At 37.6% G+C, this 72,089-nt stretch overlaps 2 protein-coding genes across 4 annotated transcripts in view; one reads left to right on the top strand and one right to left on the bottom strand.

The window, feature by feature from the left end:
- Positions 1-14,346: 14,346 nt before the first annotated feature.
- LOC145986654 (scavenger receptor class B member 1-like) lies at positions 14,347-59,608 on the top strand. Its single transcript, XM_083120928.1, has 9 exons — positions 14,347-14,513; positions 27,341-27,432; positions 32,533-32,693; positions 33,269-33,410; positions 36,741-36,944; positions 39,099-39,489; positions 40,259-40,377; positions 47,999-48,127; positions 59,264-59,608. The coding sequence occupies exons 1-9, from the start codon at positions 14,408-14,410 to the stop codon at positions 59,435-59,437; spliced, it is 1,518 nt and encodes a 505-aa protein (XP_082977054.1). The 5' UTR covers positions 14,347-14,407; the 3' UTR covers positions 59,438-59,608.
- Positions 59,609-71,437: 11,829 nt separating this feature from the next.
- LOC145986651 (scavenger receptor class B member 1-like) overlaps positions 71,438-72,089 on the bottom strand; it is a 74,095-nt gene continuing 73,443 nt past the window's right edge. For 2 of the 3 annotated variants that reach the window (XM_083120925.1, XM_083120924.1), the window contains one exon: positions 71,438-72,089. This exon is cut by the window's right edge and continues 1,938 nt beyond it. The gene's annotated coding sequence lies outside the window, so the exon portion shown is untranslated. The other variant, XM_083120923.1, reaches the window with a different exon arrangement.

The following is a 72,089-nucleotide window of genomic DNA, read 5'->3' as shown; positions in this document are numbered from 1 at the left end:
ACCCCCCCGAAAGCTTAGCGGCTAAGGTTATTGCTCTGTAAAACAAGAGGCGTCGAGGGTTCGATTCCTGATAGAGTCAATATTGATCGATTGATAGATTGAGTTCGTTTTTTTAAGTCCGTTTTATGCACGGTAAAACTAATCAGGATTGGACCTACAGTTGAAAAGTGGTGATTCGGACCACTATGTGCCTCCACCGAGTATCGAACCTGGGATCCTTTGATTACAAGGCGACGATGTCAATATTGAATGGTCTCGATTAGTCTGTGTGTAAATAAAGGCAACAAAATGGTTGAGTTCGAAAATCGAGTTGGGTTAGTGGTTAATGTTGTCACCTGGCAATGAAGAGGTCGCGGGTTCGATTCTCTAGGTAGTTAAATTAGGCCAATTGTTTAGTCCCGCCATTATAGGTCCCCGATTAGTCCATCTGTGCATAAATAGTGTTTGAATAAAATCAATATGGTGGCCTTGGGTTAGTGGTTATTGTTGTCGCCTGGTAATGAAGAGGTCGCGGGTTCGATTTTCTAGGTAGTTAAATGAGGCCAATTGTTTTGTCCCGCCATTATAGGTTCCCGATTAGTACATCTGTGCATAAATAGTATTTCAAATAAAATCAAAATGGCGGCAGCGTTTTGTGTTTAGCGGCGGCGGCGCGGGGCGGGGCGGAGCGGGGCGGCGCGGCGCGGGGGTGTTTTTTATTCCGCGAGATGTTTTAACCAAGTGGTTGAGGGTTCGATTCCCAATGTTGGTGAAAATTGGATATTCAATTGTATTTGTTTAAAAGTTCCGATTAGCTTTTTGTGCACAAAGAGAAAATGAACTAATTGGAAATAGGATGTTTATGCTGTAATGAAAAGGTCCCCGGGTTCGATTCACAATGTCAAATTGGCTGATCATGATGTTGTTTTTTAAAAAAAAAAAAAAGAAGTGTGAATAAATTAGAATCTGTTGTTTTGCCGTGTGGAGCCCCAGTAACGATTATCTTAAATGCATAAAGAGTAGGTAAAATAAGCAAGATGGCCGTCACTATTGTTTTGTGATCAAAGAGGAGTCACAGGTTCGATTCAATCAAAGGAGGCAACATTCTATGTTTCAATTCCATGTAAAAGTCTAAAGTTATGTTTCGATTAACCTCAATGCATAAAGAGGAATTAAACAAAAACAAGCAAAATGGCGACAGATGTGATAAAAGAAAAATTGAATTAGTTTTTTTATAGTGACAAGAAAAAATAGCGAATCACTGTTAGAAATAGAATGAAAATAAAGATACTTGCCTTTGCGTGTCCAGCGCTGTGCAGAAAAGCTCTCATGCTTTATCTCCGACAAGTCCACAATACACAATTTTTTTTATTGTATAGTTAATTATTAATGTTGTTATTAACACAGATTCTTACCAGTGTGAAGAAAAGCTCTCATGCTTTATCTCCGACAAGTCCACAATACACACTTTGTCATTATATAGTTAATTATTAATGTTGTTATTAACACCGATTTTTACCAGTGTGAAGAAAAGCTCTCATGCTTTATCTTCGACAAGTCCACAATACACATTTTTTCATTATATAGTTAATTATTAATGTTGTTATTAACGATTGTTACCAGTAAAAATATAAACCATGAGGATTTTTAAAGGGGTGATAAATGAAAAAAAAGCCAAGACATATATTTTATCCCTGTTTATTACCAATATTTACAAAATTCAAAAGAGCCGCACACACACACACACATACATATGTAAATTGTTTATATTGTGTCACCAGTTTATCAGCATGTTATTTAACAAGTTTTTATTCTTCAAGTTTGTTCACTCACCCACATAAGGAATTGTGTCACTATCATATCCATTTTCTGCTGCAACCACTGAATTAAAATGTTTCACTATTTTTTCCACAAGCATGTTCTCGCAAAAAAGAAACACTTCTTTGGAAAGTCTTTTTCCGTCGATGTTTTGTATAGACAAAGGCTCAGGTTTTGTACATCCATGTAGATGGGAAAGCACAAACTTCTCCTTATTACATGCATGGACAGGGGAAATATCTGTGCAACCGAAACATTGTTCGCGAAGGTCGAGAATGCAAGATTCCACACAGTTTCCAAAATATGATTTCAGATACGGCGACACTGTTTCACACATAACTTTCGCATGCTCGATGCACACAAATATCTTCATAAAGTTCCGCCACGAACTTTCTGCGATGAACACTATCTCCAGGGAACCGTAAGCTGTTTTTTTCCTTATAATGATCTGACGACGATTGTACAGTGTGGTTATCAGCAATTCATGTTGCTCACTTAGTGGGTAGGAAACACGAGGCTGCTCACCTGGAATAGCGATGTAATTGTCGATTACTGGAAACAATTCCTGAAGAGCGTGCCACTCCTGCAACTGTAGTTCAACACCGGCCGCCCCGCTTCTGTGTAGCCTGACCACAGGTTGGAAATCCAGATGAGAGGAAAGTCCGATTGAGATAACCTTTGTTTTCGAAGCATTCAAATAGTAGACGTGATCAAATAATATCGACTGGCGTATAAGACTAGTTACTTGTTTTTGTTCTTCAGGTAAATGCTGATCGCTCTCTTTCTGAAGAACCCCCTTGAAATTAGTGTACGGTTGAAATCTTTTTTTCAGCGGCATCGAAATAGAGGATTCCATGACTAAGAACTGCGAGATACTGCATGTCGCAGCGTGCAGATATACATTTGAAGAAATGCGTGGGTGTGTTTTTGAGACGCATGCGCGCGTAGCAAACCAAGCATGTGCTGGACAAAAAAGGTGGAGGGGGCGGGGCGTTACAAAGATCAATGGTGAGAGAAAAATCAGCAGAATATCATAAACGTCATATTGAGGAAATATTGGATAACAAATATTAATTAATTTAATTAAAGCATCAACCGCATTGTCGATCTGAAATTAGGTTTATAGACAGGGGGCAAAATGGAAAATATTGACGGTGTTCTAGTATTGGATTGTTTCTGTATTTCCATCGGTATAATCCTCCACCACATTTGAAGCATACTGTTTTATCCTCTTTTTGAATGTAAAATAATCCTGCTTCGGACAGAGCGTCTACAAACGGGAATTCTTTTGATTGGCAGTTTCTGAAAGAGGACAATCTAGCATTGAAAGATCCCATCTCTGGATATTGCGTCATTGTTCTGTAAAGACACAAAACAAGATAAAGATTATAAGTAAGCTGTTGTAAACTGTAACGCTACAAAATTATTAATATACTATTAGGACTATATGTAACTTGTATAAAATTTCAAACAGTATTTACTGTCAATATTTTCTAGTATACGTACCGAGTATTATAAATTTAATTTACGAGTCAGCAAATAAGTTGTTATAATATTGTCGTTTTTTATCGGTACTGGGAATAAAATTTGATATTTATGCATGGGTTTACCAGAGGCTCTATGGAATAAATACAGAAAACAGTAATGCCCACAGTACACAGACCCGTAACTTTGTATCTGATGAGTGTTGTACGTATAGAATTTAGAGTTACTTTCCAAAAATCGCAAATGGTTATGCACATGTGGAGGTTTTCCGTAACTATCAAAAAATTCCCCCCGGGAGTTACTGTCTATGTAAATTGCTACCCAGTGCTTCCCGGGGCTATCTTTGGGGTCTGTATTTACAATCAACGCTGCTGGTAGTTCCACATGTACAGGTAATTCATTAGCTGCGAAAACCCCAACATGATGATTGTCAAAGGCTCTATTTGATATTAACCCGTGAAGCAAATTTAAAGTCGACAGCATTGCTGGACACTAAGTAGTAATATTGTGCAACTCACCTTGTTATACAATTAATCCAGATGAATATCTCTTTGATTATTAATTTCCATGAGAGCGTCAAATTCAGAGTAGATAACACAAGTCACAGTAGATTCCAAAGCCGATTTGAAGTGGACTTCCAAGCTAACAGCCCCTTGCCGTTGAAGACTGCAGTGGGATATGGCACTTGCAGCTGCGTCTGGTGTTATATCGAAAACAAGTAATGCGTATCCCTGGGGGTATTCCTCACGCGATATATTGTTTCCTTCATCCATATAGTGTATCCCTGTTCCAGAGAATAATGTGTGATATGCTGTTATGTACTTGTTGTTTTCAAAGTCTGGTTGAAGTGGTTTGCCGGGAATTTGGACTCCATCAACATATAAAGTAAAGAAGTTGTAATTGAAATGTTGAAAATTGAATGGGTTTGTAGACAGAGTGCCGTTGAATGCATCGTTGGTAACAAACCCCACAACTAATCGTTTCGGAAGACGTCCAAGTATCACATTGTCAATTGTTTTTGAAACAATATCTTTTGGAATAGTTACAGCTTTAAGTTGTACTCTTGTTAGAGGATATTTTGCTGTATGTTTTTGCAATATGCGATTGTGACTAAGTTTGATGGATGAACTGACCGATACTTTTCTCACATATAGTGTAGCATCCAGAATTTCCACTTTGCCTTCACTGTCATCTAATCCCATCAAGCAGAAAGTGTTTTTCGAAGGAATCAGTTTTATTCGCATTTCCACTCCATTGATCAAAAAATTCTCTTGATTGAAAATATCAGAATGCAGGTAACCAAACATATCAAATGTTTTACTCTGTTTTGTTAGTTGGTTACGTTTTGTAAAGCCTTTGTTGTCTTCCGAAACGTTATCAAAAGCGCCTGCTGTATCTTTGTACCACAATGCACTTTGGAGATGAGATGATTTTGCAGATATGTCATAGTTCAGTGCTTTTTCAAAATAAGACCTGTATGGGTGCATGTGAGATGGAAACGAGATGAGTTTGTTATTTAAGTAGATTTGTACTTCGCTGAACATTGCATTGAGAAAATCATTGACAGGTCCAATTGTTTTATCTGTGGGTAGCAATAACTGACCATTCGCTTTTACAATTCTGGCATCTATATTCAACATTGTGTGTGCTAAATCCATATAATCATCACCATGTCCAGGTATTACAAACTCGGTGGGGGCATTATCTGCCAGAGAACTAACAGGTTTGTATCCGATGGTGTGGTGTTCTAAGATGCTTGTCTGAGTAGGTTTTACCGAGAAAATATCCAATTCACTTTTAAAACACTCACATGATTTCTCCCTAATTAGCGCCATATCTAATCAAAAATATCTGATGTTATTTGAATTTTCTTACGGTTGCGTTTGGTTGTTTTCTTGGTGTTTGTATTGGCACTGGATCTCTTCTTTCTCTGAGCGATCCTTCCAGTTCGCTGTCCCGAAGCAGAGTGATTCCTTTTGAAATGTTTATGCCCCTGATAACCTGAACCAATCATTTCCTTTAGCTTTGTTTCAGCTTTTCTTTTAAGATTTGATCTGGCATCCGAAATTCTGGATTGTAGTGACTGTTCTAGGGGTGTTTTGTCTGCAACATCACCTAACACATTTACCCCTGTTTTTAACATTTCTTTCCCTACAGCTTTCGCTCCTTTTTTGATAAGAGGCAAAGCTGACCGAAAAAGTCCTCCAAGAAAACTTCCAATGCCATGTCCTTTTTGATAGGCAGCACCGTAATATATGTTACCCACACCAGATCCAGCTTGTTGATGGTAGTATTGAAAATATGGGTCATTCATAATCAGAGCTTTTCACCACAACGTCTAAAATGAAGTTTCAAACACACTAGTCCGAAGGAGAATGGGATGTGTGCACCAGTGCTATCCCTTAAGTCAATTTCTATTTGTTCGAAATTATGTTTCTGCACTGGGATGTAATGTGGTGAATCAAAAATTTGCACACCATCACTTCCAAAAGTATGTTCCATAGGATTAATGTTTATAATACGTAATAGAGGGGCGACAGCATCTCCCACCATATGTGATTCCGCAATATCTGTGTAAATATACATCTGGGAAGGAATTTCTCTCACAACATTTGGAGGCGAGCGTCCAATTTTTACTTCTGATAGATCATCGGTCGGTTTAAAACCTAATATCCGTGCCAGTTGAGGTGACAATCGTACATTTATGTTTCTCTGCTTGGTAGATATATCAACAGTCACATGTTTGTACGCAGGATGATTTCGGAGACTAAAATTTAATGTTTCAGAATATTTATTGATTTCTGCAACAATGCTGTTTGTAGATGCGTAATAGCCTTCGGATATTCGAAGTTCGTTCCATTTGACATCATCCATAGATTTATATTGAATATAGTTGTTAAATCTTGTAATGTTTAGTATTGAATAAGGATAATGCACTTCTACCAATGCCATCTCCCATTTGTTGGTGTCCAACTCCACACGGTTCTGAAGCTTTGTGGTGTAATTAGTTAGAGTATTACTTGGGAAATATTTCATGGAACTGTTACTAGGCAAAGTAAGGTAGAAAGCGTTTGCTTTTCTCATGATGTGTTATGAAGGTTATTTGTACCACTGATGAGAATACCTACAAAAATTTATGCCTCTCTCTCTTTTTTGACTCCAAAAACGATGCGCTAATCCAACTGTCAAATAATCTGGAGTAACCTTTCCAATGAACTAACAACATTTTACTGGCTCCTTTACCTTTGGTCGCAAGGATTTTATCAATTTCATGCATATCCGGTAAGCGGACCAATTGCAACTCTTCCGTATAAAATGTTCCATCGATTTTATGTCCTTGTAGATCTTTTAATTCATACACTTGAGGATTTCTTTTCAAAATACGTTCCACCACAAATATTTCTCTTGTCCAATTTTCCATGTAACCTTTGTCAAAGCGTTTTTTGGTTTTTGTTATTCTCACTGTATCTCCTATTTTGAATGGCATCTTCAATACAATAGTGGAGATGAATCAGATTTGAGTTTTTTGTCATACATATTGTGCCATACTTTCAAAACCTTCTCAGGAGTAACATCTGCTGGTGCCATTTTAATACTCGAGTGAATTTTATGATTATAAGCTTTCAAAAGCTTTGGGAGTACATTAACATAACAGCTGGTTCTTTGCTTAGTAAAATACTTCCACATGCGTTCCTTTAAAGTTCTGTTGAATCTTTCAACAATACTAGCTTTAATATCAGGATTCTTTGTTGTAAAACAAATTACATTTTGTTTTTTGAGATATTCCTGCACAATACTGTTGGTAAACTCACGGCCTTTGTCAGTTTGTAATTTCAAAGGTTTTCTTTTGCTTTGTTTGAAAATTTGCTGGAAAGCCTTTTTTATACATACACCAGTTTTATTTTTTACAGGGACAACCCAAGCATGCCTGCTAAAAATATCGATAACTGTGAGTATATATCTGTACCCTTTGTTGTGATTCCGCAAACTCTGCATGTCATTCAAGTCAGCCTGCCATTGGTCATCGATATTATGCACAAAATAAAAGTTTCTCGGAAATCGACGCTTTACAGGTCTATGCAAAGTGTATGCAGTTTGCTTTGTCAACCAATGTTTGATTGTTGACAATGGTATGGATTTTTTTACAGCTTTCCATAGTGTTGAAGCTGTAGAATAGGATGCTGGATGAGATGGATTGTACCAGATATTCTCTAATATTTTTTCGCTCATGGTTTGTATCTTGACCAAACTGGAACAGTACGTTTACGTTTGTGCCCTGGAAATGATGATACAAAAGAAATTGGTTCCTTTTCTTCTTCTTCTTCTTCTTCTGTTAATTCTTGTGCCTCTTCTTGGTTAGCTCCGGACAGCGGAACATGGCGTCCGGGGTTGCCAAAAACAATCTGTTGAATAAACTCCTGTCTCCGGGGGTTTCCAATATATTCTTGAGGAATATGAGATAACGCCAGAGCTCTATTGAATAGTTGCCACCCAGCAGGTTTGCTTGTTTTTCGTGGTCGAATTATATCCGATACTAGATCGACAATATTTGAGCCTTCAATTTTATTATTGTTAATAAAAACTGCCCCATATTTATCCCAATCAATATTACTATTATGTAAAAGACGTTCATACAACAGTTCGGCTTTTCTACGATACATGCTGGGTGTAGCAGCTAGAATTTCTTCTTTCATATCAGTCAACTTCTCAGTAGATTCTGTAATCGGTAGCGACACAGGTTCTCTTTGTTTTCGAGTAATAGACAGAAATTTTTGGAGCACAATACTGTAACGATTCCATTTTTCATCATCCGAAAGACCTTTGAGATTCAAAATTACTTGCATATCCTGATCCAATTGCGATAAGGATGTAGACGGTGCAGACATAACAGGATGTCTCATGTTATCCATAAATTCTTGAGGTATTATAACCATTTTTTTGGCATGCTCCATGTTCAGATTTTTTTCACTTAAATAAACTTGATAACACACCTCCTATTAAAGGGGCTAATAACGCAGGTAGAAATCCTCCGTGTTGCACTAGTATCTGTTTCTTCTGCTTTGCAGAGTGTCCTTTGGCAGAGAGATTACGTATCACCTTCTTGTACCGGCTCAATCTTGTTTTCTGAGGTGTTGAAAGAGGAACATTCCCTTTTAGAACATTGTAACAACACTCACAGATTGAATTAACTAAGGAAGAATCAGCAGCTTGTAATATCGCTGTGCGAAGAGCTTGTTTAGCATCCGACAAAACTTGGAGCACTTTAGCGTGTTTCACTCTTGGAGCCATGATGACAGAATAAACGACTAGTGATTATGCTTGCTTTTTTTGTAGGAATATATACATAATTGATATCATCGTCGGGAAATATCCGCGACCGAAAACGTACTTCTTCCGGAGTGTTCTGCTTCAGATCAAACAGCAAATATCCATGGGGTTCAGCGGTGGCATTGTAATATGCATCTTTTATAAAATTTGGATTCTCCGGGTATACTTGTCTAGATAAATAATTAATTTGGGCTCTGTCTCTTGGATTTTTGAAGCATACAATATAATGACTATTTAAAGATATATCCCTATTCCCTTTTCCCTGATGGAATAGATTTTGAGTGATAAAGAAAAGACTAATATCACGATGATGACACCCTTTTGTAAATAAATCTGTGACTCTTTGATTGCATTCCCTCATCTGATCATCGATAATAATAAGATGAGGTCCAGAATTTGGCACAAATTGGTCAATATTAGGCATTCCTTCCCGAAATTGTACAAAACCAGGGAAATCATTGTATGCAGATTGCCATTCCCCGTAGCACACCAAAATATTGTTGAATTTTACATTTACCATTTGGGGTAAACACTGGAGAAAATGCTTCACAAAATATGTCTTTCCACATCCTGATGGACCAGCCAATATTGCAGAGAACGGGTGTTTCCACAAGCACTCCATTTCTCAAACTGTGAAGAATGTTTTAAATTACATATAATATAAAAGTCGAATGTTATGAATATTTTTCTAGTTGTTAGATTTTACTGATATGTTGTATCTTCAAATTACATATATATATTATATTGTATTGTATTATATATATATACACACTTCATCAATAAATAAATAAATAAATATGCGTGTGTGTCTGTATATATATATATATATATATATATATATATATATATATATACACACACACACAGATACAGACAATTTTCTTATAGTACAAAATTCATTTTACAACAGCACAACAAATGCCAGATAGCATTGTACGCATGCGCGTTTGTAAACCCCGCCTATATATTCCGAGCATCAGCGTTGTGTTAGATAGCTCTCCATTGTTTCAACAACGATAAACAGCTTGGTGGCCCAGATCAAATTGGTTCTGGAATCTACTGTGACGTGTACCGTCTACTTTGAAGTATAAAAAGGTGAGTTGCACAATATTACTATTTAGTGTCCAGCAATGCTGTCGACTTTAAATTTGCTTCACGGGTTAATATCAAATAGAGCCTTTGACAATCATCATGTTGGGGTTTTCGCAGCTAATGAATTACCTGTACATGTGGAACTACCAGCAGCGTTGATTGTAAATACAGACCCCAAAGATAGCCCCGGGAAGCACTGGGTAGCAATTTACATAGACAGTAACTCCCGGGGGGAATTTTTTGATAGTTACGGAAAACCTCCACATGTGCATAACCATTTGCGATTTTTGGAAAGTAACTCTAAATTCTATACGTACAACACTCATCAGATACAAAGTTACGGGTCTGTGTACTGTGGGCATTACTGTTTTCTGTATTTATTCCATAGAGCCTCTGGTAAACCCATGCATAAATATCAAATTTTATTCCCAGTACCGATAAAAAACGACAATATTATAACAACTTATTTGCTGACTCGTAAATTAAATTTATAATACTCGGTACGTATACTAGAAAATATTGACAGTAAATACTGTTTGAAATTTTATACAAGTTACATATAGTCCTAATAGTATATTAATAATTTTGTAGCGTTACAGTTTACAACAGCTTACTTATAATCTTTATCTTGTTTTGTGTCTTTACAGAACAATGACGCAATATCCAGAGATGGGATCTTTCAATGCTAGATTGTCCTCTTTCAGAAACTGCCAATCAAAAGAATTCCCGTTTGTAGAAGCTCTGTCCGAAGCAGGATTATTTTACATTCAAAAAGAGGATAAAACAGTATGCTTCAAATGTGGTGGAGGATTATACCGATGGAAATACAGAAACAATCCAATACTAGAACACCGTCAATATTTTCCATTTTGCCCCCTGTCTATAAACCTAATTTCAGATCGACAATGCGGTTGATGCTTTAATTAAATTAATTAATATTTGTTATCCAATATTTCCTCAATATGACGTTTATGATATTCTGCTGATTTTTCTCTCACCATTGATCTTTGTAACGCCCCGCCCCCTCCACCTTTTTTGTCCAGCACATGCTTGGTTTGCTACGCGCGCATGCGTCTCAAAAACACACCCACGCATTTCTTCAAATGTATATCTGCACGCTGCGACATGCAGTATCTCGCAGTTCTTAGTCATGGAATCCTCTATTTCGATGCCGCTGAAAAAAAGATTTCAACCGTACACTAATTTCAAGGGGGTTCTTCAGAAAGAGAGCGATCAGCATTTACCTGAAGAACAAAAACAAGTAACTAGTCTTATACGCCAGTCGATATTATTTGATCACGTCTACTATTTGAATGCTTCGAAAACAAAGGTTATCTCAATCGGACTTTCCTCTCATCTGGATTTCCAACCTGTGGTCAGGCTACACAGAAGCGGGGCGGCCGGTGTTGAACTACAGTTGCAGGAGTGGCACGCTCTTCAGGAATTGTTTCCAGTAATCGACAATTACATCGCTATTCCAGGTGAGCAGCCTCGTGTTTCCTACCCACTAAGTGAGCAACATGAATTGCTGATAACCACACTGTACAATCGTCGTCAGATCATTATAAGGAAAAAAACAGCTTACGGTTCCCTGGAGATAGTGTTCATCGCAGAAAGTTCGTGGCGGAACTTTATGAAGATATTTGTGTGCATCGAGCATGCGAAAGTTATGTGTGAAACAGTGTCGCCGTATCTGAAATCATATTTTGGAAACTGTGTGGAATCTTGCATTCTCGACCTTCGCGAACAATGTTTCGGTTGCACAGATATTTCCCCTGTCCATGCATGTAATAAGGAGAAGTTTGTGCTTTCCCATCTACATGGATGTACAAAACCTGAGCCTTTGTCTATACAAAACATCGACGGAAAAAGACTTTCCAAAGAAGTGTTTCTTTTTTGCGAGAACATGCTTGTGGAAAAAATAGTGAAACATTTTAATTCAGTGGTTGCAGCAGAAAATGGATATGATAGTGACACAATTCCTTATGTGGGTGAGTGAACAAACTTGAAGAATAAAAACTTGTTAAATAACATGCTGATAAACTGGTGACACAATATAAACAATTTACATATGTATGTGTGTGTGTGTGTGCGGCTCTTTTGAATTTTGTAAATATTGGTAATAAACAGGGATAAAATATATGTCTTGGCTTTTTTTTCATTTATCACCCCTTTAAAAATCCTCATGGTTTATATTTTTACTGGTAACAATCGTTAATAACAACATTAATAATTAACTATATAATGAAAAAATGTGTATTGTGGACTTGTCGAAGATAAAGCATGAGAGCTTTTCTTCACACTGGTAAAAATCGGTGTTAATAACAACATTAATAATTAACTATATAATGACAAAGTGTGTATTGTGGACTTGTCGGAGATAAAGCATGAGAGCTTTTCTTCACACTGGTAAGAATCTGTGTTAATAACAACATTAATAATTAACTATACAATAAAAAAAAATGTGTATTGTGGACTTGTCGGAGATAAAGCATGAGAGCTTTTCTGCACAGCGCTGGACACGCAAAGGCAAGTATCTTTATTTTCATTCTATTTCTAACAGTGATTCGCTATTTTTTCTTGTCACTATAAAAAAACTAATTCAATTTTTCTTTTATCACATCTGTCGCCATTTTGCTTGTTTTTGTTTAATTCCTCTTTATGCATTGAGGTTAATCGAAACATAACTTTAGACTTTTACATGGAATTGAAACATAGAATGTTGCCTCCTTTGATTGAATCGAACCTGTGACTCCTCTTTGATCACAAAACAATAGTGACGGCCATCTTGCTTATTTTACCTACTCTTTATGCATTTAAGATAATCGTTACTGGGGCTCCACACGGCAAAACAACAGATTCTAATTTATTCACACTTCTTTTTTTTTTTTTTAAAAAACAACATCATGATCAGCCAATTTGACATTGTGAATCGAACCCGGGGACCTTTTCATTACAGCATAAACATCCTATTTCCAATTAGTTCATTTTCTCTTTGTGCACAAAAAGCTAATCGGAACTTTTAAACAAATACAATTGAATATCCAATTTTCACCAACATTGGGAATCGAACCCTCAACCACTTGGTTAAAACATCTCGCGGAATAAAAAACACCCCCGCGCCGCGCCGCCCCGCTCCGCCCCGCCCCGCGCCGCCGCCGCTAAACACAAAACGCTGCCGCCATTTTGATTTTATTTGAAATACTATTTATGCACAGATGTACTAATCGGGAACCTATAATGGCGGGACAAAACAATTGGCCTCATTTAACTACCTAGAAAATCGAACCCGCGACCTCTTCATTACCAGGCGACAACAATAACCACTAACCCAAGGCCACCATATTGATTTTATTCAAACACTATTTATGCACAGATGGACTAATCGGGGACCTATAATGGCGGGACTAAACAATTGGCCTAATTTAACTACCTAGAGAATCGAACCCGCGACCTCTTCATTGCCAGGTGACAACATTAACCACTAACCCAACTCGATTTTCGAACTCAACCATTTTGTTGCCTTTATTTACACACAGACTAATCGAGACCATTCAATATTGACATCGTCGCCTTGTAATCAAAGGATCCCAGGTTCGATACTCGGTGGAGGCACATAGTGGTCCGAATCACCACTTTTCAACTGTAGGTCCAATCCTGATTAGTTTTACCGTGCATAAAACGGACTTAAAAAAACGAACTCAATCTATCAATCGATCAATATTGACTCTATCAGGAATCGAACCCTCGACGCCTCTTGTTTTACAGAGCAATAACCTTAGCCGCTAAGCTTTCGGGGGGGTACAGCACCTTCGGCGCCATCTTTAAATCATTTCTTCATGTCTTTCCATCATACGCAATGGTTGCGCGCGCATTTCCTCCACACACACACACACAAACATATGCACGTGTTAGGTTAGCATACATCAAGAAACAACGTGACAAATCCATTGACCCCCTCCCCCCACCGCTTCCGATGTCTTCAACGTGATCAGACACGTTCTGCTGACTCAACAATAAAACCGCTCGTGGCCCGCTACGACCGGATGTAACATAACACCAGCCGCATCAAATTTTTGCTGACGCGTAGGAACGAAGTGCTGTCATTCTACCGAAGTGTCTGACTGGGGGGCGCCCGCCTCCCTCCCCCCTTCCCTTTAGCGTCGTCACTGATTCCAACTGCAATAATTGATAATCTGACTGGCGTCATATTTTCTCAACTGCGTTCCTACTTCTTACAATAGTATTCTATTCGTATTGTTTTATAATGCAGACTGCCTATTTTTCCAAAACATTAATTGACATACAGTAACTTTGTCAAAGTTATATCTACTGTAATTTATTTATCAAGAGGAAAAAAGTTACGAGAAGCATTTTTTTTAATAAAATTTAAACAATTTGAAGTTCAACATCACACTCACATACTAATTAGTGGGAGGCGGGATGACACTGCCCGAGATTTCCCGCCACGGGAATCGAACCTGGATCACACGTGTGGCAGCCAGACGCCCTACTAGCACGAACTCCGTCACGAGGGACGCCTACAACTTACCAACATTTTCATGAATTTTAACCATAAATAGTGTTTTTCCTAATCTGCTAGTTGGCAACACTGGTTGTTTTGGTAAAGTCGCGATGGGGGAGACAGGAGTGTGCTGTTGCTAACTGCTACAAGGGTTATTGAGTTTTTCAAGATCGGGGAGGCATGAGCTCTGCTGCGTCCCTATCAAATGAAGATCGCAACGAAGTGAATAGTGGTCCGTCACTCGAAGTACACAAACCAAGACGAGCTTGCCGAAAGGATGTAACAGGTAAGCAATTTGTAATACAGTGCAAGTAGCAATTGAGACGATTCTGATTTATTCATATACACTAGCACTAGAAAGTGTAAACTGCATAATTTTCACAGCATCCCCCCTTAATTCGCACACTGGCCGGTTCTCATTTGTTTTTTAATATGTGAAAAAAACAGTTCCATTTTTAAAAATCTGTTAGTGAGGGCGTGAGGTGGCTGTATAAATAATCTTCAGAAAATAATGATTTTTGTGCTGAAATATGTAACAAAATTAAAGTTTAAAATGTAATATAATTAAAGTAGTTTTTATATTACTAATTAAAGAAAGGAAATTAGTTTTTACATGTGAGCGAAGTAAATTACGCGTAACTTATGTAAAAAACGTAACGAGTAAATTACTTTGCCAATCCTGCTCGCATGCCTCCATCACGTATCGAACTCGGGACCACTTGATTATAACGTGTCTACGTTACCACGATTTTTTTAGAAATAAAAGGGAAACCCGTAAAGAACAGTTTTCTCTTGTATTTCTCTTTCAGATCTTTTTCACATTAATTTGTCTTCATTCTCTATTGTTGTTTTTTTCATCCGGGACAAACATAAATATCCATGTACCCAGGATTCGAACCGTGGCATCGTAGCTCTCTGTGCTAACCATTTCACCACGGAGATCGAAATTACCACTAAGCTATCGGGAAGGCCCCGCGAGGTATCTCGTTTCAGTTCAAAGATTACTTATGTACACTTTCCAGTGAGAGCATTTTCCCCAGATATAATGTTATTAAGACGTTTAATGCTTGTGTATTTTATGCGCTTTTAACATCGCCAATATAAGAGCATTCCCTGACATTCGCTACGAGACTCGGCGGAAAGCTGCCCGGCATCAGCGCTTGTCTTTCCCGGCGAACGGGTCAGCGACAGTCGCTAGAGTCGGCTATTAAAATTACAGTTTTCATATTATGTACTAACCTTGACTACGGAAGGTGTTGAAAATGATGTCCCTCTGCTGCAACACATTCCTGGCATCTCCGAAGGAAATTGTGCAAGTTCGTCTATTGTAACTCTCCCGATTTTTCTCTTTTAACTCCCGGATGGTGTGCGGATTGTCTTTGCATACTTTATTTCCCCATTTTTCTTTCCACTTTTATTCAGAACTGACCCTGTTACTCTAAACTTTTTTACGAGGTTTAATATAAGCGACTGTCGCGGACCTGTTCGCCGGGATAGACAAGCGCTGATGCCAGGCCGCTTGCCGCCGAGACTCGTAGCGAATGTCAGGGAATGCTCTTATAATATAATATATAATTTCTGGTCTTTAGGTTAATCGTGACTATAAAAACGATTAATGATTAGATGACGTTACAAGAATAATGAAGCAGATATGTGCTGACCGAGATCGAATACTTGGGACTGGGAGGGTGCTTTTCAAACAAGCCCCCGTGCCGAAATGGTTATCACATTGCGCTACGACGCCAGGGGTCTCGGGTTCGAATGTCGGCCTTGGTATGGATGTTTCTGAGTGTATTCATCAATTTCATCATATCATCACTCATCCCCATCTTCGCAAATTAGCCAAAAGTTGCACAAGAAGCGAAGTATAATAAAGCAAATCAATCAATCAAACAAGCACGTTCTGTAATTTCTGGAGATGGTACCGAAACGACCTTGTAAAACTCGAGACGAGACAAAGACTTAACATCTGAGAATCTCGGTTTCGTTAGAGACTTTAATATGACATTTGAAAAAATTACATAAAAGAAATTTACTTTGGTAAGTAAGATATGAACTTCATTTTTTTTATTTTTTGTAGTGAGAGTTCCAATTTCGTAATTCTAATAATTTTTGTGTTTTTCACAAAAATTGTATTTCTTTTTTTTTTTCAAAAATTGGAAGATACTACGGTTCGATATAGGAATTACGTATATCAATATTTACTGTCGAAGAGACTTTACGTAAATTGAAATGTAAGGTACTGTATGTGAAAATTTGGCAATTACTTTCCTGTTACAAGTAGCAGACATACCGAAAGATATGGCTGCCTGATGTTGTGTTGTTTAACGCGCAATAACTTACATTTTGTTTTTTGTACCATTTTTACATTTTTGTACCTATTTTTCGAGATATCTTCGCTATTAGCCAAAAGTGGCAGAAGAGCGAATTAAAATATATCAATCAATGAATTAATGATTGAGATGAGTACGAGCATTTTCAACCGAGATTCGGTACAATTTGTATAGTTCTCTGTTAAGAAAGACATATCAGTCATTCCCAAACTATAGAAAGCGCCTTCCTTTCACATACAGTGTGATAGCAAGCTTAACTAATCCTTCTTGTTAACTGAGACCAGAAGGATAACAACGGAGCCGAGAAAGTAACCTCGCAACGTTTCTTATCAGATCTTTTGTGTTTTTCTTACTTGCAAAAAAGCTTATTGAAAGCTTTCGTTTTGAAGGATTGCTTTGTATTCACCGGAGGAGTATAGCTATTTTTTGTATTTCGTCATATTTCTTTTGTTTCATAAAAAATAGTGAAATCTGTACTATTAGAAATGAACATGAAAATTATGCCCATCTTGATAGAAGATTGAGTAAAACATACACGAAAGCACAACATACTGGAATTAAAGGACTTACCTTTTCAAATACTGGCATACCCTCCTAAGACATGCTGTAGCACGTTAAGAGTGGGCTGGAGGTTGGCATGAAAGTAGTTTCCTGGCCCGATGCGATACAGAGACACCTAGCGACATATCAGAGGACTAGGAATTCTTTTCGGCTGTCCTAAGCCTGAGGCCAGAGAACCTTCCTTCCTTCACCACCCCCTCCCCTCCGCGTGACTCCCGCAGTGAGGTTTCCAGGAAAAGGACACCCACCTGTTTCTTTTAATTCTGGTTTCGGAGGCTAAAATTTCTCCACTGGCAAAGCAATTCGCATTTCTCTGCTTGCTGGCTGACTCTTGCATGGAGCGAGACGAGTGGCAGGCTCCAGAGACAGAACATTCATGACTAAAGTTTTGATTGAATAAATTTGGTTGATTACAGTGGCTACTATAATTATGTTGAATTTTCTTGTTGAGGTTGGAATTTTATCAATTGAGAGTAAAGAAGGCGGTAGAGAATATCAGTTGAAAGAAAGTATTTTTCTTTGAAGGGGGTGTTTTTTTATACAAAATCAATATAATAATAATAATAATAAGGCAAGAATTAGTAACAATTATTATTTCAACTATTAACGAATCGAGTCCCTATTAGAGATGGGCAGGAGCGAAACTACCTGGAATTTAAAAAGGGTAAACGTAGACATGCGTTATAACATATGGAAAAACTGAAAAGGAGAAAGACGGACAAAACAATGTAACAAAATGTACAGTAGTAACAAAGATGTCAGGAAACAATAGTATAATATTGAACATACACTTTGATGAAGTAGTTTTCTTTGTTATGATCTGAATTAAGTCCCTTTGCAGAGTTCTCATCGTTGGAGTTCACAGCAGCTTTAATCGGCCAAGATTGATTGATTTTGTTTATTTTACTTCGCCTTTCTGCCACTCTTGGCTAATGATGATATGATGTAATCGATGAAGAGACGCTCACGAAGGACACGTATGCCCAGACCGGATTCGAACCCGGGACCACTGGCGTCGTAGCGAAATGAGATAAATACTCCGCCACGGGGCCGGCTAATCGGCCAAGGGTGGGGACAAATTCTCAGTGATGATGGGAATCCCCTGTGGAAACATATGACCAGTTCCTGCATCACATTAGTTGCTCTCTCCTATTGTGATTTTTCCCAATGTTAATTGATTGCTTGCCAAGTGAAATTTCAGTCCAACTAATTATAGTATGATCTTCAAGATCAGCACTATACGTGTTACAAAGTACTCTTAAAAAAATCCCAGTGAATTGGTCAAAATAAAGTGACAGAATTTCGAGGAGAGGCCGAGCCTCTGTGGACCCACACTTGGTTACGCCAATATACGTAAGTAAACCCGTGGTGCTACAGCCCCTGAGGGCCAGAGCCCACCTACCGACTGTAGGCCTCACTTCCAGTCCAACCAGTTATGTGCGGTCAGCACGACGAACCCCTAATCTTTGTTGTAGGTTTCCGTGACTCATTCATAGCTTCCCAATCTCCTCACGATGGTGGGTGGCAACCGGCCCTATACACAGGCCGAAATCTCAGGAGAAAAGTTGATACGTTTCCCCTAAGAGACTCGAACCTGCGCGCGTCCCGTAGACGGAGCTCAAACCATGATGCATCGGACCATACAGTCACGATGCAGAACAGCAGGGCCGTAGCCAGAATTTTATTTCGGGGGGAAGGCTCATCCCTTATCAGCAGCTGCCATCTAAGGGCGAAAAAGTGGGGAATAGAACCCCTGAAGATGAATTTCTCAGTATATTACAAGTTATTGTACAAGATGTTTAATGTAAGTAAAATTAATCACCGCTATACCCTATTTTAATTACATATTTGTAGGATTTCGGAACGGTCTTCAGCCTCACCCTCCCCCCCCCCCCGGTCACGTGCCTGCGGGAGAAAATATACATAAGTGCTGATCCCTTATTCTGATTGGCGTTTTAAGAATAGAATATCCTTCAGAGCTTCTCTAAGACATGGTCTTTTAAAAATCAGTTCTAGAGAAGAAACCTTGTCCAATTTACGTTTTCAACTTGTTTCCTTGTGTAGTTTTTAACGAAGAGAAAAGTTATCACAATTGGTAATCTGCTGGACAAGATCAACGTCGAATATGTAATTGAAACAAAAATTTTAATGTTCGTACCACGATGGTTTTACTGACTGAAAAGTTTATGTTTCATAATTTTGATTGAGCAGAGGGGGCTCTCTCTAACTGCACCAATCGCCGCCAACCCTATGATAATCTGTTTTAAGTCTACTTTATATACAGATAGACTAATCGGGACTGGATCTTTATTTATAGTGGGATTGAACTAACTATTAGGCGTCCACCGGATACCAAACTCAGGATATTTTAAATTACAAGGGTCACCTTTACCATTATGCTATAGGGGATGCAAAATATATCTGAAACTATTTTGAATGCAATGTAGAACGAAGGAGGCACCGTTCACATTGAAGGGGAAGACGCCAGGAAATCCTCCCTCCACTTTCCTAACCTGTACATCTCTAATTTGATTCTCAGCGAAGGCAAGAATTTTATCCAATATTTTATATCACTTTTGTTATTTTTAATGAAGAATTCGAAGTAATAATTTGTCTTTAAATCTCAAGTTAGAAAGTCAGCAAAAATTATGTTTTTATACTAAATTTTACATTAATTGAAGATTTGCAAAGAAACGGTAAACCGTTTTGTTGGTTGATTGATTTAGTGTTTTAAGCCCACTTTATGCACAGTAAGGCTAAGCGGGACTGGACCTACAGTTTAAAGTTGAATCCGAACCACTATGTGCCTCCACCGGGTATCGAACCTGGAACCCCTTGATAACAAGGCTACGACGCTACCACTGCACCATCGGGGAGGCCAGTGTAAACTTTTCGTCATCGTTCCACTCCAAAACAGATGTTTCTGTAAGAGCCACATCAAGTTTGTTTGGAAGTAGTGATGTTCTATGACACACACACACACACGCATATATCTCCTCAACAGGTACTATAGACCAGCAATGTCAAACTCAATTCGTGAGTAGGGCCGCATAACGATAATGTCAAAACTATCCGGGCCACATATCTAGAACCCCAACACCTTAAAATCCAGAACTAAGTGGTTCGACCCAATGGGGTCGGGGAGGGGGGGGGGATTCCAGTGATTATTATTGCAGCATCGATATGTAAATTATATAGACCTCCACCCATATTTTTTCATGGTTATAGTATTTTACATGTTAGTTTCGAGTATAAATTGATTACAATTGTAACTGTTTGTGTGCAATTATAGTTTCGTTTCGCACAGATTTCACTGTTTTTTTTTTTTAACAAGCTTCTCATAAGTCTGCAATAAGTTCTTTGTTAGCATGAAACTCTTAATGCAGACAACAAATGTTTTGTCAGTCATTCTTGATCATTCGGCTGTTTCATTAATCTTCATTATGGAAAACAACTTTTCACCAAGGCAAGTGCAACCAAAATTAATAAAATTTCTACAGCAAAATAGCTTATTCGAGGGTACTGCTATTGGAGATATAAGAAAAATCAAGGATAGCCCACCTCGCGATATTTATTTTTCAATACGAGTTGCACTGCAATTAAATAAGTTCCATTCGAAGTCAGGACTTTCACACGCACCATCTTAAAGAAAAGGGAGCAGAGCAGAACAAGATTATTGCCCTTCGCACCCTCTGAAGTCTTGAAACCTGTTTCCAACTTCATCAAGTAGTATTTTTACTTTGGACAAATTATAACTTTATTAAAAAGTTTTAATATAACGGAAGACTGTAACTTTGCAAAATGGCCTCCACTTCCTTCAAAATATCAGCTCTTGTGTCACGGGGAGGAATCATTCAAGTAGTTTTACTGTCATATCGAGATAAGAATCGCATCCACGAGTGAAGGGAGCAAACCGAGCTAGCTCACAGACGTCCGTAATTTCGCATATTGTGAGCGAAAAGGCAACAACACGAACAATTTTCGCTTTCGATTGTTCGTTGACTAAGTAATAAATCCTCTCCTCTGATTTTTTTATTAGCGTTGCTTTTCTGCAACGTTTGGCTAATGGCGACGATGAGGATGAGTAATGATATGATGAAATTGATGAAGGGACACATACAAAGAAAACCCATGCTCAGGCCAGGATTCGAACCCGCAACCTCTGGTGTCGCGACGGGTTGTGCTAACCACTCCGCCACAGATTATGGCAAATTTATTTCGTGATAAAGAAATATTTCTGAATGAATTTACTTTATCAGGGTACAAAATTTCTACGCTTTTCAGTATTCACTTCACAACAAAAGTAAGCATTTCACTTGAAAAATCTGCATTCCTCTTCTATAGTCCTTTTCTTACTCCCACGAAGTTTGGGCAGCGATATGGTTCTCTGAAACTTTTACAGAAACTGGCTTTTCTTCCAGGTAAATCCTTAAAAATCAAGAAACAGACTCATAGACGACAGAAAGTATGCACGCTGCCCTCCCCCAGCTGGCAAGATATTTTCGTACTTCAGAAATAACCTGTCAATCAGCTTGCTTAGTTGACACAACACCTACTCTATAAGGGAATGTATACCTGTGTAGGGAAAATTGGTCAATGTGTTGAAGTTTGGATGAGTCTGGTCTTGTATCACGAGAAAAGAGAAAACGGGATAACTACAAATGTATAGATAATTTCAAGCATGAAGTGTTAAGTGGGGCCAAGGCGGGCCGCATTAACGAATGCTGGGGCTCACATGCGGCCCGCGAGTTTGACTGGCCGAAATATGAGGAGAAAAGTTGTCACGCTCATCCACGAGACTCGAACCTGCGCGCGTCCCACCGTTGATTCACATAGTACTACATGTGAGGTAAAACTATCGAAATGTAAAAAGAAGAAGCGTCACCACCCTCCCCGCCTTTTCTACATTTTATTCAAATCGAACACGAGGCACGTATCTAGATATATATTTCGGAGCGGCGTCCTAACGTAATGTCTCAAAATAATAATATTAATAATGTTAAATTAAAATAAGTATAATTATATTAAATTAATTAATATATTTTTATAAGATGAATAGGTAAGAAGGCGGTATAACAACAGTGATACAGTATAACATCACGTATTCATTATCTAGCTTACGTGTAGTTAAGGTCGGCAAAATTTAAAAAAAATAGAAACTGCCCTGGCAAGGAAATTAATGTCAAATAGATAAAGAATATAATATTTATTGAGTATGAAAAAATGATGTTAGATACAGTTGACGAAAGTAAAATTCCTGGTAATATTTTGCATGTTATTATAAGTAGTAATAATTCTTGCATAAATCTTCTTTGGTACTGTCATTCAAAGTCGTATTACTTTCCAATATTTTTGCGGAAATAAACAATTTGCGATTAAACAACCACCTTATTGTCATTACTTAATTGAAGTTTATGATCTCATTATTTAATTTTTTTGTACTTGGTAAGTCTTTCGGGGGGACGTTGGGACACCTGGACCCCCCTAAATACGTCCTTCGCGGTAAGATCGAGATAAAGTTACTGTGTCACTGGTTCCAATTCATGGTAAATATGCTCTGCTTCTCTACAATCAAACATACACAAACTCATGGCCTTCCTGCTTTCTTGGTTTCTTGCCTGGGAAGAGGCAATAAATCAAGCTGTGACAGCTACGGGACCTTCTGACGAGGGGACGGAACCCAGCTGTGCAGAGGATTCAAACACCCGCGCGTACTAGCCCTCACCGTCAGCCTGGGGCAATTTTGCAACAGAGGCATCTAGTGGCCAAGTGTCGAACTATGATGAATGAAATTCGGCTGAAGCGGCCGTATCTTTCGCCGTCGATAATACATGACATTTTTAAACAATCATTTTGGGCTGTGCAAGTGATTTTTAAAAGAAAAGCCCTCCCTAGCTTAGTCATAAAAGGATTGAGCATTACGTTAGTATGCATCATAATGGCCATTTTCGTTGGTGCTACCCACAAATCCTATAACCATTCTGTGCTTATTTACGTATTTCCTTATGGGAAATTGAAAAAAAATAATGGAATTTGTGCATATTTATCGGACTGAAATTGCATAAATGTGTCATGTACTCAAAGTTTCATAAAGTAAGTTCACATCTACTGCGTGTTTTCCGGCAAATTTTTGTCCTAAAACGTTATATTCAACAAAATGCAAAAAAGCCCATGTTAAATTTAAGCACTTTCCACGGCGACCTTCGCCAAACTCCACCTCCCTCTTAAGTATAAAGTTCAGATGGTTTATAGTTTATAATACTTGATATAATCGATTTCTTCTTTGTTTCGCTGAAGTTATCACTTCACTTCCGCAGTGAAAACTTTTGTCTCTCACACAAATGTGTAGATTTCACGGAAAATGAACTGTCATTACATAAACACTAATTATTCACACTATGTAATAAATTACTATATTATTATTGGGTAACGAGAAAATTCATACGAGTTTATGATTAACATTTTACACTGCGCAACAGTGATGTGCCGTAGACTATAAGTTTACGTCTACATGCGTTGTCTACACGTAATCTACGCGTAGATTACATTGGGTTGTAGTTTACATAGACTACGTAGACAATCTAAAGTGCACTAAAATTAATTTTCAAGGGTTTCATGAAAGGAAAGTGAAATTTTGAACTATATTGGTTCCTAACGAAACGAAAAGAATCCCATTTACAACAAAATTTCTCTTTTCTTCTATGATCAACTATGGAAGAAGATAAATAGTATGCAAAAAACAACAACAGATGGCAGTGATGAGGCAAAAATTGTATTTTCCCCATAATACACTAGAATATTTCCTATATTAGGTTTCTTCCTAGGTGAGAAATTGTTCGAATTTGAAAGAAAGAGTATGAAAAATTATCCTCACACATCGGCAACTGATACGCAGTATAATTTTCTTTTAATTCCACGGCGCTCTTTGCTAACTTATCATCTTTCGTCATGTTGTTTACATACATTACGTAATCTACGTGTAGAATGTAGACTATCGTTGTTTACGCGTAGACGCACATCACTGCTGCGCAATCCCTCCACAATAAACATAATCACAGTTGCCAGATCCTGATTTAGTTCGATATCTATATATATAAAAATGAATGTATGTGTTGTGTGTGTGTTTGTTCCGGCATAACTCTCGAACGCCTGGAGCGATTTGAACCCAACTTGGTACACGAATCACTTGCAATCTCGAAAGAAATACTGTGGGGGTAAGACACCCCTGGCACCCCAAGGGGCGAAATGTAAAAATAATAAAAAACGTCCGATATTAGTGTGGAATCCATAGTTTTCGGGGTCGCTAAGATGTATAGTGACACTCCCAATGCCGTTTAACTCCAAGATATCCCTGGCACCCCTAGGGGTGGGGTTGGGAAGTGGGTGACATGTAAAGATAATCGAAAACGACAGATATTAGTGCGGAATCTATAGTTTTCGGGGTCGCTAAGATGAATAGTGACACTCCCAATGCCGTTCAACTCCAAGACACCCCTGGCACCCCTAGGAGTGGTGGTAGGAAGGGGGTGACATGTAAAAATAATCGAAAACGACAGATATTAGTGCAGAATCTATAGTTTTCTGGGTCGCTAAGATGAATAGTGACACTCCCAATGCCGTTCAACTCCAAAACACCTCTGGCACCCCTAGGAGGGGGTGACATGTAAAAAACGACCGATATTAGTGTGGAATGCATAGTTTTCGGGGTCGCTAAGATGAATAGTGATACTCCCAATATCGTTCAACTCTAAGACACCTCTGGCACCCCTAGGGGTGGAGGTGGGAAGGGGTGACATGTAAAACGACCGAGAATCCATATTTTTCGGGGTCGCTAAGATGAATAGTGACATTCCCAATACCGTTCAACTGCAAGACATCCCTGGCATCCCTAGGGGTGGGGGTGGAAAGGGGTGACATGTAAAGATAATCGAAAACTACCGATATTATTGTGAAATCCATGGTTTTCTGGCTCCCTAAGATGAATAGTGCCACTACCAATGCCGTTCAACTACAAGACACCTCTGGCATCCCTAGGGATGGGGTTGGGAAGGGGGTGACATGCAAAACGACCGATATTAGTGTGGAATCCATAGTTTTCTGGGTCGCTAAGATGAATAGTGACAATCCCAATGCCGTTCAATTCCAAGACACCCCTGGCATCCCTAGGAGTGGTGGTAGGAAGGGGGTGACATGTAAAAATAATCGAAAACGACAGATATTAGTGTGGAATCCATAGTTTTCGGGGTCGCTAAGATGAATAGTGACACTCCCAATGTCGTTTAACTCCAAGTTCATTTTACACTATAGTTAGAATTCATCATTTTCGTGTCTAATAGAAGATTGGGATAAATAAATACCCAGGCAACGCCAAGCAATGAGCTAATTCTGTATAAAGCTCAAATCATCCACAAGAGAATTTATCATTATCGTCATCATGATTATTATCATTTCAATTTTTTATTTTTATCTGTATAGGGTACAATATTTTGATGCCCTTCCTTGAATTTTTTGCAGACATACTGTGCACCATTTTTTTCTTTGTGGCATGCCCAAGGAAATTAGGAAGCTAACCGACGGACCGTAAGATGGCGTTTTTTCTTATGAATGGTTGAATAAAGTGGTGGGAGGAGGATACTCGCTCAACTCCTCCCAAGGCACGCTACAGAGTTCACTGCAAAAAATTAATGTATTTGTTTTTGTTTAAAATAATCATTTTGAAGCAATTACTTTAGCCCCAGTATCCCCCATCCTTCATTTCTGATCTACAAAAGAGATTGGACATAAAATTGATTGTTGTGTGCGAATAATTTTTCCTAGAAACACGCAGTTTCTTTTAAATTGTTCCTCTTGAATCGAGCTTTCATTTTAGTAAAATAATTATTACTCTTAAACTGTGCACTTTATAGGAAGAACGTTGAAATGGAAGTTGAGATTTGTTTCTTTAAGTCCACTTTATTCACAGACAGGCTAATCGGAATTGGATCTACAGTTTAAAGTGAGATTAGAACCACTGTGCAATGTGCCTGCACTGGGTATTGAACCCGGGACCCTTTGAATACAAGGCAACGAAGTTATCACTATACCAACAGGAAGGCACCTTGGAACGGAAGTTGTAGAGTATAACAAATACTGTCAAAATCATACATTACATTATTTCTATCATCAAATTTAGGACCAAAACATGACCTACGCATTAGGAATGTGGTTATTTATCGGGACCTGTTCTCATAACCCGTCTCCGGATATTTCGATGTTCTCAAGTTTCTCTTGGGCACTCTCAGGGTATTGCAACTTACTATGGGCACCTGAAACTAATAATAAATCTCTAAGTAACAGAAAAAAAGCCTCCTGCACATTTCTGATGCCAAAGATCGTCTTGGAAACAGCTGAAAAAATAGGTGTGTTTTACCCAAGTAGGTAACTCATTGCTGTCTGTCTTTTGGGTGTATCCTAATATTACCAAAATTCCTGGCCAGACATGCACATAGAAAGGGGTGATTTTCTTTCTGCCTGCCTCAATTACAGTTGCAATTATATATATAAAACCCAGAAGAAACCAAAACACATTACTCTGTTGCCAATTTTAGTTATTGTTGCGATTCTAATGAGGCAACATAACATTTGGCTCTCTTAATCCCTCAACTACATGCATTTGGCATCATATTCTTCATGACAGAGTATCAAGCCCTGCTGCATCACTTTTTCTGCAGAAACCACAGCAAGTGCCACAGTTATCATCAGAATGCAATGCTACATATTTTCCCTCTTCTTTGTTGACTTAAAATTACTAATTTAAAATTTTTAACCCCCCTCCCCCTCTCCAGTCAACAAAGTAAAACAAGCAAAACAAGCTTGGTAACACAGAACCAGTCTTTCTATGTCTATGATGCCTAAACTACAAAAATTGTAGCAATGATTTCTCCTGGCAAAGCGAAAATGAGCATCATGGACATTGTTATGTCTTATGAGAAAAAATAGGCTTAACTCATCCTACTCTATGACTCACCTTCATATGCTACATGTCATTTCATAGTTCCCAATTTACAAGTTGCTTAAATGTTGCCTCATTGAAATTTCTTTGCACTCTTGATATTAAGGAGGAATTAAAATTTGTCTTTAAAAAAATGTCATTTTAATAAGCTTTTCACTATTACAAGTTGTTGCAATAAGGTTTTTTCACACAAAATAATACAGTTTCTCTCTTTTCTGAATATTTCAGCTGTGATTATATTCACCATCTTGTTACTACTGTGTGCAACGGGTGCTCTATTAGCATGGACTACAAATTTTGTAGATGAAATTATTGTTCAGGTAAATAATATTTTATATATCAGTGAGATTGATATTTTATTAGAATCTTCCAGGAGCATAGCTTTGATTTTCTTAAAGGGCATGCTGTTTAACTCCATTAAAAAAAATCCATATTAACCCTTAATCAGTTGCAGCTGGAAAAGTAACACATCGGTCGTGCTTTATCTGTGAGATACAAGTACGGTTTTACTAACATATTCATGAGTACTTTTTAATTATCACTTGATTTTATTTTAATCCTGTATATAATGATTCTTAAATATCTTAAAAACATTTTTTTAGCACTACGTATGACATTTCTTGTCACATACAAACCGCTCTCGTCATCACATTCCACTTCAGTCTCCGAATCACCTCTTTCCTCTAAATTATCACAATCGCTGACAGATCCTTCAACACTGATATCATCATCATCATCTCCACTGCATTCACCATCACTACTGCAGAGCATTGTGGATGAATAAGTTCAGTGTCATTTTCTGGATCCAAACAGTCCATTCTCAAAGTGGCACTAACCCAAATGAAATCAGACACTGTGTATCTCACAAATAAACAGCTTACAAAGCCAGATACGAAGATTTTGATTTGATCTGTGTTTTAATTCCACTTTATGTACAGAAAGGCTAATCAGGACTGGACCTACAGTTTAAAGTGGGAACTGAACCACCATCTGCCTCCACTGGGTATTGAACCTGGGACACCAGGTGGAGACTGTGGTTGTCTGTATTCAGATAAAGAGAGAAAACCTACTGAGAAACTTAGGACCACATGTCTAATCCCTTCCGAGAAAATAAACAATTTTAGTCCCATGTATCTCATAGACATGGCACAACTGATGTAAGGTTAAGGCCAAAGGAACCATGTAGGAAGCTGTTCAAGAATTATGTGTTCTGCCACTCCCATGCTTGTACATTTTTCACCTGCTCTATTATGTAAAAGAAAACTTCTATGAATGGATGATATTCAATGTGACATCAGTGGCGGAGAGAATGATGGGAAATCTGGCCAAACCACATGTGCTCCAGCACTCAGTCCGGCAAGTCATAGCAAACGTGAAGCGAAGCAAATGCTGCGTGCATGAAAATGACCCGATGTTTAACAATTTCTATTGTATTACTATTATTGTATATTTTCAAATGAAGTTTCCTTTGGTGAATTAATGCATTGTGTATGCGTGTGTGCCATTGTTTATGTATTAATTGTGTGAGAACATCATACCTTTATACAGTTTCGTCGGTGGTTAAGATGGCGTGATTTTTCCAATCCGGGGTGAAATATGAATCGTATCTGAAAGGCAAGTACTGTGTTTATGGCTAGCGTTATATAACTTTATGTTACTCTTTACATCCAAATGCTTTGCAACGCATGTGGTTGTTGTACGATCTCTAATAATGTTCACAGAAAATTTGAAATACTGCTTATCAATCAGCGGGTGCGTTCGAAGTATGCGTATATTTGTATATACTTTTCAGCATATCTTCTATCCCTGTCTCAATACACATGCGAAAAGTGACAGTAATATGTTATGGCTTTAAAAAATACAGTACACAATTTTTTACTTCCGAACATTTCTATAAATTATCATTTTCACGAGACAAAGTTTGCTTTAATTCACTTTTTTGAAAAAATATATTTTTAATTTTCTTTAAAATTCCCTCCAGCGGAATTTCGGATCCTTCGATTACATTAGCCACTGCACTATTGGATAGGTCCGATTGATTTCATGAGAAACAGGCTCCATAGTCCTGTATTTTTTTCGTATGTTACATAGCTTTCAACAAAAGTTGTTTTGTGGCAAATAGCAGATTTTTAAATACTCTGGTCATTGTTGAAGTCTATGTTTCGTATATAATCTAATGTGAAAGTCTACATTTGGTTTATAATCATTATATTTGTACCTTGAATCACTACCACAAAAGCTGTGAACACAATGCTTATCCAACGTGTTTTCAATATGCTCAGTCTGTGCTGCAAAATGTTTGCTGGAATCATGGCCATAGACGTGCTTTCGTGCAATGAATTCTGGAGGAAGTTATTTGCTGAATATCATCCATTATTTAGGTGTCACCATGATATACACAATTATAACACAAGAAATAAAACTAACTTACTAATACCTGTACACAATACAATCTTATATGAAAAAGACCTAGGTACACAGGGATTCTCTTGTGTAACAACCTACCAAACTACATAAAAACAAGGGCCTCCTCGATGGCACAGTGGTAGCGTCAAGGGGTCCCGAGTTCGATACCCGGTGGAGGCACATGGTGGTTCGGATCCCACTTTATACTGTAAGTCCAGTCCCAATTAGCCTTACTGTGCATAAAGTGGACTTAAAACACCAACTCAATCAATACGTAAAAACAATCTAAACCTGCAAAGCTTTTAAGAGAGAACTATACAGATACTAACTGGAACATTGCTTTTACTCAATTGATGAATATGTAAGCATGCAATAATAAAATTTTCTTCTTTCTTTTTTATTGTTTTTATCTTTTTTACTTTTCACTGTATACATGTATTGTATTTCATTGTTATACTCCATGATATTTTATTTTATTCCACTGCATTGGCAGTGTATTATTGTTGTAATGCTCATGGTATTGTAAACGCAAATTGATAACATTTCCATTCCAGTATTTCATCACATTAGACTATATTTCACTATATTTTACTATATTTCATGTGTACATATATTGTATTTCATTATACTATTATATTGCAATTTCTATGATATTGTAAATACAAATATGTTCGATATCACTGCATGTAATTGCAAACAATGTGATTCATGGATGAAATCAATCAATCAATCAATGGGGGACAGCATTATACGTATTTAATAGTTGACAGTATTTACATATTAATTTTGCTAATATTGTATAGCATATAAAATAATTAAATATATACAGTGGAACCTCGATTTTCAGGAGACCAAGGTGAAAAACTTAAAATGTGGCAAGATGTAAAATTGAAGTTCCACTGCATAATGAAAATTAAAACCTTTTGCAATTTTGATAACATACCCACACATTACTTCTGTAGAGTGATCTACAGTTACAACAGAAGAACCTATGATATATTTCCTGGCGATCCTTAATAGTGCGTCAAAATTGAAATGTAGCTCCAAATTAACAGACTTAAAATAAACGGAGTCCACAGAGACAATCTTAACTAGCCTTTCCACTTTCTGCTAAGGGTTTTGAAAGTAATCCATGTAATTATGAGAAAAGCATTATGAAATATTATTAAATAAACCAATCATATTCTTTTAAGAGGTTTTATCTGAATTTGTTAATCCCAATCTGCCTTATGCTCTACTTCTGAAGTACTATCTGTCCAGAAACGAAGTGGTCAATTCTAGAGCTAACGTTCAGCAGTGAGAATTTATTGGTACCACGCAACATAGATAGGTTGCTTTTACAACTCACGACATACTACAGTTATGTAACTAATGAGTAGGGACACTGATTTATGGTAAATAAAATTCATTTATTTCGCATTTAAAAAGTTACAATTTCGGTATATAAAAGCGGTGAAAAAAGATCATTTCATTGGAAAAGCGGTAAATAAAAGTCAAAGTTAAGTAGTATGCACCTACCTTTTATCAGTTAAAGTGTACACTTAACATAACCTCTGCATTGCATGGTTTTAAATTGTATCTCTGGTTGATCATTATTAGGGAGACAAATTTATGGTAAATAAAAACTGAGGAGAGCGGTAAATAAAATGTTACATCAGCGGTGGAAAAAAAAATGGCACACAATTTTTCATCATGAGAGGAAACATCATACAAAAGAGCTATAAATTGATAAACTACTTAATTTTTATATACTGTACACATGCACAAGTACTTAGCTGTCCAACCAAAAAGAGAACATCAACACAAAATCACTTCATTTCTAAATTGCATATCTCAAGTGATTTATTCATTGTATGTATTTAAAGGATATCCTTGCTGTCCATCAAATAAAATAATCACTACTGCACATACACAAACACATGTTGAAAATCACATGATGATAAACAAAATTCATTCATGACTGAACACAAATGACACCATTGTTTCCCTTGATGTGCGGGAACAGACTAATCTTATCGCTGCTACAGCTAGCAAGTTCAATGAAACTGGAAGTTGAGTGGAAATTCAGGGGAAGAAAGGAATGCAGCTTGACAGGGAGTGAAGATTTCGAACTGAGATTATGTACATGGGAAATCCCAATTTGCAGCGTCTTCCTGATGTGATAGGAGATAAAACATTTTTCAGCTGCAAGTGGTAGGAAACTTTAGGCAAACGTTTCGTTACAAATCGACAGTTTGCATGCACAACCTCGATTGCCGGTTTTTGCTTGTTTTCTACATAATTTGATGATATTTTGACGGTTATTTCGCGAAAAAGCGTTCATTTCGTGGAAAAGCACACATTTCGCATTACTTCGCAAATAAAAGTCATACATATTTCATCATTGGGGGTGTAGTTACGTGCAGAATGTTCAAAATTGCATCTTTTTTTTACATTGCACGATTTCGCGCATCGCGAAAATTCAATGTCCCTACTAACGAGTAATAGCTTTCACAGAAGTCTGATTCTGAGTTGAAGACTCCAAAGTCTATGGTTCTTGTAAAAATAGTTGTGAGAAACTGTAGGTAGCTAGTAGTATAGAAAAAACAGTTTCATCGCAAGACACATAATTGTTCTAAATGATAGAAGAATTCAGTAACTGCACAACAGGCTCCATAGTCTTTTATTTTTTTTGTATGTTACATAGCTTTATACAACTTTGTTTTGTGGCGAATGGCAGCTTTTTAGATAATCTGCTCATTGTTGAAGTCTACGCTTGGTATATAATCTAATGTGAAAGTCTACATTTGGTGAAACACCATTCTAATATATCAAATAAAATAATTCACATCAGAATATGATTATCAATTTCTTTTCTACCATTGTTTTCATAATTTGTACAGTACATTGTGGTAATCAATAGAGCATGGCTGGAAGCTTAAATATTGCTTTCTGCAATTTTATGATACAGTAGAATTGATATATTTCTTTTACTGATTTTGGCCTGGAAATAATTATGAAGTTTTCTTTTGCAGAATATGATCCTGAAAAATGGAACTGTGTCCTACAAATGGTTCAACCATCCACCAATCCATCCAATTTTAAATATATACATTTTCAATTACACTAATGTTGAAGCATTTGAGAGTGGAGAGGAGAGACTGCGAGTAGAAGAATTAGGACCCTATACTTACATGTGTGTGTCAAATATTTGATTCACCTTTATATCTTCATTTGTCAATGCTCTTATTTTTTTCACATAGTATATTGTATATTTATCATTTTTTTTTAGAATAATTATTTAGGTTTTTATAATGTTTAGTTTTTGTTACTATTTATAGATATGTCATGTGGAAGAGTACAACCCTCTCTGTACAGTCCTCACTAATTCTGGTCTCTGCATGAGTGTTGTAAATATTACAATTTCTTTATGTATATTCCATTATCTCAGATTTCTGTAGCATGTGATGCAAATGATATGTGCTTGGTGTTCCTTTAAATAAGTTCACTCATAAATACATACAGACAGATATTTTAATTTTGCTTGTTCATAGAAAGACATGGCAATTATGTCACATGTTTCATGCCATATTTTTTAAAAATATATTTTCTCTGATATTTTGCAACCACAGAAAAGATCTTCTACAAAATGACAATAATTGTTTCAGATTAAATTTTATTGTAAAATTGTAGGCTTTAATATTTTCCATTATATAAGTGTGCCAAGACCAATTTTTTACATGATGGTACTGATCTATAATTATCTTTCAGTGAAACACTGGAGAATACAAATATTCACCATGATGATGAAAATACAATTACATTCCAAGAAAGGAGAATATTTACATTTGTGCCTGAATTATCAAGGGGTGCTCCAACTGATTTAATCACTGTTCCAAATCTTGTGTTGCTGGTAAGATTTTTTAATAATAAATAATTTTAATACTAGTCTATTTAATAGTAAATACCATTTAGGGCAGGATATATGGTTGGTTTCTTGTAGAGCTGAGCTGATATTGATGCTGATGTGTTGATATCGGAAAGTATCAGGTAGAATTTATTTAACGACACCTGCTGATACTTTAATGGTATTTTGGTTTTTCATGGGATCCGCAAAAAATGCTGTGCGACACTTTTGCAGAGTCTTATTATCCTGGAAATTATGCAAAATTCGAAGCTTCTTTTTACTTTACATCAGTTTTGTGTGAAAAACTGGATTTTGTCATAACAACATGTAATTCCTGAATATTTTAAAGTAAAAATCTTGGTAAATTGATGCATATAATTACAGTGGAATACTTACACAATAAAGTTAATCAATATTTTGAAAAACTTTTTCATATTACAAGTTTCAAGCATTGCTATCAGTGCTGTATCGATATCTGTTCAAAGTGGTACCAGCTAACCCTAGTTTCTTGTGTGATTCTTACAACTAATGAAAAAGTATAACACTACATCCGATAATGAAAACAAATTTACATAATTAAATAGAAATAACAATGTACCTGTAGTAGTCAAAGTAGACTACTACAAAAATACAGCATATCTCTTTTAGTTTCTTCAATTCTTCACTTGTATCCATTCATTTTCCACATTCTTCAACTCTCATCACCAATCTTTTAATACTTCCTGGTTAAGATCTTTGTCTGTGTGGTCAAAATGATAAATTTCTATCTACTTTGTAACCACTGCAGGAACGTTTTTATTTCTGTTTTATTAATAGGAGTGCGATAATATAAACAGTTGCCAAGAAACATCATCACTACACAACCTTCTTACTGACCAGAGCAGAAAGCCATTATTTGTGAAATAATTAAGTACCAACTTCAAACTCAGTATCGAAGTATGCTAGTATTGCTTTCAAATAGCTCCACAATTATCCTAACAATGCTGAGTCAACACTGAAATTTAGGAGTTCTCACTGGGGATGCAATCCAGAAGCACTTGCACCATAAGGCCAGAGCACTCTAACTATTTGGCTAAGTGGAAGCTCACTCTTATATCCTGTGTGTTCTAAAATAAATACACTTGGAGTGTGGTTATATAAGGTAACATTTTCCTCATAATTTTATAATCATCAAAAGTAACTCTAAATTTAATTTTTCCAAGTAACTCTCTTTCAAGTATGGAGTTACTAGTTTCAAAGAGTAACAAGTTACAGTTAGCATTTCTTGAAAAAAGCAACTATTACTTGTAGCTGCATTACAAGTAACTCATTACTTTCAAATAATGTTTTTTTTATTACATCTTTCTAATTTAATTATGATGATTATCTTATTAATAGAGCCTTCTGTAACTTAATGTTGCTCAATATTGCTAGATGCTTGATTTAGTTCATTTTACTTTGCTTTTCTTTTGCTTGTGGCTAATCGTGGAGATGAGAATTAGTGATGATGTGATGAATGTGATCAAGGGACACTCACAAAGAACACCCATGCCAGGATTCGAACCTGAGACCCCTGGCTCCATAGCATGTACTAACCACTTTACCACAGATGTCGGCTACTGCTAGATAAATAGATACCTATGTGTCAAGGGATGTGTATGATCAAAAGAATTTTAGTGGATAGCAGTGGCGTAGCATTATAGTACACCCATATGCCTGGCGTTCCCTGATTTAAAATTTCAAAAATCTGTAAATTCTGTAAATATGAAGTAAATCTTGACTAATTTTATATATGTTTGACCTTCATGGCATTATAATAGCTATTTTTCGTGATCCGCTTGCAATACTCCACTAACAACACTCGTTCTAGCATATTTTTTCAATGCCTTTCCTGGCCGGATGCTGGGCAGGTTCAGCATAAAGGACTCTATAGACTCTATATTCCTTGCTGCCTATCCGGAGGGATAGCTTGGATCTCTACAGCATGTGTCCAATGCTCTCTCATATGCCAGCATACGGAGCAGAGAGCTATGTGATTGGTTCTAGGGTTTATGTGACCCTTCATGCCTTCTGAAGCAGACGAAAGCGGTATAATTCCTACCTGGTTCTTCGCGCTCATGCCACTCATGCTCTCTGATGCTACAATACACAATATTGACTGATGTAACTTTACCAAACTCAAATATACCATTTCTTAATGACCACTGCATTGTATAATTTATCGCACGAACAGCGATGTGCATTAAAAACTAAAAGAACACAGTTTTTATCAAATAAGTTGGTGAAGTCCTTGTAGCTGCTGTACCACTTAACCCACAAAACTATTTTTTTATGATTATTATTATTATTATTATTATTTCGATAGTATCTAATGGAAATGTTTAGCATTCATTTGAAAATGCTTAACATCGAATGGTCTGTGGACAAAATTACTTTAAAATGTTTATCACCATTCTCAAGATGCAATAAACAGTGGTCTGAATTACTAATCGGCACTGTTATGTCAGTAGAGTGTACGATAGTTGGATCATCCACCCACCTCCATGTCAGAGTGTTTTGCACAGCGTGCTAAGATGACAGAGGTCCCTTGTTCGAATCCCGGGTGTTTTTTATGAGTGTCCCTTCATCAACTTCATAAATATCATCACTCAAATTTATATTCGCAATTAAAAAGCGAAGTAAAATAAACCGAATCAATCAGTAGTTGGATCGCCCACAACAATGACGTCTACTGTTGTTCAGAGGCGCTTGTGATTCACGTAGGTTTTCTAATGACTTGCATCATATCAAAAAGTATAAAACACCTGAGTTTAAAACATTTGTTGCTCAGTGAGGCATCTAATTTTCTAGCTAAAACATGCATGGATGATGTTTTATTGAAAACCTAGCTGACTTCAGGCAGATAAATGATGCCTGTGGCGACTAATTCCACAAGTAAATTATTACGCAAAAATGGGCCGACGCTTCCTTCGGACTTGGTGTTCCCACCCGAAATGCCCATGCTACGCCACTGGTGGATAGAGTAACTGATTGGAAATTTAGTGGACAATTGTGACTTAAGTAGGATTTGAACTTTTGACCCAGGCATTCCATACCAATATAAGCTATTAAGCTATTGAGCTATGAAGTCAATTTCTGGTTCCATCCATTCCTCATGAACATGCTCAACCAAAAATAGTCTAGTCAGTCAACAGCCAATTTATGTCAATGGCTGATTAGTATGCAATGTTAAACTTCTAGTAAATCAGATTTCTTATCTGTGCTCAGAACTAGATTAAATATTACGATTCACAAGAATAGCAAAAGGTAAAATGCAACACTTTTCCAGAATACATTGTTACTTTTTATATATTTCAGGGTTTCATATCTTTGATTCGAGATTCTTACTACCTGGTAAAAGTAAAGATTTCTTCAATACTCGAATCATTGAATGTTAAATTATTTATCAAACTGAGTGTCAACGATTTTCTCTGGGGATATGAGGACATATTAGTAACTGCTGCAAAAATTATCCCTTTTAAATATCAAGTGCCTGTGGAAAAAGCTGGTGTTCTTGTTGGGGTAAGTCCTATTTATAATATTTTGAAACTTGTAACTAAATTTAACATTTGCCTATATATTTGTTATCAAATTGTGGTGTCTGGGTAAGGAATTATGTATGCAGGGGTGCCACCCTCGGAGTGCACGAAACTGGGGCATGCCATCGGAATAGTGCCAATACCTTATTTCTGAATTAAGCGTGACTATTTACTTATTTTTTTTAGTTTATTTTTAAGTCCACTTTATGCATACAAAGGCTAATCAGGACTGGACCCACAGTTTAAAGTGGGATCCAAACAAATATGTGCCTCCATCGGGTGTCTTCCCTATTTGTTTTAAAAAGAGTAGTATTTATTGGTGACAAGAATTAATTGAAGTTACTGCTGCATAACATAATAAGTATATTGCAAAATCATGTAGCAAATTAAGCTCAAAGGTTACTGTTATTTTTATGTCATTGTGTGGGTATTAAGTAAATACATACCTACTACAAAGTGTTCTTTAACAGTAACACTTGAATAGATTTAAAATAAGGCTATTATTTTTCATCATTAAAACCATAAAAACATACATGTTTTTTTAGAAAGAAGGTAAGTAGGAGGACCAGGGTAAAAGATTTGGGGGGGGTAGAAGGCAGTGGAAGGGTCAAAAATCCACCTCGCTGAGGTGAAAGTTTTATCTTGACGTGCCCCTGAACATATGTTTTAAATTCAACATTGGGGTACTTGTATGTTGTGTATCCATGTTCCTAATAATTAAAGCAACTAGTATTTTTTTAGTCAGTATATTTGTATTTATCTGGTAGGAGAGCACTATTCAACTTTTATTATAAGAAACTTCATATTCATTTCTTCCCATGTTACTTTTTATATAAAAAACTATTAATTTTTGAGGAGTGCTGCTTCCATTGTGCAAAGGTTGATAGCTTCTCAACATGGACTGTAGGTACCTTCTTCTATCAAGTAAATCTTATTTTTCACATTACGTCATGAGTAATTAACCCTTTTTGGATGGGCCTGTAAATGCAGTGTTTTTCTTCCTCCCGGAGAATAGGTTTTTCAGAAAATCATAGAAAAATATATTGCTAAGTTTTATATTATTTACCAAATCTTTTTGAAAATCATCCTCTTTCCACAGATATATATAATGTGTTACAATTTATATACATTTTCACACATGTATTAATGTTTTTCTGCAGCAATTTCTTGAAAGAAAAAGTTATAACATTGTAATAAATGTTACTGAAAACATATTTTGAATAGGTATTGTAGAAATAATTAATGAAAATAACCTAAAAAGTTTATCTTCGAATCTAAACCATCACTAATTACAAAACCTAAAGGGGGATCCCCGTAAAGAATTTCCACAATGATCACATAAATTGTTCAATTCTATTTTCAAGAACATAAACAAAATTGCAATGTAATTCGACATGAATACAAGTAAAATTCAGCAATGAAGGAAAGTAACATCTGCCCATTAGAATTCGAAAGAGGAGGTTACAACACATGTGCAGAAAAGATGTGATGCGATTATAGCACATCTCATTGAAACTATGATTGCGTAATGAAGAGCAGGCTTAAAGATTAATATATCCCCCCTCTTCTCTCTCCATCTCTATCTCTCTCTCACTTTCACTGGCTGTCCATAGGTGTGTCTGTGTATGACACATCTCCTGGAGAGACTTGACCTTCTTCATAATTTGCATCCAATTTTACCTTATTTATAATCCTTCAACCCCAACCTCTAATCTTCAAATCATATTCTTCGATATAGCTTTTCCTTATTTCTTTTTCTACGCATTATGTTCACTGCCATCTTGTGTAAATGCTAAACACTGTCCTTTCTATGTGCCTAATCATACTCATAGATTTCCTCCAATTCCACATTTTATATTTTTCCTCCGCCTATTGCCTTCTCTAATTGGTTCATATATTTTCCACGACATTATACTGTATTATTTTCTGATTCTGTCTAAGGCCTTGTTTCTTACCTACTGACCTTTATCACAAGGGTTATGTCACATGTTTTAAGCTTAGTATTATTTTGTGTGAGATTGTGTTTTGCGTAATATGCATTATTACAGCACAAACTCTTTTAAAAAAAAAAATAATAACCTGCTTGAAAAAATATGCTTACGTTGCACTGACTCATTTTCTGTTGTTATTCTTCCAGAGAAATGGCACATCAAGGGACAAGATAACTATATTCACTGGGGAACACAGTATAAGGAAACTTGGATCTGTCCAGAAATTCAATGGGAGGACCCATCTCACAAACTGGGGATCTGAAGAATGCAACTCTGTTGGTGGCAACACTGGGATGTTTTTCCCTCCATTCATTTCAAAAAATGAAAAACTTCAAATCTACTTTAAAGAACTATGCAGAAAGTTTCCGATCATTTTCAGAGAAGAGTTGGAAGTAAACGGAATTCCTGGATTCAGGTTCACTGCCTTGAAGAATGTATTCGATGATGCGGAACGCAACCCAGAGAATGCATGCTACTGCCCTGAAGGACCTCCATGCATGCCATCAGGACTGTTCAATGCGAGTACCTGTGCTTTTGGCAAGCATCTACTTATTTCTATAATCAAACATTAAAACATGTAGTTTATTCTTATGGGGTACTTCATATTCTACTGCTATCAAATGGGAGGGGGTATACGTGATTGCAAATTGTTCATCACTAGTTTAATTTTCTTTTCTCTTTTAAGTATACATGTGATAGTTTTGCACCAAGGGTGTTAATAAAGGCATGCTTTCTTTGATGATAATTTTGTTTCACTTTTTGAGCTTTCAAATTGATTGAATACGGTTGTGGACACTTCGAACTTAAGTGTACAGACATAAGGCAAAGCTGCATTGTAAATTAATTCTCTCAGATTACATTGCTTGATTGAATTAGGTTATTTTCGTTACTTTTCTGTCACTTTGTGGCTAATTGTGGCGATAAGGATGAGTGATGATATGATGAAATTGATGAAGGGTCAATCACAGAGAACACCCATGGCCAGGGTCAGATCGAAGCCTGGACCCCTGGCATCATAGCATATTGTGCTAACCATTCTACCATAAATGGCAAATGCTTCCACACTAACACATATTTTTGTCGATTAATTGTATGATCAAGAGTTCAAATATAGCTTTGGTAGTATTTGGTTCAATGTGGATGTATAATTCAGTGTTGCTGCCAACTGCAAAATTACAACTGTTATAGAAATAATGATTGGATATCTGTAATTATGTACATTCAGTACACATTAATTATTTAATATGCACGTTGTACAGTGAACATTCAATGTCACTGAATATCTTTTTAAAAAAATTCATTGCAGGAGCTCCAGTAGCAGCATCTTTCCCTCACTTCTACCTAGGGGACATGTCCCACATTAATACAGTAGATGGCCTGGAGGCTAATAAGTCAAAGCATGAACTTTACATTGACATCCAAAATGTAAGTTGAATTGAACTATTTCAAAGTTTTCTGTTAAAAATCAGTGGTGTGCATACAAGGTTAGCTACCGAAGCACTGCTTTGGAATGCAATTCGAATTTTGCATAATTCTCAGGATACTTAGACCCCCCGAAAGTGTCGAGAGCCATTTTTGCGGAGCCCGTGAAAGACTAAAATGCTGCAAAGCAGTGGCATGCGGTGTTTTTATCAAGGCAAGCCTGCCCCTCGATGTACTATTGTTTATTTAAAAATTATATATTCAGTGCTTTGGCTATCTAAATGGTCATCACATGCTACTGGGTAAAATATTATAAATATCCACACTAATGAAACTGTATTAAAGAGAAATCCATTGTTTTAATAACTAGAAGCACAGCAATTTATTTGTCCTGAAATCAAATTCTTGAATTATAATTTCAACATTTTTAGGGATTCAGACCAAAGTGACATTTGACAAGTAGCACATGTCACCTGGAAACAAGCCTTCGAAAATAAATAAAACCTTCCATACTGAAATGACGTGACAAGCTACACATGCTGCTGGTCTCTTGCACACCATTTGGACTGTGCTATTTTCTCAATATCATGCATCTTGCTGTCTCAGTGTGGCAGTTGCACATGCACAGTGGATGTTTTTTTTTTTTTTACAGACTAGAGGTGCCCATGTCACTTGTCATGTTGGTGTGAAACCCCTGTGTCTCAAGTTATTTGTTTCTTGTTGCTTGTCACTTATCACTTCAGTGAGAAAGCTGGCTTAGAGCAGTGTTTCTCAACCACTGGACCCTGGCATCAATTATACCGAGCCATGAGAGATTCTCCTGAACTTTGCAACTTGCAGCCCGAGCTGGCAACCACCTTTTGTTCATGGTTCACCATCGATAAGATAAAATTCTTTCTCGCCAGCGCTGGTGAAAAATCAAAGCTGCTGAGAGGGGATTGTCACCCATGCAGCCTCCAAATTTTAATTTTCTCAAATTACGGTTTGACTGCGATAACAGGAAGTGTATTTATGACAGTGGTGGTGAGCGATCCAACAATCTAATGGCAGGGCACTTTACTTCCTGCCTCCAAATTTGGAAGCTTGTGGATGGGCACCATCGTCAATTTAGTTTGTACAGCAATTTTCATTTAACAAATATACTGAAGTGGAAATATTTTGATTAATTGGAATTTTTCAGGGTCTGGAATGGAACATGCCAATGAAAATTGGCACTTGCCAATTAAATTTAATGATATTGGCTAGAGGAAACTAAATTATTCCATGAGATCAAGTTGTTGTCAACTAATTTAAACCAAATATTATATTTAAAGGGTACGGAGGGGAAAACAATCAAAGTTCAGTTTTTAACTTTTTGACAGGAATGCAATTTGAACTTTGAAAAATTCTACAGAATGAAGCAGAAAAACATTTTTCTTATATACTGATTTATGCGGGACTGTGAGAGTTTTGCTAACATTAGGCAATTGGGGATGTAGTACACCACCTCTACAATAGCACAGTATCAAAATCTCAATTTTCACCAAAAATGGACTTGCGTTTTCCCCTGTACCCTTCATTTGTCAACAAGCCCAGACATTATCGAACTAATACTCTCCATGATTGTGTCAAAATGTATTTATTCATATTAAATTCCAAGGGTACATATTAATTAATATATACATTTAAAAGAAACAGAAAGTTTAATTATGAATACAGTTTTTGGGATCACAGCATCGACTTTTAAATAACAAATTTTCCAGGCCATAGGCTCACGATTGTTGAAAGTAAAAGTAAAAGTAAAGTGTTCCCCTGTGCTTAGCACCATCCCATGAAGGCGTATAGGGGGTGTGGGGGTAACGCCCCACACTTTCTTGATCCGGTCATGAGTGGGGTGATGTGATCAGCACCATGCCCCTGACCACCTTTACCTCCCAGGTTTTCCCAGGTACCCATGTTATTCGATGCTGGGTGAGCCCCGGGGCTGCTTCCATCGTTAGAAAAGTTCCCGGATTTGAACCGGCCAGGGATCGAACCCTGGACCTTTAGCATGGTAGTCAGATGCGTTACCGACTGAGCCACCACAGCCACGAATGTTGAGAGTTAGACAATAATCACCTTAATGGGTAGTTTATACTACAGCAAAAATTAAGTGTGTTTGTACCAGAATAAATTAATTTGACACTTGAATCTTACTGAATCTTTTTTTCCTTTCCCTTAATTGTGCATTTCATTATACTGCAAAGCAGGGTGGATAAATATCATGATTTTTATTTAAATAAATCATTTTTGATGGTTTTTTATTTAAATCAGATTTTTTTTATTTAAATTGATTTTTTTGATCTTTTAAAAAGACGTGCTTTAAATTGCTTGTATGGTTTTGGCTCCATATGTATAGATATATGTCTTTTATAGAAAGGCTTTTTCTAGTAAACGGCCCTGTAAAATATTTGAACAGTTTGATTAAAGTAAATTAAAAAAAAATATTTGTAAATATACACTTTTCTGTTTCTGATACTGCATATATGAACCTACTATGAAAATGTTTCTTGAGTGTGTTAATGAAACTATAACAATTTTATTCCAGTGAAAATAAAATATTCTGGATGCACTGTATAATTGTAACTTAAAATAATTTTTATAGTCTTTGTAGCTGTATAATTGTAACTTAAAATAATTTTTATAGTCTTTGTAGCTGAATTGTAGCAATTATTTAAATTATAGTTTGACAAATATCAGCTACCATGTTGATTTACAGTTTAATGATGATGACACTATTTACAGTTTAACATGATTAGTTTTTGTATATTTTTCTACACATAATATTTGCTATTTTTGCCTATAAAAATTATTGAATTTTAAATCGAGAGAAATTTAATTGTATTTACAGTTTACATATTACATTTCCTTTCATCTGAGCTTCAACCCATCACTTCATATGTTTTGAATCCTTTATTTCCCTTTCTTGGAGCCTAATAAACAACATTAAATGATTACAAGATTAATGTACTTTCACCAAAAGTGATTCTGTTGTACATGTTGTAATGTACAAAATCCTTATGTACATTATTGTAAAAGTTATTTCTTTAAAGTGATTTAAATCAGTGATTTTTTTTTAAAAGAAAGATCACCTGATTTAAATCAGTGATTTTATAAAAAATATCACCTGATTTAAATCTTGATTTCACTTGCAATTGAAATCTATCCACCTTGCTGCAAAGGCACATAAGGGCCATGGAGATAGGGTGCTACCAGTGATTTATCCACACACCTCCAAAAACCCCTCCAAATTATCCTCAACACCACTCTAAAATTTTTCACAACCCCAATTTATGAACATTTTGGTTCTAAATTTACCCTTACATCCCTCTAAATATGAAGTTACACCTCCCCCATCCAAAATTTCTGGATAAACTCTTGGACCCTACACATTCCCAATCTCACCCACCCATAGTTCACATGATGTGAGCAGATCCACAATCCAGCAACCTTACCACCCAGACTTGCCCCCAGGTACCCATAGATATGATCCATGGGTGAGTCCTAGATCTGCTTTATGCAAGGACATTAACAGAAGAATTCCTCACATACCCTATGAATCAAACCTGAATCTTCTGCATGGCGGCCAAATGCTCTACGAACTAGGCCACCATGCTCTGGATACTAAATAGTGCAACTCAAAATTTGACCAAACTAAGCTATGATTTGAATATGCCTAAGTATTCCACAAATTATTCAAATTTCTTAGAATTCACACATAAATTGCCATACCCAGGCACGTATCCAGGAACTACTTTCGGGGAGGGGGGGCTCAAGATCATTTTTTTAAGGGGTATAGTAAGAACCTCACAATTGTATGTTCAAGACCAGTGGTGGCAATTGGGTTCCAGAACGAAAGGGGGGGGGAGGTGCGGAGGGCATTGCAAAGAAAGTTTACTTTATCTTATCTTGGTAGACAAGGCTTAACATTAAGAGGCCATAATGTTGAGGCAAGAAAATAAAAAATGGGGAGCAACTATCCCTTAAATCGTCGCAACTTTAAGGCTGTCATTTTAATCAGAACGTGAAATCGGAACATTTTTTTACCACTAGACTCCTCTGTTTCCATGCATTAACATTGTGTGCCGGAACCATCTCAGTATGTGTGTTTGTCCATTTCTTCTCATCAGGCATAAAAACATCTATGGTGTCTTTGAGTGTTTTTACGAAGCTGTTACACATGCACGGGATGGACAATCCACTCGACAACGCGAGATTCAAATTGTGGGCTGCGAACTGGACGCAGACAGCTCTCGAGTATTTCTCTCTGATTCGAGCCTGAACACCACTAATGTGTCTTGTCCTCCCATGTTTGTAGCTCTTATGAAAGCCGAAACCCACCAAATTGTTCAGATTCTGGCCTTAGCACTCACAAGTGTTCAAAAGTGCCTGTCACAGATTCCGCTGTCTTGTCATATATCGGCACGAAACAAAGGAAGTCTTCTCGAATACAGAGGTGGATCACGAAACAATTAATGCACAGTGAAAACCCTTCTGTTCCCAACACATCTAGTGTTTCGTCTCCCAGTATGATCAAATGCTTACTCATTTACCTCCAGTGACGTGCCCAAGGGAGGGTTGGTGAGGTCATAACCCCATTTGATCCAGTATTCCATTTTTTATATATATAAAAAAAATAGGAACGTCAAAGACAGGAAAAAATGGCAAAATCATACTGACCACCAAAAATAGTATGCGTAACCCCTCTACCTTCCATAAATCCTGGGCACGCCTCTCTTTATCTCGGACACATTTTTTAAAATCAACTCACCAGAAGTTTTTATCATTCTGTATTGGAGATTGAAGTAAGATGCGTTCTTCCTGCAGGTTTGGATATGATCCTTTAGGGTGCTGTCATCTGCCTGCCTTCACGCCTAACCTTAATAAGGCCCTAATTTTCCATTCTTGTGACTTGGATTTTCAAGACTTATGAAGGTTTCAGACTGAAGGGACACGCAATACATGTCGATTGGAATGGGCCAATCAACAGCAACGTTTCACACCGTAGCGATACAAAAGGCCGCACAAACCTAATCTTCAGGCGACATGGTGTGAAATCTCCCTTATTAGGCCACTGTCATTGTCACCTCGAAGTAGTAGCTCTTGTTGACCACAGAAAAAAATTCTCCTCAACCAGTGGGAATGCTCCTCAGTTTTCTTCTCTCTCCTATATTTTCTGTGCTTGTTCACTATACAGGCAACACCTTACGATTTGATATACACAGGACATGTACTATGTAGACATTTTAACGAATAATCGGTTGAAGTCAAGGATGGCTAGGTGGCTCAGTTGGTAGAGCCCTGATTCGGGTCCTGGTAGAGCCTGATTTCCGCCTAAAATGTCTACATATGCAACATCTTCTTGCTTTCTCTTCTCGACATTCATAAAATTTTCGGCTGTCTCTTGATGGTAGTTAAGTTTTTGAATGTGTTTCGAACCCAGTAGGCTCAAACAAAAGTTTTTTTTTTGTTTTTTACCATGAAATTCTCGGACTGCATATACGAAATTTAGTTCTGGCAAAACTAAATCATCACTCAAAACTTTGATTTTCAGTTGATCTATGCAGCTTATTTCTGTTTTAATAAACCACTCCAATATACGGTACTGCTGAAATATTCACAAAAGAGAGAGAGAGAGAGAGAGAGAGAGAGAGAGGGGGGGGGGGGGAAGGGCACCTTGATCTCTTCGGCCCTCGAACCGAACTAGCACTACACTGAGGCCCCGGAAGTTCTGCTGTTGTCAATGTCTTCATTTTCGAATCACTATATCTTATAAAGCAACCAGATAGGACGCTGACTGATCTGATCATCAATCGACAGTATGAATTGTCTTACCTCTGAAATCTCATTAACCGATTCTTTGTACAGATGAACCGAAAAATTGAATCCGCGTATTTATATCCTCATGACATTTTAGAACGTTCCGCAGATAAAACAATTCGTTAATATTGAAAGTAGTTGACTCCTTCTCTCATTCAAGAACGTACCCTCTCCCACCTTCCAGAGATTAATAATTACAACGAATCGCCCTACGTGTGGCGCTACCTTTGTTGTGCAGCTTCCAAATGCTGACAAGTTTCTACATAGTGCTCAAGTGCGCTGTGACAACACCGAAAGCGCAAGAAAAGTTTACGTGCAATATTATCAACAACAGGGTTATAGAACATTCTCCGTCTTGCCTCGATAATTGTCTATCTCCTTAAATCATCGTCACCTTATTCAAAAAGCCAAAAACCTAATTTTATCTAGTGTAAAATAAAAAAGAATTCCTGGGGGGGGCAACCTCGAGCAACCTCAACCCCACCTGGGATACGTGCTATTAACAATAACAGGGTTATAGAACATTTTCCATCTTGTCTCGATAATTATTTCTCCCAAATTATCATCACATTATTCAAGAAGCCAAAATCCTAATTTTATCTAGTGTAAACAGAAAAAAATTCCTGATGGGTTGGCTCGAGCCTCCTGATTTCCACCTTGGATACGTGTTATTGACAATAATAAGGTTATAGAATGCTCTCCGTCTTGTCTCGATAATTATTTCTCTCAAATTTATAAATTTATTATCTTCACATTATTGAAGATGCCAAAAATCTAATTTTATCTAGTGTAAATTGAAAAATTTCCTGAGAGGGGCTCGAGACCTCATCCCCACCTTGGATACGTGCTATTAACAATAACTTGGGTATAAAACATGCTCCGTCTTGCCTCGATAATTATTTCTCTCCTTACATTATTTTCACATTATTCAAGAAGCCAAAAACCTAAACCTAACTTAAACTGAAAAATTTCCTGGGGAGAGGGTCGAGCTCCCTGTGCCCCATCTTGGATACATGCTATTATCAATAACAGGGTTACGAACATTCTCCGTCTTGCCTCGATAATTAATTCTCTTTCCTAAATTATTGTCACATTATTTTATTTCACACCACAAGAAACCGAAAACCTCATTTTATCTAGTGGAAACCTAAAAATTTTGGGGGGGGCTCGAGCCCCCTAAGCCCCCCCTCTGGATACGTGCCTGGCCATACCCAACTAAACCACCCTAGGATTTAACAGTCAGATAAGCAAATGCTGGTAAGGATGACATGGACAGCGCCAGTGAGGGGGCAAATTTGACCAGTCTTGCTTCCTCAGCAGACAATAACAAGTCAAACATAATAAAATGTTCTTTTATTCCTAGAAAATATAAGGGAATGGCATTTTTGTGACACGTTTTCTGGGTTTTGAAATTGGATCATGCTAATTATTATTTTCAAGTAGCTCCGCAATTGATCTTATGATGCTGGGTCAATATCAGAATTGAACCTGCGACCACTCACACCAAAGGTGAGAGCACTTACCATTTGGCTATGAGGAAACCTTAAACTGGTCAATATCCCAAGATTGTATCTTCATCATTTGCCACCAGGAAAGTTTTCAAAAATCATTTAAATGAATTGAAAAATTTTGATTCAAATTAAAATATTGTCTTTGTTAATGTTTCATTTCCCCTTTTAGCTTAAATAATTTATTATTTCTGGGACCATGTGTTCATACAGCTTGTCATATAAATAGTGTAATTCTAAAATTATTATTGAAACAAATGTTGATATTTCTATTTCAGAAATTTGGTATTCCACTGCAAGCAAAGTTAAGAATACAGTTGAATATTATTGCTCGCAAAGTTGAGGGGTTTAACCAAATGAAAATGTTTTCCTCTGACATGGTGCTACCTCTGGTTTGGATGGAGGAGGTAAGTGAAAAGTTAAATGTGTATTTTCTTCACATTTTACGTTTTGAGATGAAGAATAATATAGAAAAAGTTAAATTAAAATCTAACTGAAGTTCTAGGTTGTTAAAAAGTTATAAACACATTGTTGCTTTCACATCAAATAGCTTAAATGGATGTCCTTACAGCCATTTGTGGGCAAACGCCTATCAAGTGACCTTTGGTGAAATGAGTCCTTTCACCACTGTCACTTGGCATTTTAAACTGGAGTCTGCTACTTCTTAATTTCAAGTAGTTTCCATAATGTTGGATCAACAGCAAAAAATTTTGAAGTTCCCTCCAGGATTGCCCATACAAATGACAAAAGGGCTAACTGTTTGGATGTGTGGGAGTCTACAACATTTCAAATTATTAAATTATAATTAAAACATGAAACAGACACTATGTATTTAAGAACAATCTTTAAAACATTTGGCCTGACTCAAATAATTGACAAACCCAGCCGAATCACAGCAAATAGTAAAACACTCTTAGACTTCATAGCAATAGATAATACTGAAGTTGTTCACAAGTCTGATGTTGAAAACCCTGTAGGTACCTCTGACCACTATGTATCGTTGGTTTATGAGAAGGCCACAAAGCAGATGAAACATGTTACATACATGACTTTTCTAAATTTGACAGTAATAAATTCGAAAATGATATGAAAACCATAGATTGGGAATTGCTGAAATCTTTCTGTAATATAGAAGACAAAATAAACTATTTTAATTCAAAATTCATAAGCATCTTTGAAATTCATGCACCTACTAAAACAGCAAGGATAGGTAAGAAATATACTCCATTGATCACAGATAACGTAATACTAGTAACGTCACTCAGGGATAATGCCTTATGTAAATTTAAATGAACAAATAAATCACATGACTGGCAACATTTCAAGGATCTCCGTAATTCCACATCATCAATTACTAGACAGGAAAAGAAAGCCTATTTCACATCCCATGTAAACAGCAAAAATATGAACACATGTGGTACCTGGCAAAAATTAAAAGATTTAGGTATTGTTGATAAAACTACAAATAATACTGATGGCCTTTCCTTCTAATCTTAGAGATGCACATGTTATATAATGTAACACAGAATTTCAATTTTTCTGAAACACTTTTCCAAACACAGTACAATTACTTCATGACAAATAAGAATGAGAATACCACAGATGTATGTTTCACAATTAATACAATAACAGAACTTGACATATATAAGGCAATACATAGTATACATCATTAAGCCTTGTTTCCATGATATGAAAAACTAAATATGCTGACCAAGGCAGTAATTTATTTTATTAAAAACATAAACTAAACATAACGTTTCAACCTTCTAGCAAGGTCTTCTTCAGACTCTGTATCAAGTATCAAGTGCTAGAAGGTTGAAACGTTACGTTTAGTTTATGTTTTTAATAAAATAAATTACTGCCTTGGTCAGCATATTTAGTTTTTCATAGTATACACAAATGCAGCTAGAGCTTATAAAATCAAAGTCAGAATGTTGAAGTTATTGCTCCTCTTTGTACTGCCTGTACTAACACATACATTTCTCTATCTGCACTGGAGAATTTCCCTCCATACGGAAGGAAGCTCACATAATCCCACTAGCAAAGAAGAAGAATTTCAAAGTATTGATCATCTTAGATCAATAAGCTTGCTGCCTGTAAAAAGGTAAAAAAAAAAGGTATAGTGCTCCCCTGTGCATAGTACCATGCCATGAAGGCGTAGAGGGGGTGTGGGGCTAACGCCCCACACTTTCTTGATCTGGTCGTGAGTGGGGATGATGTGATCAGCATCACGCCCCTGACCACCTTTACCCCCCAGGGTTTCCCCCAGGTACCCATGTTATTTGATGCTGGGTGGGCACCGGGGCCGCTTCCATCGTTAGAAAAGTTCCCGGATTTGAACCGGCCGGGGATCGAACCCTGGACCTTTAGCATGGTAGTCAGATGCATTACCGACTGAGCCACCGCGGCCTGTTGTCTCTAAAATTATTGAGAAAGTAGTGTGCTAGCAACTCACCAAATTTGTTGAGGCGAACAATATATTACCAGAATTACAGTCACGTTTTCGCAGTAAACATAGTACAGCCACTGCATTCACAAAAGTAATAGCTGACATCCTTCATTTCATGGATGAATGAAGTGCAGTCATACTAGTCCTCCTAGACCTAAGTAAAACCTTCGAAAGCGTATGACATGATCGACTTTTAGCTAAACTGAGATAAACTCATTATAACTTCAGCCCATTAGCAATCAAGTGGTTCCACTCTTATCTTACAGGCAGAAACCAGAAAGTACAAATGCCTGGCATTACACTACAATGTTCAAAATCTGTGCCAATGAAAACTAGGGTACCTCAGGGATCAATATTGTGGCCATACTTTGTACACAGCAGACTTATCAAAAGCAATACAAATACGTACATATCATTTCTATTCTGATGACACACATATATACCTACCTACTATACCAATAACAAATAGACATGATGTTAAGGTAGTCAATGATCAATTGGAAAGAATCTCCACTTGGTGTGATTCCAATAGACTAATATTAAATCCCAACAAATCCACATGTTACTGAGGAGCAGACAATCAATTATGAACAACAGGTATAACGACATGGTCTTGAAATTACATGGGACATGCATGTCACATAAAACAACATCTAAAAATCTGGTTTTGATGTAGAAAACCATTCTACATTCTCAGGAATTTATATAAGTCTTGAAATTATTTAACCGAAAAACTTAAACTGAAGCTTGCCGAGCTCTTATTGTGGTCACTCTTTGATTGCTGTGATGTAGTTTATGGCCGTGGGATTTCAGCCAGAGATATAAGGAAAATTCAGGTGATGCAAAATTCTTGTATAAGGTTTGCATTGAACATAAGAAAACGTGAACATATCCTGCCTCATTTGAACACAAAGAAAATACTAACAATGGACAGAAGAAGACATCTGCACTACATCACTTTTATAGACAACATTCTAAAAGTAAGTAAACCAGATTATCTATTCAGAAAACTTAAAACAGGCACTCAAATACACTCACATGCCACATGAGAGCATAACAAACTTTTTACATGTCATTGCAGTACCGCCTTCTTCAAATCATCATTCTCGGTCAGTGGCGTGCCCAAGGGGGGGTTGATGGGGGTTATAACCCCCCTTTTGCCCCAGTGGCTACTCATGTTTTTATTTTAAATGTAGGAAGAAGTTATGGTAAACTGAGCAAGGTTTTAAAAATGCGTTCAATTACAGTCGCACAAATCGCTCGTACTATCCATTGCATTTAGAATGTTACCTGCAGGCCCACGCACAAGGTAGGGCAAGGGGCCCCTGCCCGCTTGAACTATGATTTTTTTTATGTGAACCTATGAAAAAACAACGTAAATACATGACGATATTTCAGATTTTGCAAGAATTTTGATTTTCTCCCATCTCCCTGTCGTGTGGATTGAGGATAATAAAAAGTGCTGCTTAAACTCTGAAATTATGATAAATGCTTCTAAATTGTGCTAGGATTTATTATTAATTACTTTTTTACTACAGTTTTAAGTTCAATTATGCATATATTTTTCGAGTTTTGAACTTGCGTAACTTATTATTCGCTACCAAGAGCAAATTAAAGGGGGGCAGAGAGGGTGACCTCCCCCTCCGAGGCCCTTGAGGGGGCATCGTGGGCAACTTGCACCAAGGACCTATTTTATTTTTTCACATATTGATAAATAATTTACACGGTTGGAATGAACTATATCACACATAGTGCCAATTAAGAAACACACAAGAGAGGGGGAAAAGGGGGGATGGAGGGGCAACAGACCCTTAAGGGCATCATTTTATTTCTTCAATGCGCAGTTGAAATCCAATAAGGTAAATATTGTGGTATTTTACGAAGAACTACCATTATGGGGGAGCAGGGAGCTTATCGGCGAGTGCAAGGAGTGACTAAAATAGGAGCGACGAGAAACAGGGGGCGAACAAAGATAAGAATTAAGAAGGATGGATGCGATGAAAGATTGCAGCCGATAGAAGATTAGAGGGAGACAACAGATAGGAGGCGAACGAAGGTAAGGATGATGGAGGAAGGAGGAGGGGCAATGAAAGATAAGCACGAAATGAACTTAAGGTGAAGGTACTAGGCTGGATCAAAGGAGTCGTGAGGTGACCACCCCTTCACAGAGAATCTAGAAAATATTCCCGCCACCTCTGCCTCCTCAATCATATTTTCATGCACAGGCACTGTGGAAATGCCATAGCCAAGGAGACATATACCCCAGCGCTACTATGGTGACATGGAAAAGAATTAGGCAAACTACAACTATTGATCTTAGTAGCTTGCTGCAAGGGCGAATTAATGGCTTGAGGGGGCGATCATTCTTCTACAAAAATTACATATTCCACACATATAATTTAATTTCAGCTACAATAATGTGTGTTAATTATTGCATGAACATGACAAATTCAAATTTAAGCAATGTTTTTTGAGGGATGAACACTATTATTGGGGAAAATATGCCATGTTGGCCCCCCCTGGAAAAATACCTTCCTTGCCCCTCCCTGGAAAAATCCTGCGGACGTCCATGCTCCTGCGCCTCTCACAAGGGCTTTTCTTTTTTTTAATTTATTTATAAATTTACAAAGTTGGACCAAAATGTATCAAACATTGTGGAATTTTATGAGATACCCAAGAGCTGAGAATTAGCAACCATGGAAGGTAACACAGCAGTGCTCTTCCTGCCTGTTTGGGGACATAGGTTAATCTGCTTCATCTGCTTCACTGTTCCCGACAGTCACATCTATTTGAATCAAAAATAAATTTATTTTGATTTTTGAGAAATCTATTACAGTCTATATTTATTGAAGTTAAACAATTTAGAATGATTGGTGTGCTACACAGTGGCACAACCACAGGGGACTGGATGGAAATCAATTCTGGGGGGGGGGGGAAACATTGACGGCCAAGGGCAACTGCAGGGGGCAATTGCCCACCACTTGGTTTCAAATTTTATGCAAATAAAAGTACATTTCGTAAAATTTTCTTGCTCGTTTTGCTTGCAATATCTACTTTTGTTAGTCTCATCAGAACCGTAGCTAGGGAGTGGTGGGAGTCAGCCCTGGGCGCCGAACAATCTAAATGAAAAAAGTTGTAAAAGAGAGAATGTCATGGTGCCCCGTGGAATTATTTGCTCCCTATTAAATCAACATTGTTTTCAGTTTTGAAGAAAATGGATCTAAAAATGTTCTTCCTCGCTTCTCTCGCAATGTATTATCTTTTCTGTAACGCATTGTAATTTACCAGAGAGAGAAGTAAGACTTCTCCTTATTGGTTTTGTCTAAAATGCATGAACAATTGTTTGGAAGAAAGGGAGAGTGCACATTTGAGAGAAATTTTTTGTAATGTAGTATTACACATGTTGCGTGTGCATTTTATATTTCACATCGCTTCATGTTACATCAGTGGCGCAACCGCATGGGAGTAAAGAGGTCAATCTTGGAAGGAAATCAATTCTAGCGGGGGCAACTATTGATGGACAAGGGCACCTTCAGGGGTGCACAGAGGGGCAATTGTCCCTTTTGAGGTGTGTTGCATGCCAAAAGTTCGGCGGGAGGGGGCACTGTAATTGCTGCCCACCCTCTCCGAGAGAACGTTTTTAATCTGCCACTGTTCGCTACACAAGATTGTGTAGAATGGCTCAACAAACGAGATGAGTTGAGCATAGAATGAAACGGTTTGAGAAAATGGTTTGTTTAATTCCAACCTTCTATCGATTTACTGCCGTAAAATCTCCTCAGGAACAAAATCGACAGGATAAAGAAGAGATATTGGATGATGGATTGTTGCATGGTTGTGAAAAAAGCATGTCACTGTGTGTGAATACTCCCTTTTATTTGAAACAAGTCCGCTGGTGAAGAATAAATAAGATTTGAACGTAATTTTATTTAAATTTCCTGAAAACCTATTCCTTTGAATTCAATTTTCCTCTCCCAGGGACTCGCGTTTACAGATTATACTAGATTTGACCATTATGCCAAAAGCAGGGTGTTAGGGGCCAATGAAGATCAAACTGTGCTACATTTAGTACCATTTTGATGGGGTTGGCACCACTGATGTGAGGAACCCCTCAATGCTTCCTTGCTGGATGCTTTAAAACCACAACCTTCCCTCTGCCCCTTTTCCACTCCTCACCCATCTGTTTGTAGTGATACAGGCAAGGTTCCTCAGGCGGGGCAGCAAAGCATGTGTGTCCATCGTCTTTTGGCTGCGGCTGGAAGGAGCGCCACCAGTCAACTCTTGACAGTAGCTAACCTAGTCATTTGTATGTACGAGGGACGTTCCGAAAGTACGTTTCGTCATTTTTTCCACAGGGAAGCTTTATGACAAACAGAAGAATACAATTTCATAACAAAATACAATCTGTTGGTTATTTTTCCACATAGTCGCCACCGACATTGATACATTTGTCGTACCGTGAAATCAATTTCAAGAAAACCTTCTAGTAAAAATCAGGGTCCAGCGATTTAAGGAAGTTCTTCACAGCCTGTTGCACCTCTTCGTTGCTTCTGAAGTGACGTCCTGATAGTGCTGACTTCAATGCAGGAGAAAGGTGGAAGTCTGATGGGGCAAGATCGGGGCTGTAGGCCGGTGATTCAATCTCTCCAATCCCAGACGACGAATGTGTTCTGCAGTGACCCTTGTTGTGAGGGGTCTTGCATTATCGTCTAAGAACAAAACCCCTCGAACCAAGAGCTCTGGTCTCTTGTGTCGAATGGCGGACTTCAATTTACTTAGTGTGTGGCAATAGCGTGCCGCACTTCCATTTGTGGCCACGTTTCCAGCACCTTTCTACTTTACTGGTTTGCACTCAAATGAGCTTGGGCACGTCAGTCTGCTTCTTAACTCTATTCTTCGGTACTCTGCACATGCGCCATCGCTCCTCCCGTCGTGAATTCAAGAAAGATTTTCTTTTGTTATGGCAATGTGTTTTCTCACTTTGTAATACAGCTTCCCTGTGAGAAAAAATGACAAAACTTACTTTCGGAATGTCCCTCGTACATTCAGCTCATTATTTTATAACGTGCATTATTATTAAAGTCCTAAAAAGTAGAGAAATGGAAGCAAATATAAATGAACTGTAGGAAGTTTCTCACTTCCAACATGGAGGAATCGCCCCTGATTCGCCCAGTATTCTTTAAAAAAAATGTCAAAGCTAGGAAAATATGACAAAATGAGTGCTGACTACCAAGAAAAAGTATACATAACCGCTCCCTTTCAAAAATCCTGGGCACGCCACTGTTCTCGGTAAATGCAACTTCAACCTGGAATAAATTGCCCACAACACTAACTAACCAATTAACACCGCATGCTCTTAAATCCAAAGCAAGATACTTTCTTCTACATAAACAGTTTGAATCTAGGAGCACACATGAATAAAATTAAATCCCACAATGGATCAATGTTTGACTCACTGAATTTGATATTAGTTCATGTTAAATATTTCTCTGCTTATACCATTAAACATATGCACACATACATCTACATATGTGTGTGTGTGTGTAGATATGTACATATATATATGTGTATATATAACGAGTGTCCGAAATGTCACGCAACCTGGTGTTTACGACCGTATAACGGAATAGCGAAACGGAATTAGAAGAAACTCTTTCTGCCAAGAGAATGCCCTGTATATTGGGACAATTTAGAGAGACAAACATATGTAAGAACATGTACTGTATGTTTTAATAACAAATAAGCAAAGTGTTGCCAAAGGCAGAAAAAAAATGCAAATCGTGTGTATTGATGCACAGAACTCACTGAGGTAAATTATTGCAACATTTCACAATACCAACGAACAATTTGGATGGCCATCTATTGAATTTAACAGAAAGAGAACTTTGACGAAGTTTCAAAAACATTGCACAAGGGAATAAATGGGCTGTTCCAAAAATCGATGTTTTCACAATATTACGAGGGACACTGGCAACACTGCTGCTGTCACGTGTCACTAACAGACGTGTTTCATCTCAGGCTATCACACTAAGGCACTTTTAATGACAAAGGAGAAAGTTGGTTATTCTCGAACATATGCAATAAATTACATAAACCTTGCAACACTGAAATGTGGGTATCCCTACAAATTAAAGCAAATGTTCGAAGTGTCCACCATTTTCTTGGATACAAAAGTTGGTTCGCTTGATCATGTTCTCAGATACCTTCCTGAGGGTTGCAGCACCGATATTATCAATTTCCTGTGTAATGTTTCGTTTCAACTCCTCCAATGTTCTGGGTCTCGTTTGGTATACTTTCCCCTTTAAGTAACCCCACAGAAAAAAATCTGCAGATGTTAAATCGGGCGAGCGACTGGGCCATAAATCCTTGGATATTAAATGATCACCAAAAAATTCTCTCAGCATACGAAGAGATTCATTAGATATATGGCAAACTGCTCCATCTTGTTGTAGCCAAGCATCACGTTTGTCTTCTTCCAGGAGAGCAACGAATTGGATTATGAGATCCCCGTACACAGTGGTATCCACTGTTGTCTCAAAGAATAATGGTCCCACAATACGATGTCGCGATATTCCACACCATACACCAATTTTTGGAGAGTGCAAGGGTAGTTCATGCAACTGATGTGGGTTTTCTGTCGCCCAATGCCTGGAATTTTGGCTGTTGACATACCCATCCAATTGAAACCAGGCTTCGTCGCTAAAAAAACTTTATTCAGTACATTGACACAATTTTGTCGAACGAATGATTGAAACCAATGACAGTAATGCAACCGTGCCGGGACATCCACCACTTTCAATTCATGAACAACACGAACTCTATACGGGTAAAATTTCAATTTCCATATAGCCTTGTGAGCAATTGACTTGTACTATAAGTCCAATTCTGATGTGAGCTTCCGAACAGACTTTTGTGGCGACGTCACCATTCTTTGTTCAACATGCTGCAGAACATCAGCTCCTAACACAGAAGGGTGCCCTGAACGTTGTCTCTCATGTACTGACCCAGTTTGGCGAAACCTTTGCACAAGACGAAAAATTGACGACTTATCTGGAGAGGGAGTAGTCGGAAACTTATCACTAAATGCTTCTCTTACGCCAGAATATGACGATGTTCGGATGTATTCTTCAACAATAAACACTCTTTCCTGTGTAGAATATGGCATTTTGAAAACATACACACGACGTCAGCATAAGTAGACACAATCTGGAATGCCATTCGCGGCAAACAGCAACCACCTGAGGCACAGAAAACAACAATACATGTTCTTCTGGACCCACATTTCAGTATTGCAAGGTGTATGTAATTTATTGCATATGTTCGAGAATAACCAACTTTCTCCTTTGTCGTTAAAAGTGCCTTAGTGTGATAGCTTGAGGTGAAACATGTCTGTTAGTGACACGTGACAGAAACAGTGTTGCCTGTGTCCCTTGTAATATTGTGAAAACATCGATTTTTGGAACAGCCCATTTATTCCCTTGTGCAATGTTTTTGAAACTTCGTCAAAGTTCTCTTTCTGTCAAATTCAATAGATGGCCATCCAAATTGTTCGTTGGTATTGTGAAATGTTGCAATAATTTACCTCAGTGAGTTCTGTGTATCAATACACACGATTTGCAATTTTTTTTTCCACCTTTGGCAACACTTTGCTTATTTGTTATTAAAACATGCATGTTCTTACATATGTTTGTCTCTCTAAATTTTCCCAATATACAGGGCATTCTCTTGGCAGAAAGAGTTTCTTCTAATTCCGTTTCGCTATTCCGTTATACGGTTGTAAACACCGGGTTGCGTGACTTTTCGGACACTCTGTATATGCTTGTGTCTGTGTGTGTAATGGTATTTAGTTTTATGTTGTTTTATATATATACATGTACTTCTCTAGTGTATGTTTATAGCATATAGTTCTAATTTTATTTCCAATTGTCCATACATTGTTCTTTCATCTCTTTTATTGTTATTATTATTTCTTATTGGATACATGTACTGTTTGTAGGAAATGTGTGTCAATTATAGACTGTATTCTGACAAGGGTTAGGTGGGAAAACAGCATAAAGATATATATTATTGTTATTATTATAATATTATTAATGCTCAGAACAAAATATTTAGCTACGTATAAAGAAATTAAATTCATCTCTGGCCATTTTGTTGTTAGTACTTTCCACGTAAGTACCTGAGCTTGAAGATGTGCTTCTTATTTCATTTTGGATGATGATGTTCAGTACCAAACAAAACTTCCACTCACTCTTGTTATGGTTAAAACATGAAATTTTACTGTCATGTGCAAACATGTAAAGATGTGTAAAATAATTTTAAAATGTTGTCATATATTTTCAATTTTTATTAGTGCATGAAAAATAAATATTGTCTACATTTTTTAACACCTAAAATATCCACTCTAGTTTTAAGAACATCAGAAATACAGACGTCACATTACAAGTGTGTACACTTGTGGTCATTCCATATAAAGTGGTTACTTGATTGTTTTTAAAAAGTATATTTTTTATTGTTTCATGTTGTTACCCTGATGTAAGGTAAAGTAAAGTAAAGTTCCCCATGTACTTTGCACCATGCCATGAGGCATATATACAGAGATATTGGGGGAGGGAGCCACACAATCTTCGATCTCTGCCATTTTGGAGGTGATGTGATCAGCACCACACTCCAGCAATCTTCATCACCCAGGGTAGACCCTAGGTACCCATTTATCGAGGCTGAGTGAGCCCCAGAGCTGTTTGTATATGGGGGCACAAGGCTGAAGAAATTGTGGCCTTAGATCGCCCATCCTTGGAATCAAACCTGGGTCTCACATGTGGTAGTCAGAATCCCTACCAACCAGACCACTGCAGCTCCTACCCTGATTTACTATCTATTTATTCACTTTTTTGCCATGCGCACTACTACCTTTTGGTAAAAATTAAATTGCTGTCAAAATTATCTTTGATCACGTTCAGGTACAGTTCTGTTCTTCCAATGACAACATTTTACAATACCTTTCACTTGTTGATTTTATTGTGCATTGAACACACTGTTTCAATGCCAATTGAATCATATACAGACAGCTTTAATTCTCGCGTTTCTAATTTTTCAGTCAATTGATCATCTCCCAGATGAAGTGTTAGATACTCTCCGTGCTGCTTTGAAAATTTCTAGAATCTCCGTGAATGGACTCACGTGTGGTTTGTTAGGTATGGCCTGTGTTTGTTTTGTGACATTAATGTGCTTTGTAGTCATGTATTTAAGGAAACAAAGGGGCAGTTGCTGAAGAAAGTTGTAATTTTATACATGATACTTTGTTTGTGATACTCTGTGATATTCATAGCATCAGTCGGTGATTTTATAAATAGTACCGCAAATGTTGGCAACCCCTTGTCATCTAGCAGCTGTTTTATTTTGTATTTATTTATTAACATGCTGCAAGTTTGAATACATATATTTTCACCAACTTACAGTGGTTGAATTATTTACCTTGAAACAACATAATAAAGGAAGAAGATACATTGATTCTTACAAGGGTATGCAAAGCAGAGATGACCCAGGTAAGCCAATCCACCTGAGTTTTTTTTTTTAAAAATAAAAACTGGCAAAATGGCCAACTCTGATGCAAAGATGGGGAATTCTCAGGAAGAAACAAGCAATGCAGGATGGTGAATGGAAGGTATCCACAAAATATTAGGTCTTAGATAGTGTTTATTTTGTAATGATTGCATCATTATATGATCATGTTTAGTGTTATTGGTGTTTAATACCAGTGGAGAGCTCCCGCATAGCCAAATATTTATGCTCTGGCTTTTGGTACAAGCAGTCCTGGGTTCGATCCCCAATGGGAGTCCCCAAAACTTTGGTGTTGACCCATCATCAAAAGGTCAATTGGGAGCTACTCATAAAGAAGCATCAAACTCCAATTTTGGAACCCAGAAAACAGCAGCTGGGACTCTATGTGCTAACTATGTGTCACCCAGTGAAAAAGCTGCTTACCAGGCCATGTCCCTTAGAAAACTGTTCCACCATGAAGTTTAGTTTTTAATACCAGTTAAAAGTATTCTCATGTAGTCACTTGTCTTCATCTAACACAGTGAGCTGTTTTAAAAGCCATAAGACATGTCTGTCTTGTTAACAAGCAGACAGAATCAGTGTCACCAACACTTGGAATGTTTTGTGACATGCCTTAATAGATCTTCGTTAGAGGAATTCATCTGCACTACTCATTCTGGCTCCGTAGTTTCTTTTGAGCTAATTTATCTAAAAATTATGATATTGTAATCTTTTTTCCTTAATTAGAACTATTTTTTGCTGCGAGTTATTCCAGTGAATTTCATTTGTGTTATATGTGGAATTTGTATCAAACAGATATGTTTAAAAATCATACTTCACAGTTGACTAAATTACTGTGGTTCAATTGAAATGAGGACTGAGCTCAAGAACTTTCGAGAAGGGAGATTGTTTCTGGTGGTAGACCTGCTTGATTTACCAGGTGTAAAAACTAAACCAGATCGATGTGTTTGTCATTTTAATCCAGACAAACACACAGTAGTGATCCAGAATGCTGAAAAAAATCATCAAAAGTCTAAAGCCCACTACTTAACCCCAAATCCACACAAATGCATTTGTTAGCAATTTTTAGGAAAAATGGACACTGGATCTGCAGAATTGGCAAGAGGTCGATTTTAATTTTAATGCAAAAAGAATAGTGATAAACCTATTTCATTAAACACTTGGGAGCACAGCACAGTAATACTAAGCAAAACACTTGAAGACTGAGATACATTCCCAGACATAGACTAAATAATAACAATAATGATGATAATAGTGAAAAAGTATCATTAAAATGTATTTATGTGCAATAAATTTTGAAGAATTGCAGACGTGCATTGGTTTCAACAATTCTGGTGTCTAGTGCTAGTGTTGACAGTTCTTTTTCAGCACTTCACCGAGTTCACAGTTACTGCAGAAACACCCAGGAATAGCACACACACTCAAACTTGTCAGTGCTTGCTACTGAGAAGCTGCTGAAACTGAAACGTATGGAGAATGAATATGAATTCTACAATCTACTGGTAGAATAATTCATAAAGAAAGAGAGGTGGATGGAATTAACTTTCAAATAAGACCAGAAAATGTCGTTATTGTTACTGTTAATAATAATGTGTTTTAATTTCTTCATGCGCCTAGTCTCTGGCTAGCAGTGTACTTAAATGAATGGATAATTCACAAAATTTTGTTTTGATTGGTGACAATTCAAAGTTTAATTGTCTGGGAGTGGAATTCTGGAAAATCTTCTTATGGATTGTATTTGCCATTGTCTGAACATTTGCAACACTTTTATAGTGCCATAAGCATATATTTTCTATTGCAAGTATACAGAAAAATAAATATGTAATCTACATAATAATTCTCATGACACAGTATAGTAATTCTAAAAAAAAATATTTTTTTTTTTTTCAAAATTCAGAACAACCTGGGTACGTTCAAATCATGTATCATTTTGAAGGATATCTGCCCCCTGTAACAATTTTCACTTCACTGACTTCTGTAGGGTTTGCAGAACTATTGCTGATTAATTCATCTTAATGGTTTCAGTTGCTTGTTGCACTTGCACTTTAAAACCAATATCGGGCATATGCAGAGTCGTCGTGGGGGGGGGGGGGTGAGGGGAGCCGATGGGGCTACAGCACCCCCTCTGATATTTTGAGAAAATCAAAATTTTTCAAATAAAAGCAGTGAAGAACTTGGGGAAAAACAGTTGTAAATGCAAATTTTCCTTAAAATGATCTCGGATTGCTATTTTTGGGAGTATAAAGTTCTAAATATATGAAATATCTTATTGTGTATACTGTCGTCCCCCTAGAAAACCGCTATATAGTACCACCTTTGCAATTCTAGCCCTTCCTGAAAAAAAATTGCTGTGTATGCCAGTGTTGGTAATAATTAGAGCTAGGAATTTTAGGTGCAAAAATTTGCCAATAAAGGTGCAAAAAAGGTGCTAAAATAGGTGCTAATTTTCAGATGTAGAATTTATTGTGAGCAGTCCATACATATATGATTCAACTTGTCTGGATAAAGACATAGAGTATTCTCTGGTTTTAAATTTTAATATAACTAAGCAAAGAAAATTCTCTGATACATTAGAAAGCGACATAAAGGAAAACATGCTTCTTCTTACTGGCTTAGAATTAGTCATCGAGAAAACTGTTAAAATTGATTACATTCAAAATGTCTATGTTCTTCTAAGCACTAAGCAGATACTTGTAAGTTGAAAAAGAACGTTCAACGTCAACAGACACAAGAGGTGCATATTTTGTTTTCAACCAGTAATCCACATCCTTGTTGGTTGCGACTTCTTGAACATCAGGGTTTTTGGCTAAACTTTGTTCTAACTTCTCTTTCCCGACCCCTTGCAGCTCTCGTTGCACATCCATCAAAACAGCCCACTGTGTTTCCATTTCAGGACACTGCTCCTCCAGTTTTGTGATTGCAGTAGTAAGGAAAGAGAAGCCATGTAATATATAGAGTTCATCTTGCAATTCCTGTTTAAGTGCAAGTTTTTTCGCTTTTTCTACAGCTGAGGAATCACTAGGCAAAGCATCTAAAAATTTCGATATTGTATGGAAATGATTGCAAATAAACATAAAAAAAAAACTTTTTCAGTATTTTCTTAATGCTAGAAACAAATTCGTTCACATATGTATATTCATCTTTAAGAGCTTCACAAACTCGATGCAAAGCATGAACAAAGCAGGTCACATGTTTTAAGTTAGGATACATATTCTTCAGATTAGAAAATGCAGCTAACATGTAAGATGCTTGGTCTGTAAGAACTAACCACACAGTATCATATTTTACGCCCTCCGGCCACAATACAAAACATGCATCATTGAAACTTTGCATTACACTTGCATTATCTGTTTTGCCGAGAAAATAAGTTTTTAAAAGCATGGGTTTCACTTGATGTCCATTGAGAGGTACTACTAAAATGTTCAAAACGTACCTGTTTTGCCTATCTGTGGTTTCATCTAGTATGAAATAGACTGGATGGTCAGCTACTACTTGCCTGATCTGCGAGATTTTAGCTTCATAAAGAGGTTGAAGGTAAGATTTCCTTAAGGTGCTCTCATCTGGAACTGACTTCCCAGTATATTATTGCAAATATGATTTCATGACAGGATTGTTAAGTTTCGAAAGAGGTATTCCACACGCTAAAAATGTCCTTGCTGTCCAACTGAAAAATTCATTTGTATTTCTGGAACTCGAAGATGCAAGTGCCTCACCAATGCATTGCTGTCGCTTCCCACCTTTACCATCTCGTAGTTCTTTATTCCTGACGTGCTTCCCACTTTGTAGATGCTGCACAACCCGAGTGCGTTGGGGTTTGTCATCAAGAGCAATAGAAATATCACACACATCACACCTCAGAACAGATCCATCACTCTGAATGCCGTCACCGCTAAACTGTTTAACAATGTCCTGCAGTTTCCCAACATTTACTTTATGTTTTGGCATGGTGAACAAGCAAATCCGATGCATCGATCAGTCGATCACAGACTGCAGCAGTTACCTTGCTCGCTGAGACTGGAGAAGGAAACGAAAACAAAACAGCTTTCCTACAACAATTCGTAAACAATACAGCATAGGACAAAAAGAGCACAACTTCTAGCAATTGTAACGCGTCATTGTTGGCACTGTTTAAAGTCCGCACGCTTACAACATTAACGTACAAGAACTGAAGAAAGCCGATTCATTGTTGTGCGGTACACAAGAATCGCGTGCCAAGAAGCCGTGCCTCAAATGTGGGTGGGGTTAAACGGCACGCGAGTTGTATTAAAAAAATGATGAAGATGCAAAAAGGGCGAAAAGGTGCAAAAGGTTCTGAGATTGTGAAAAAGGTGGAAAAGGTTCTGAGATTGTGAAAAAGGTGCAAAAAGGTGCAACCGAAACACCATGAGTAAAGTTCAATACATGCTTATTTTGGGGATGAGTCACTTTTTTACCCATTTTCACACAAATAAATGTAAGGTGCAGCACCTAAAATTCCTAGCTCTAGTAATAATGTTACTTCTAAGGCAGTTACAAATAACAGTTGTTTTTTTTTGTGAATGTAATTTGCAGAGCCGGATCTACAAATCTTGCCCCCCCCCCCTTTTAAAATATTGTCAAAGTCCCCCTCTACCTACCTACCTTTACACACAGCCGAGAGCTGTCGACTCATCATTTCACATTGCTATCGAGATTGATTAGATTACAAAGCTAATAGTCTATGAACAAGTGGATTGCGGCGGTTTCAAGAGTTCACTGAAATTTTTTTCATGGTTAGTCTTTTAAATTACATATTTACTTTTCTAGAATGAGTATGTGTAATTTGTATAAGAAAGCGTAAAAGAGGGCTTCTTAAAGTACTCCATATTAGGAAACAATACGATTATATACTCTGTGCACAACCCTACAAGTAATTCTGCCAGCAGCAGAAGTGTAATATCCTTCAAGGTGGGTCCTGAACAGAAAAAGGTTGAGAACCACTGGCTTAGGGGGAACCACATTGGTGTGTTCCAAGTAGACGCCTGCCATATTGAATGCAACTCATTTTTAAATGGAAAGGGGGTGATGTGGTATATATTTGACACTGTTTTCTCACACCTGGAAAATGATACATTTGTTACAATCATGCAGTCGTAACTTTTACCTGATTAAAGATAGTTTGAAGAAACCTTCACCACTGCATTTCTCGTGTAATTCTAGCCTCATTTGATTCTACCACATGGGAAACCCAGGCTGGGTGTTTAAGATCTGAATTTTTCCGTCTTTGTCCCCGCACAAAGAGGCTCTAGGGCCCACCCAGCCTTAAATCAAATGGTACCTGGGGGATAAACATGGCTGCAGCGTGGTGCTGATCACCTCACCTCCAAGATGATCCATCAAAAATATGTGGGGCCCTACCCCCACATACCCTAAATGTGCCTCCAAGGCATGGTGCTATATGCACAGGGAACTTTAACTTTAGTTTAACTTTACCTGTATATACCGTGTGAGGCACCTAAAAGTACCACCTAAAATAGCGAAGAAACCAGAAACAGTAGCGATGTGAGGTTTGCGAGAAACAATAATATCAAATGGGGCTCGTAAATCGGAGGTATGGGGTGGGTCGAAAAATATCGACAAATGGGGCATCTGGAGCAAAGTCATATTTTTTTTAATGGAACTATATACAATAACATGCATAATATAAAAGAGCACATGTAGAGAAACACAACGCCATTGGTCTCATGCATCTACTGCACATAGAAACGAAGATATGGCCATGTGAAAATATGTAAACAAACTAACAAGTGGCCCACTTGATCGTCAGTACCACGGCATGTACAAGTATGAGATGTCGGAAGCCATTGAACAAGATGAAGACAGAACGTGTTAAAGGAAGAAAAAATACAGTAGACATCATCAGCACCATGTATTTGACAGTGTTACAGCATATTGAAAATGACCATGACTGTATGTCGAAGAACCACTGCGTAAGAAGCGAAAACCTGTCAAAGTGTGTGTTCAAAGTGGTGGCCGTCAGCTGCGATACAGGCAACGAGGCGCCCACGCAAAGATCGTTGCACAGAATGTAGCATCTCGTAGGGAATGTCCCTACAGGCTGCAGTAATGCGGTGTTGCATATCCTCTGGAGTTGTTGGCACATCCCTGTAGACAATGTCCTTCAGCTTTCCCCACAGGAAAAAGTCTAACGGTGTCAAATCTAGGGAACGAGCCGGCCATTTGACAGGCCCCCCACGTGCAATCCAACGATTTGGAAATGTATTTTCCACACATGCTGTAGCGCGTCTTGCACTGTGAGCTGGGCACCCGTCATGTTGGTGCCACATGTCCCTCCTTGTCTTAAGTGGTATGTCCTCCAATAGTACAGGCAGTTCATGTTGTAAAAACTGTATGTATCGGTCAGCATTCAGTGTCCCTTGTATAAAAAAAGGGCCAATGAGATGTTCACCCACTATACCACACCACACGTTCACACTCCATGGGCGCTGGCATTCCACTTGGCGAAGCCAACGTGGATTTGTCACCGACCAATAGTGCATGTTCCTTAGGTTGACATTTCCATGATTGGTAAAAGTTGCCTCGTCAGTGAAGAGGATACATGACAAATCGGGTGTGTCGTGTCGTAACAACCATGTGCAAAACCGAACACGGTCCACAAAATCATTCCCGTGAAGTTCCTGATGGAAGGAGATATGATATGGGTGAAACTTTTGTGTGTGTGTGCAGAATGCGCAATACACTTTGCTGACTCATCCCAGCATCCCTGGCAATTTCACGGGAGTTAACGTGCGGATTCACAGCAACAGCGGCGAGAACATTTGTTGCACCTGCCTCACCTGTAGTTGGCTTGTTCCGCACACGTGCTCGTGGTGTTATACTTCCGGTGTCTCTTAATTTAATAAATAACTTACCAAACAGACGTCGAGATGGCTGTCGTCTGTCCGGATATCTCTCTGCGTACACACGGTAGGCTTCTGAGGCATTCTTTCGGCATTCCCCATAAATCAGGATCATGTTCGCTTTTTCTATGTTTGTGAACACCATAATCTTCGCTCTTACCGCTACGACTGCTTGCTATGAACTAACACGATCTCGTGGACCTGCTATCAAAACTTGCTCTGCGTAAAGGCAGTTCTGTCAGGCACCTGAGAAGTCTTACATGCCGTGGTACTGACGGTCAAGTGGGCCACTTGTTAGTTTGTTTACATATTTTCACATGGCCATATCTTCGTTCCTATGTGCAGTAGATGCATGAGACCAATGGCATTGTGTTTCTCTACGTGTGCTCTTTTATATTATGCATGTTATTGTATATAGTTCCATTTAAAAAAATATGACTTTGCTCCAGATGCCCCATTTGTCGATATTTTTCGACCCACCCCATACCTCCGATTTACAAGCCCCATTTGATATTATTGTTTTCCGCAAACCTCACATTGCTACTGTTTCTGGTTTCTTCGCTATTTCAGATGGTACTTTTAGGTGCCTCACGTGGTATTGTATTCGTTTCTGTACCCATGAGTACCTACATTTATTTTTTTAAATACGCAGATATGAACCTTCTACTATGTCAATGGCTGAGGGCCCCTAAATGGTTACTTATGGTTTTGCGGCTTGTAGATCCAGCATTAGTTACTTTTTAAGAGTTAAAAAGAGTAACTGTAACTTGAGTTACTTTTAGCCTGAAGTAACATTTCAAAGATTGTTGAAAACAATAATATCACATATTCCATGAACACTATTTCTTAAAATGGCAACGTTTTAATCCTACCACATTTTTTTTATCAAGCTATATAACCAGTGCTCAAAGTTGAAATTCCTAGCTGGTGAGGATGCTTGATTGAGTTTGGAGATGGGGGGTTCTTGTATGGTTCAACTTGGAGACACTGAAGAAGGTGGGAGGGATACATTATGCAAATTTTCTTAACTGTCACCAGCTGGAAATTTTTCCAATTGGTTTCGATAGCCAATATGAGTTTTTAGACACTATCGGAACAGATTGGTCAATTGTAATGAATTGGTTTCTACTGGAAAGTATTTTATAGTTTTCAATATATTGCTTATGAAAAAATCTTATCTATACATCTGTAAATGCAATGAGAAATCATATAAAGCAACTAAAATAAATCTCTGGTCAAGCATGTGGAATTTGTAAGTTAGAAAAACTTTCACATACAATTTTTTTTTCTAATATATGAACACGTTTTTAACTCTGTAGCTTCATTGTGTTTAACACAGTTATAGAAAATCGAAAAACATGCTGCTTCAGTCATAAATTGACATGTTCTTCCTTTATACTTGCAAAAACAGCAACAAATTAGGTTAAACAAAGAATCTGACCCACAACACTTGAAAAGGTGATTAACAAACAAAACACTGTCGAGATAGACTTAGTTGATCAAAATATTGCTCATTAAACTGATGTAACTGATATTTGCTACAAATAAGAATGCTTAGCTTTTACACATGTTAACAATACATTTCGGCAACAAAGAAAAAAATGCACAGAAGAAAATTCAACAAGGCCTCACAATAGGTAGAAAATCGAATTGTAAAAATTTTAATATGAGGAAATCTGATACAGTAGGCGCCCTCTAGTTCGGCCACCTCAGGACCGAACCATAGGCCGAACTAAAAAATCGCCGAACGAACCGAAGTAATGCAAAAGAGATCAATAAATTCTATAAATGGTACGGCCATACATTAAAATTAGTTATATGGTAGTTTAAACCAGGTTCAAATGTATTTTACTGTACAAAAAACAAACTAGATCTGGCCTACTTAGTACTTACCGACAACGTGATGTTTTTCTCGTTGTCAGGTGTCGTCTACTTTCTTTACCTTCACTCACAAATTCAACTGTTGATAGCTGCTTCATTAAGTATGAAAATAAAACACAAGGGTATAAACACTGTTACTAATTTATATATATATATATATATGTAACAAATATATAAACTATATATAATAAAATATAATAAATATAACAAACAAATGCGAGCAGTAAATCTGCACAATAGCAAGAGCTGTAGATGACTAAACTGTACAGCACAATACTTTCCAGTGCTAAACAAACAAGTGGTGACTTGTTGCCAGCAAGGCAGGGTGAACCATCCGGCGGCCGAACCAACCGAAACCAAACTAGAGGGTGCCTACTGTATAAGCAACTTTAACTTCAATTAATACAGAAGGTTGTTCGCTTCATATCCGACCATTTTTGACGGGTACTCACCTTAAGAGATACCGCGCCACCGATCATGTTCTATTGGACCTCCACCATTGTGGACTATCAACCGGCATTGCAGTTTTCATTGCAGCAAGCTCCGGCACAGGACAGGCATGGGAATTCTGTTCCACTCCTCCCTGCAAGCTTTCCATAGACCATCCAGGGTGCGCAGGCGGCGATGTTGAAGACGTCGTTTCAACAGTCCAAATGCGCAAAAATCCATTGGACTGGCATCTGGGCTTCTTCAAACGGAATGACACAAATTCCTAATTCCTCTGCCATTTCCTGATAAAAACGTAGTGATGTTCTGGCGGTATGACTCGAAGCCTTGTCCATATGGATCATCACCTGGTTCGCATCCATTCCATACAATTGTGGGATGTCTCTCTGATATATAGGTGTCAGAATGGAGTCTTGGAAGTATCTGGCATTCAACTTCACGTTTTTGTCCACCTTGCATATCATCAACTTACCCTCATATCCGAATCCCATCATAACCATAAAGCCACGAGGGAAACTTTGCCTGCACTGACGAACAAAGTTGCTGCGCCCCTTGCCGTCAATGTCACGGTATGTGATCGCCCGAATGTGACCACCAGCAGTGAGATGGACATATAATCCATCCATTGTGACAACTTTCTTCCATTTGGAACCCGCCAGGTACTTTTCATACAGTTTCCTGCAGTTCGTCTTACGTTCGGCAATGTGACGCGGTAGAAGGTAGTGTACACGGGCCTTCTGCACACTTCAACCTGAGGCACTTGCAAATTGTTTGTTGACAGTTGATGGTGCGAGGTGAAATCTGTTGGCCATATCACTTTGAGTCGGGGGGATTTTCTTGGCACGCCAATCGACGGATCCCCCTTTGCACTACGGGTGACACTTTGCTTGCAGCCCTTCTCCTGGTGGTTTTCGTGGGTGAATGTTTCGCAAGGAGGGCCTGTTGTGTGTAACGGGCCACAATAGCTTTCGCATTAGTCACCTCCAGTGTTAACCTATTCTCCCGACACTGTTTCACAATGCGTACGTATGAAAACTTAGCATGGAAAAGGGCCATTACGTAACCCTCTCAATACCGGTTGATTTTCGGCGCCATTTGATAACATTCACTACCAACACTCATGCACCTACAAGGTCAGACACAACAGTGCTCCCGCCAGCAGACCCATACTTCCAGCATGATACGCCAGGTGGCAGCACCGAATCGAAAATGGTCGGATATAAAGCGAACAACCTCTGTAATATTCTTCCTTTCATAATTTCAAATTCTAACTGCAACAGTTTTCTTAATTGCTATTGATAGCTATTTTCTTATTATAAGTATTGTTACTGGATGCATTGTTGACATGTGTAGAAGATGCATGTGGCTGAGCACATTAAGCTGACCTCTGTGGTGTAGTGCCCAGCAGCACAGCACTCTATGACACCAGGGATCCTAATTTCAAATCCCAGCCTAGGCATTACTAATCTTTGCGAGTGTCCCTTCATCAATTTCATCACTCATCCTCACAATTAGCCAAACTTGGCAGAAAATCGAAGTAAACTAAACCAAATCAATCAAACTGAGCACATTAAGAGATGAACTCACGGTTTTGTCACTGAAGCTTCAGGGTTCAATTTCTGGCATGGGCTTGGTTGTTCTTTGCAAGTGCCCCTTCATGAGTTTCATTTAATTATAATTCATTCTCATTGTCACTATGCTATTGTGTTTGTGCCAATTGATGAGAATTAAAGCAATGTGAAAAATTTTGAAATGGGATCTACACCCACGGCAGGTGATGAGATGAGATACAAATCAGCATATTTAATTATTCTTTTTTAAGGAAATCTATAAATATGATGTTTCCTTGTTGAAGCTGTATGTCCATAGCTGACACAGTTGACATACAGGGTATCCAAGCTAGAGGTATACAAAAATACACGCATATATTTTAGCATCTTTAAAGTTAATTAACTTTCTTGTCCTGGTTATGTACAAAGTAACTCTGAAGGTTTTTATGTGCGTTGGTACACCTCAATCTTAGCACAATTTGTAGCTTGACACATATCCAAACGAATAGTCAAGCTCGTGCCAAGTGTTGACCAGCATTTGAGACATTATTAGTGCAAATCACCAAAATCGTGAACTTTCCATTGTGTAGAACATCTTTAATGAAGCCCCATGCAAAATAGTCTAATGGTGTCAAATCTTGGTGGCCAGGCAGTTTCTTCACATGCATGACTCAACAGCATGATTGATCGTCAAAGTGGACTACTGAAATCTTGGATAGATGGCCAATCGACTGAGCTTCACTAGGAGACAATACAAAGAACAGTTTTCGCATTCTAAGCAGTTATTTTTGTATGCCTCTAGCATACATCCAGGGTTTAATGCAGTAGCGTACGCAGGATTTTATCCAGGGGGGGGGGGGTTATTTCTAAAATTTTCTCCAAATTCACATTACCATTGTTATATTATACTTTAATTAAATAATAATCACAATTAATTAATAATACTTATAATTAATTAATTAGCTGAATTACTACTAATAATACTACTAATACCACTACTACTATTAAGTAGTAGAGATCTACATAACTATAGTATTTACGAAAGCAATAGAACAATATCACTTTCTAGTCATTCGATTTTTATCAAATTCTGGGAGCATTTTTTGTTCCTTTGTTACGAAATAATTGTCTGGTCAACGAGGTGAGACATTTTAAGTGTGAAGAAAATCCATAAATACAATAAAATAAATTAAAATAATCAAAGTATGGAACTCATCCAAGGGGCTGCGGTGGTCTGGTCGGTAGAGCGTCTGACAACCACGCGGGAGATCCGGGTTCGATTTCTGGAATTGGTTGGAATTTTTCCGGCTTCTTCCCCGCATAAATGTCCCCGATAATTCACATCTGGATTGTCTCTCTGTTCTTGCCAACAAAACATTTTACAATAGTTAAGCTTATTGTCGTTTGAATAATTGTCTAGTCAATAAGGTGAGACATTTTAAAAGAGAGACATTGAAGCATGCTGCGGTAAACAATGGGAAGGCGGACTGGTGACTGTTCTTGTCCGCCTAGCCTTTGTCTATACATTAGCCGCTTACAACGAACCAAGAACTTTCTTTAGTTAATTCTCATTGTTCACACAAAAAAATACATGTTCATTGAACAC

Source organism: Lepisma saccharinum, chromosome 4 (genome assembly GCF_977018435.1).
Source record: "Lepisma saccharinum chromosome 4, izLepSacc3.1, whole genome shotgun sequence".
NCBI lineage: Eukaryota > Metazoa > Arthropoda > Insecta > Zygentoma > Lepismatidae > Lepisma > Lepisma saccharinum.
Note: the sequence above shows the minus strand (reverse complement) of the source record. Positions and strands in the feature narration are given on the sequence as shown.

Coding starts and splice junctions, on each gene's coding strand:
- LOC145986654 (XM_083120928.1), top strand. CDS start 14,408: ATGAGCTCTGCTGCGTCCCTATCAAATGAAGATCGCAACGAAGTGAAT. Junction 40,378..47,998: donor TTTACATTGACATCCAAAAT/GTAAGTTGAATT, acceptor TTTCTATTTCAG/AAATTTGGTATTCCACTGCA. Junction 48,128..59,263: donor CTCTGGTTTGGATGGAGGAG/GTAAGTGAAAAG, acceptor CTAATTTTTCAG/TCAATTGATCATCTCCCAGA.